Below are 62274 nucleotides of genomic sequence, written 5' to 3'. Positions count from 1 at the left end.
TGGGTCATGGTGGCATTGGGTGTGGGTTGTAAATGCTCAAATAGCCCAATTTCTCAAAATATATTGAATAACGAAAAAAAAACTCGGAGGCGGATTGGATCGGAGTCGGAGGTCGGATATTGAAGTAGAAGTCGGAGTCTCGGAGTCGGATGTCGGAGTCGGATTTAGCCTCCGACTTCCTGTAGGGTCGGAGTCGGATTTAGCATAATCCGCTCCGAGTCCGACCCGTTGCCATTCCTAATCAAGGGTATACAGCAATAATTTGCGATGATGTGTACACTTTATTATAATATTGGTGTTTGTTATCGGGCCAACTCAACTAAAATTTTAACCCTACAAAATTAAAATACCAAAGCTAAATAGGGGTATGTAAATCTTGTAGCTCATATGCTATATATGATGCTTCAGTTTGGGTAAGTAAAAGACTTGACCTAAGTCAATAGCCCTTCATTTTGCACGATTTTTACTCGTTGAGGGAAGCGTAGGTATCTAGCCTTACTAGCTAGCTCCATTTGTTACTAGCTTAGGTTCATCCCCACTTCCTATATATAGGAAAGATCTGAAAGACATATTCAATTGATTTTGTACTGTGTAAATAAATGATTTTTTAATTTTAACAACAATTATAGAAGTACATGATACTTTATGTAAATAGTATGGGAGGTATCTAGCTAGCCTCATTTGGAGGGGTTGAACCGATTGATATTCAACCTATTTGAATATTTACAACTCTTAATAATGTCCACTAGTTAAACAAAATTAAAAGATAATGTATGTGTGAGATTGTGTAATTATTTAGATTTTTAATTACTCCTTCCATCTCTTAATTACAAGCCTCTATTTCTTTTTTGGTGTTCCAAAATATTATGTCTATTTCTAAAAATATATACTTCGTATCACACAATTATTATTTACTTTTTATCTTTACTACACATATGATAGTTAGACATGTCAATTTTTAACCCGATGGGGATTTCAAACCTTTTTTTTTAGTGAGAGAGAACCCAAATCCGACCCAAATGACCCGAAATAGATTCGATTTGACTCACTTATTATAATTTGTGATAACCCAAGCAATTCAAACCACTCGAACCAAACGACCCAAATAACCCGTAATTTGTCTCAAATCCAACCCGGTGACCTGAATTGACATGTCTTATTAATACTCCATTCTCCACTCTGAAAAATGACAAGGATCTACTATATATTTCATTTGTTTCTAAAATTTCAGTATGTTTAGACTTTAGACAATAATTACCTCACAAAAATTAAAGATCAAAATATAATAAAATTTTAGAAATGGAAGGAGTATGAAAATGAAGGACAAGGATCGAGCATTTTGTTCATGTGGCAGATATCGGCTTATGAGCCGAAGTTGACTTCCATTATTTGGGCGATAAATTCATCCTCTTATCAGCAAATGAAAGCACATTCATTCAATCATTCATTGCTACAAACAAAATATAATTAAGAAAATGCTTTTATTTAACTTTTTTAACTTATTAAATTCGCTTTTTATAACGAATACAATACTACATTAAAAAAATTGCTAAAAGCAAATACGTAGTAAGAAAATATAAAAACATAAGGAGTATTTTAAACATTAAAAAAACTCCAATCAATAAGTTATTTCACACAATTTCGAACAAAACAAGGATTGTTTTTTCAAATGACAATTTCACAAGAAAATTTTAGATGATTCCTCTTCTATTTGTTGTTCCTATTTACGTTTAATTTATTGATAAAAATTGTTAACCGTAAATATATTTTTTTATTTATTATTTTAGTAATCTATACTCCGTACTGATCTATTAAAAGATCGATGTTCCTAAGAACTAATCTATACGCCACGCAAACCCTCTCATTACGCCACGCCACGACACTCAACTTCTCATTAATTATATATGCCACATCATCCACTCAAGTACTCCTCAATAGATGAAAAAGTTCAAACATTTGACCTCGTAGAAGAAAAATTATTGTTTCATCATCTAAGCTGATTAGCAATCTTGTTCTAACCTTGACACAAATTAATATTATACTACAGAAGTATTGAAGACACATACTACATAGTGTACATACAAACAATTAAATGCTCTTAAAATTAGCATTGCACAACTACAAAAGTAGTAATCTGGGACAACGCTTGGACTACTCACTAGTAATTATTTAATTGAAAAAAGAATATTAATCAAGTATTCAACGAGACAGATTAAACAGTACCTTATATAACTATGCATGTTTTTTCTTATATGTAGCGAAAAATTGAATTTAGAAATCCTCTCTGATGTTTAATTAAAAATATACTTCATCCGCTTCCTTTTAGTTGACACATTTCTTTAGTCACATTTGTCAACGCACAACTTCAACCATACATATCTTTAATTTCCGATAAGCAAAAATAATGAAAATTTGATTTTTTGAAAATATACTACCTTCGGTCAAAATTACTCGCAACTTTGGAATATTTTATATCTCACAAATAATACCCTAAAGTTGCGAGTAATTTGGACCGGAGGTAATATGTATCATGACGAATCTAACAAGACCCCACATGACTATATTTTCCATTTGTATAAACCACAAAGCACTGTCAAAGAGGAAGAAGAGTGTGTGAATAGTGATAAAGTCAAAACGTATCAATTAAAAAAAAATACGGAGGTAATATAAGGTTCGAGTAATATTAATACTACCTACGTTTTAAATCGGACGTATAAGTTCACATGTTATGTACAAATAATTAAGATAATGGAATCAAGCCTAATTAATTATGCAAATTTTGTTTTTGTTTTTGTATTTGAGCTTGTTCTTTTCCCCTTTATTGTTTGAAATATAGACAACATGATGAAGTTGTTGGAAATTAAGAGGTAAGATTATACGTTGTACTACATAGATAAGATGTACTTGTACTGTTGATACAATGTTTCTGTAAACTTACTTGCAAAAAGATGGTAGACCAATTATCTGATCAAATCTTTTTTAGATCTAATTAAGAATTTAAATAAAGGAGAAGCAACTGAGTTATTTACAATTAGTATAAACAATTATTATTCTTCCATTAACCTTTTGTGTTTAATAATTAATTATATTATCCTATTAATTAAATTGTCTCATAATTAGAGACACATTTAGCCTTAGGACACACACAGTTCTGTCAACCAAAACTGTACTGTTAAAGTCAGTTTTCTTCAATTGAATCTATGGATAAGCACTAATTTCAGTACATTAATAAAACCAATATAGAAAGAGGTTAAATTAGAGCGTGTTAATGTAGTTGGCCATCATGATTATTTTTTAAATTATTTGGTGATCATAATTGATTGGTTATATTATTGGATTGATCTCTATTGGTGTTTTATTGATTTATTGTTAATATTTTGTTGAGCTATGGCTTAATTAGCTAGTTTGGTATTCTAGGAAAGTAGAGGAAACATTTCTTTTTTTGATGTTAAAAGAAATAAAGGAAAATGGTATAGGAAGCTACACAATTTTTTATGGCTTCGCAAAAGGAGTCATAAGTAGATATATTAACTTAAATCGAACATAAATTATTAATTGTGTTTTTAGCTTTTAAAATAAAATTATACCAATCAATAATGTGTAATTTTGTAATACAATCCTAAATCAATCAATTATCAATAACATAATACTAAAACAAACACCAAAAAGACACCAGGAATAACACGTCATTTCATGGTGCAAAATTTTTCCTTTTTTCTTTTTAGCCATTATGGGAAAGGTTTTATTATGTATTGGTAGAATCTAATTATTTCCTTTTGTTTCTTTTGTAATCGTTTTAACTATAATATTATTTCCTATAGTTCAAGGTTTAAATTTATCAAATTTATTTCAAATTCAATACGGAGTATTATTTATAAAAGGAAATTTTGTGAAAAACTACCTATTATAGTCTAGAATTTGCGAGAAACTACCTATTAAAAAAAATGTTATAATTGACTACCTAATTTTCGAAAAATGTTGTAATTTACTACCTTACGCCTGATTATGAAGGACTTTGACCAAAGTTCTCCGGTGTTGACTTGGTCACGTGACCATCACGTGACACTTAATGACCCTTTTCTTTCACCAAGTGTCACGTGACCAAGTCAACGCCGGAGAATTTTGGTCAAACTCCTTCATAATCCGGCGTAAAGGTAGTAAATTACAACATTTTTAAAAAATTAGGTAGTCAATTACAACTTTTTTTTTAATAGGTAGTTTCTCGCAAATTCTGGATTATAATAGGTATTTTTTCACAAAATTTCCTTTATAAAATTGGTCAACATTATTTTTTGAACAGGTTAACATATACTTCCTTAGTTCCTTTCCTTTTGTAGATAACTTTAAGTACGTTACAATTGAAATCATTTTAATTAATCTTATTTGTAGTTCTTTGAATAATTGTATTCTTTTAATAATAATAATAAAAAAAAAAATTAATCTAGAAAAAAAAAAAAAAAAAAAAACTTTGACAATACTTTTCTTGTTTTGAATTATTGTCTTTGGAATTATTTTATTTTATTTTTATTATTGTTACTTAATCTTTTTCGTAACAATTTTAACAATAATACTATCGAGACAAATCATTTATGATCACCTCTAATGGAAACCTAACATACATCTTTATGATTTTTTTTACATTGAATAATTAATTTAGAAACAGTACTTCATTTATAAATTCTACAATACAATAATTTCTTTTATTATTGACAATGTCTAAGGGTCTGTTCTCATTGACTGAACTCAGCTGAACTGAATTGAACTGAACTGAGTTGAATTGAACTAAACTGAACTGAAATGGATATTTTATAAGAGAATGAAATTAGGAGCTAAATTAAACTGAACTGAACTGAATTTCAACGTATGAGAATAAGCCCTAATTCTTTAATAATTTTACTATTATTGTTATATGTTTGTGACAATTTGTGTTTACTATTATGAGCTATGTAATTAATTAAATTTGATTAAGTTATTTGAATTTCCTTAAATAAATCACTTTTTTTTTTTTTAAATAAAGAGTAATTGAACTATAATATCTTTGTAATTCTTTAAAAAGTTTAGTAATATCGTTCGTTGCACGGGTACTAAACTAGTTAATTCTAATTCTATCCTAAACTCCTTAAATATAAATACATTGTATATACTCCGTAGTTCGTAATGCATAGTCATGTTACTCATGTGTATATTTATTACCATGAAGGAAGACATTTTTGACATCCAATTGATGAATTGGTCATGCCTTCGAAAGAGATAGACTGAGAACAATACGGATTGTAGTTGGTTTCACCACTGGACTAAAAGTCTCACCACAATCAATGCCAACATGTTGAGTCTTGCCATCACCTACAAGACAAGTTTTATGCCTCTCAAAATCACCATTAGATATAACGAACTTTATGAGTAAAAATCCACATTGAACAAATCACATTCACATTCGGAGAACGGGGCACCAACTCCCACATCTTATTTTTAATAAGAGCATTATTCATCATTCATAGCCATTTTTCAATTTGGGTCATGAAGAACTGCTACCGGATTTCTAGTTGTACAGTCAAAGTTGTTATTTAGTTACCTTATTTGTAGCTTAATAATGGACGCCTAATGATAGGCTTGGAAGTTTGTATAATTAAACATATCCTATATTTTACAGTATCCTTTAAATGTGTGTGTTGAAGTCTAAGTGGACAACAATATGAGACTGAACCGCTGAATGGTGAAGGAGTGAAAGTTCGGTTTGCGGTTTGGATTATAGCCAAAACCGAATCCAATCCGAATTAATTCGGTTTTGCATTTCTCAAACCGAATCCAAACTGAATTTAGATTCGGTCCAATCCATACCAAACCGAATTAATTCAATTTTGCTAATTAGAATCTAATCCAAACTAAAATTTGTTTCATTCTTTCGCAACATTCAAACTCGAAACTCAAAATTCACCTAAAAAATTCCTACAATCGTTGAACTTTTTTTTGTTAACTACATTCTTTGCGAGAGAGAGAGATCTTGAGAAAAAGAATTGAGAATTAGGGTCTTTTATTTTGGTTTATACATGAAAAGGCAAAGGGGTTGAGATACTTTGTAAAAGAAAATAGGCTTAATGTAATAGATCGGAATTTTGGTTTGTAATTCGGTTATTTGTTTTTTAAATTGTAAAAACACCGGTGAATAGGGGTGTACACAATATAACCCGGACCTGAAACCCGACCTGATCCGGACCTGTTTGGACCGGACCTGGACCGGACCGGTAGATTCAGGTCCGGTCCCGGTCCTTGAAAATCAGGGATTCCGGTTTCAGGTCCGGGTCCGGTCTAAAACCGGGGGTTTCAGGTTCGGACCTGAAACCTGTAAAGATGCTTTTTTTCTGTAAAATATAAATACTACCTTAACTTTCAACCCTAATTCTAACTCTCAATCTTCGCCTCTCTCTAATGCTCTCCTTCTCACTTCTCTCCCTTAATCTCCCTCAAGTCTTCACCAAGCCACCGGTGACCATTTTACCACCACGAAGACACCGGCGAGATGGTTATCCACCATCTTGGCACACAATTCCAACGAACTGTAGATCCGCAACCACCTCGCGCGACTCTAGAGATTGTGACCACTAGATCTCACGACTTTAGCAACCGCGACCACTAGATCGCGCGACTCCAGCGACCACAACCTCTAAATCGCGTCGGCGACAGCAGCCACCAGATCGCACATCGTTCCCCCTCAATTACTCGCCTCACGGTCTACTACTCTACTCCTACGCAACCACCTGCTTCAAAGGTGGCATATTTGGTGAAAATTGTGGTGTAGCTGGTGTCTGCTTGGTTGCTTGATAGTGCATGCTCTTATTTTTTCTTTTTCATTTTTTTTAATTTTGATGTTAAATCTGAATTGATACAGAGTATTGAAACTCCTTTGTAATTATGTAAGAGTAACTACAGTAGTTGATTTTGTCAGTTGCATATTTCAATTTTCAAATTGATTTTTTTAGTAAAAAAATAATAATAGAAAAATCAGGTCCCACTAGGTCCAAAACCGGACCGGACCTGATTTTTCAGGTCTGGACCGAGACCGGACCTGATGATTCAGGTCCGGTCCCCGGTCCTCAAAATATAGAGATTCAGGTCCCGGTCCGTTCAGGTCCGGGTCAGGTCCGGTCCGGTTTTGGACCGGTGTACAGCCCTACCGGTGAAAGCCCCGACAAAAATTACAATTAAGACCAGATAAAAAGAAATAAAAGAGAAGGAGAGTAAAAGGAGAAGAGTGAAGGAAAACCTCCTATATCTATTAATTTATACACTTTTATACAAAGTATATCTACATCGATCCCTTTCAAATGAAAGTCCATCATGCAATTGAAGATATTTAGCGATAAGAGTATGTAATAACCAACTCATAAGGTTTTGTGAATTATAAACTGTAAAAATATTAATAAGCAATTATAATTAGGTGATTTTTTTTTTTTTTTTGAAATATTATAATTAGGTGATTAATTATTGATAGAAGTCTTAATCTTCAACAACATACGTATTTACACAAGTACGTATACATTAAAACATGAAGTAGAATTGCCTAGAAAATTAATCTCTATTTCTTTTCAGTAACTATGTACAGAAGTAAGTCATATATATTAACATTTGCAAGTCGATCAACGTCCTTATGTAGATTTGAGCTTCTCCAGCCGAAATGAGCTCTGAAAACATACACAAGATTCAGAATTAAATTTCCAGCAATGTATAATAGAATGGTTCTTGAGATCATTTTTCACTAAATCTTGTTATTTCTTGACAAATTAAATATAATAATAATAATAATAATAATAATAATAATAATAATAATAATAATAATAATAATAATAATAATAATAATAATAATAATAATAATACATATAGATTGATTAATTATAAAGTCGATTTATGTATGTACCTAAAAATTGTGACTAGCTCAGCAACATATTATACATACTGATTAATTTATAAAGTCGGTTTATGTATGTACATATAAATTGTGACTAGCTCAACAACATATTATACAGATTGATTACTTATTATAAAGTCGATTTAATGACGGGCACTTACAAGAGTAGAGTGTAGATCTTCCAAAAGGGGCAAAAGTAATGAAATGAAAGCTTGGATGTCATCTCTGAAGGAGTCAATATCATCACCTTTGTCCATGAGTAGGAGAATAAGTGTATCAGTTTCAGGCACTAATTTTAGAGCTACCTGCATCACCAACCATTTTCATATATCATGCTATATTATATTGTACACCAAATTTCCCTACTATAACTCCACCAATATCATATGTAACGTATTTTAATTTTCATGACAATTCTATTCGTACAATTTAAGCCGTGTAAATTGTAATGCTTAGGTTTTAATTAACCTTCTATGTTTGTTTGTTTGTTTAAGCCGTATTGTAAATTTGTACTCGTACAATTTAAGCCATATTGTAAATTTGTTTTTTTTTTTCTTTTTTTATTTTTATGATGACGCGACTCTCTCTACTAATTATTTAATTTATTTATCTAAAACTTATAATGTTTCATTTGAATAAAATTACTCTGCATTTATTAGATTCGTTCTAAGCTAATTCACTAATTTTGATCATTATTTCACTTTGTTAAATCATTGTTTTGAGTTGATATATATACAATACAAAATAACATTTAAATATACATCTTTAATTATGCAGAGGATTATTATTTATTATATTATATTTTATTATATTATAAACTATATGTACTTTGTATTATTATTTATTATATTAGTACTTCCTATAATTTTATAATTCCAATTTCAAATATGATAGTCAATCAAATTGATATGAATTGGATATAAAATAAAATAATTAGTGTCGTAGACCTTATGATACGGGGAAATTAAATTGAGGAGGAAGAGAGTTTAAGAATTTACTTTGTAAGCAGATGCTGAAATCCATCCATGCCAAGGTTTTAATGTGGTTTCGTAAGAATTGGCCACAATTTGCTCCATACTTTCCCTTGGTTCAGCTACTAGCTTTTCAAGTAATGCTGCCGTGAAGTCTAAGGTCCTTTAATATTCACATGAAAACAAATAATTATATATTGTCCTCGCCCATAAATAAAATATACGCGTACAACAACAAAAACAAAAAAAACATTCGCATTATGGATAATAGGAGTATTTGTAAAAGTGATGCTATATGGTGGAAATTTATGAATGTAATAATATTCATTACTTCAATTTATGCGTAATTTTGTCATGCATTCCTAAATTATTAAACTCTTAAGTTAAAAACACGTTCTAATAAATTAGGGAAATCACATATTAAATCACCCCATAGGTTCATATAATGCTGAATCGAATTAAATTAAATGACATAGAGTTGCACAATTAAGTTGATCATATGTATTCCCAAGATTAATTTCAATCATTATAACACATTTTCATGTTAATCATATATATATAATCGATTTTCTAGCTATTAGCTTGACCATTGGAACTAAAAAAAAAAAAAAAAAAAAAAATACAATTAGCTTTAGCTTGGATGATAATTTCCAAAATTTTAGAAATTTATTAATTTATTAATATAAATAAGTTCTTAAAGCTACTCGTAATTGAGAAAATTAAGCCCATTTAAGTAACAAGTCATTAGCTAATCATTAGGGCACAAAAAAGCTACAAAGAGAGTTAGCTTAAAATCATATATGGCATGACAAGCTTATTCGACAATTAGTTTACTATTTCATTATATTAGGTTCGTAGTAAATGGGATCGTCCAAGTCCCAATTTAATTAATTTGTGACAAATTTAATCAATTTAAGGTAGCAATTGATCCAATAGCGGCCTATTAGGTACCATGCAGAAGCGGGACGACAAATGCTAACACTGAAAGTGATCTGGTATATTTTGTTAAATTGAGTCTTAAAATTATTTTTTTAGGAAAAATATATTACTAAATTAAAAAATCAAAGCTCTTTCTTAAAAGGCTTATGCGATCGACCACCCTATACATGCTTAGAACCACCCTTGGTACCATGCATGCATGATGCATCATGCATGTTATCATGTACAATTGTACAAATAAAGGAGAGCATGCAGAGGAGACACAAAATTAAAATCTCGACGTACGAAAATGTATTATTAATTTCATGGATTTGTCTGGTTGTACTAAAAATTATATAAATTACTCTAGTATTTTATATTATCTGTCATTTAGATTTTAGATAATTTTACCTTGCTATCGTCTATAATTTAACATTATTTATCAATGAGTTATTGTGTTTGGATATCAAAAACAATATTTGGATCAAATTGTTATAAAATGGTTTTAAATAATCAAAATTGTTAGGGGCATGTGCAAAATAACCTAAAACGAGGGAACTGTGCCCAACAATGTTTTTTCTTCGTTTTGTTGTTGGTTTATGGTTGGATGTTAAGAAAATAAATTAAACTCTATCTCAACAAAAAAATTAAGCTAATGTTGAAACTCATAACTGATTTATATACTCAATCATACCCCTTCACATGAGAGACTGTCAGCACAAGCTCCGCCATATCTAGTGCTTTATAGTATTCCACTTTAAAAGGAGGGGCTAGATGAGGTTAGAACTTGTGACCTTTGTGTCACATTGACGTTTTTACCATTGCATATAAAAAAAATCACTGCCTAAAAAAAACCATGTACAAAAAACATCTCAACCAAAAATTTAAGCAGATGATCAATGAAGCTCATAATAAACTTATACGTACACTCTATTAGAAAGTTATACCTTAATGGTAAACTAAAAGAGCAACTTTAATATTACTCCCTCCGTTTTTAAATATTTGCTCCATTTCTCTCGGGCACGAATGCCGATGCTAATCTTTGATCAATAATATCTTTGATTATCAATAAGTATAAATTCTAACAATTGAAATTTAATAATCTATTAATTGAGATGATTCCAACAAGTACCCACAAAACTATATTTTTTCTTATGTATGAATCACAAACATTAGTCAAAGTAGGACAAATGAATAGTGTAAAAAATTAAAATGGAGCAAGTATTTAAAAACGGAGGGAGTATCATATAAGAGTACTTGAAATTCCTTGAATGTCAACTAACTTCAATTAAATTAAAGAATGGATTGATCTTAGAGTATCAGAGGTCAAAGTCCGCGTACATAATTTACTTTTTGTAACTCTCTTTACACCAAAATTATTTTTCAAATGAAAATTTTTCTTAAGACCTAGAATACATGTATATGTAATTATCAATATTGCCGGTAGCAATAATTCTCTTAGTTCGGATCATTTTACACAAACCGCGAATACTTTATTAGACATACCGTACCATCAATTGTTATAGATTTAACACAAGATTTAAGTAATTGGCATATATAGTAGGGGAATAATACATACCTGGTTAGCCAAAGCAAGGCTTTGCTACAGCTATCACCTTTTTTGGCACATCGTTCAACTGCTTCTTTGTTTAATATCTCTACCAAATTTGAATATGTTGTCGGATCAGAATCGCAAAGCATCTCCAATCTCTAATTAAGGTTAGGATTCACCGATTCATGAACAAATGATAATTAATAAATGACAAATTAATTATATGAATCTTGTCTATGAATTAGGTGAATTTTAGGAAATGGTAAGCAATATTCATGCCACTTATATGCAAAATTAAGAGGAAACAGGCAAAATACAAAATCCAACTAAATTTGTCTTTATGAAAACAAATATAATTATTTTGTTTTTCTTTTGGTTTAAATTGGTAACTTAGGAAAGCACCAAAAACAGGCTAGATTAAATGTTTGTTTTATTAACGTGATTTTTATTTAACTAAATTTATTTGAACTTATTTGAGCTTATTCAACCTTTTTTTTTTTTTAACGGGTTATTCAACCTTATTAGAATATTAATTATAAATTGAACCTATTGGTTAGTTCTTAAAAACCATTATCAGAACATTTGATAGTTAAATTAATGTACCAACAATATTTCTTACATTAGACATATGCTTAATCCAGATCATGTTCAAACCCTATTACAAGTTTACAACCATCTCAACCATTGCAACGACATCAAAAACAAACTTCTTCTAGCTTTGGATAGTTTTATGGCAAGTTGTTACTAATGAATACATAAAATATACAAGTAGAGTATATTTAGGGTTAAAGCAGAATATTTCAATAGTTGAGCTTTTCTATTGATATCTTAAACAAGCAACTGTTTGTCAAAACAAATCATAATCTTGCATTCTTGCCAAGGCACAATCAAGATAGTGACTTAGCCTTGATTGATAACATTTTATGTCAACATTATTACCTTCAAAACTTCAAAATCCTTGTTATAAACAAGTATCATTAGACATTTAATATTAACATTAAGCATATTCTATCGATTTGACAATCTTTACTGTTCTAACTATTTTTTTACGGAATAATTTACCTTAAAATATATAGTTTATTATATCTATTTTTTAAAATTTTTTGTTTTACATATTTTGACACTAATTTACCTTAAAACATACGGATTAGTAGTAATTAAAAGGTTGCAAACATTAGATACATACTCTTTATTGTTTAAATTACTTAAATTATTAATCCTTTTATTAAATTTGAAGGTATTTAATTTCTAATTTAATGGCATAATATCTCATGAATGTCATCAATATAAAGTTTTGTTCATACACTATTGCTTACATATACTTTCTAGAAAATCATCATATATATATTGAATAATGCATCCCTATTTCTTTAAGCCAATTATTGAAAAAAAAAAAAAAGGAAAAAAAAAATCTAACATAAAATTTGATGTCTTAATGTAAAAAAAAAAAAAAAAAAAAAAAAAAAAACTGTTCCTATAGCGTAAGTTAGATAAGACAGTTTTCATCTATAAAATTTTGCCAATAAACTCGACTCCACAAAAACTGTTCAAGCTAGAAAGTAGAAGATGTATATTTTACCTGAACATTCTTGTGGATGTCTTGTCTCATTACAGCCATGGTAGGACCTATCTTATCTGCAATAATTTTACATAAATACGCAAACAATCATAAATCCAAAGATATAATGATGAATTGTTAAACATAACTATCTCCGACAAGATCCTCCCATCTTAAGATACATATGCATAGATTTTATTACGTACATGATAATTAAAATTATACACATTGAGTCGAATATAACAAAGTCTAAATTAAAAATAAAAAATAAAAAATGGTTATGATTAATTTTCATAGTTTGACTCTATATCATCAAGACATTTCATATTAACGAATAGGAAAGGAGAAAGTACAATTTATTAAAATTTTTGATAATCTAATCATCTAGAGAAAAAAAAATAAAGATAAAGAAGAAAACGAATTAATTCATGATTATATAATTATGTACTCCCTCCGTCCCTAAATTACATTCCTACTTCTAACATTTATTCTTCATATCATAGAAAGAAGTAGAAATGTAATTTAGGGACGGAGGGAGTAGCAAACTACGCTACATACTGAAAATGAAAAGTCAAATGGAAAAAAATTTTGTTGAGAGATATTTTTAAGTTTGAGTGCCTCAAATACGTATGTGTAAAAACGATATTTACCTTCAATTAATGTAACACCAACGTGTTTTGGACTATATCAAACTAGTAATAATTTAATTAAAGAAAACTTACTAGTGAAGGAGGAAAACTTAATTGTCATGTCATAATAATAGTAATATAAGCTCTCCAATAGAGTTACATAAACCCTAAAATAACTAATGACACCTATAAATCAAAATTCTCTTATAAATTGATTTTGTCTTACGTATCCAACCTTATAATTTTGATGTATTTTTTTTTTTTGATAAATATAATTTTGATGTATTGAGTATGTATATTTTGAAGAGATGACATTTTATCTAATACTCTGTACTTTGTAATTTGACTTAAAATAAGGGCAATTGGGAATTTTTTTTATATGATAACGAGTCTTTTTATGTATTGTTGGATTGAAATTTACATTTCGTTGTTTTTTAATAATAATCTAAATGCTTTTTTTTTTTTTTTTTTTTTTTTTGGGAAGGTTCAAATGTAATCTAATATTATTTTATGTGACAAACAACGACTATTTCTATTGTTGTTCTCATCTCATAAATTCCTTCGTTTTATCTTTTATCTTTCTCTTTTCTCAGTAAAATTTATAAATCACCCGATTTTGTTATTTAGGAACGGAATAATAAGACATGCTACTATTTATGATAATAAGATGGACCTTCTCATGTATAGATAAACTTGTGGTTAGTTGAGTAAAAGCCACAAAAAAAAAGAGTAAAAGCCACAAAACGACATGTATCATACATGAGGCATCCACAAGCCTGATTATGACTAGCAGGTAAGCCAATTAAAGTTGAAAGCAACTTCTTCAAAAATCAATCAATTAATCAACAGTAGACTTCATAAAAATTAAGAGATAAAATAAAATTACCAAGAACTTGAATGATCAAGGTGCAAATTGACAGAAAAGGCCTTGTAGGTATATAAGAAACAACCCGTTCTTGTTGAATTTGATCTGCAGTCACTACATCAGCAGCACCAGCATCAGCAGTCGCGACACCAGCATCAGCACCAGCACCAGCACCAGCAGCCGCAGCAGTAGCATCAGCATCAGTAGCAGCAGGAGAAGACAGAGCCATAACAGTATTGTTGTTATTGTTGTTGTTGCTTAAAGTAGCGCGACGATTAAGTTTGATAAGCAAAGAAAGCTCTTGAATAGCAGATTTAATCTCTGTTTTCTTCTCCATTTCTCTCTTCCTCTTCATGATTCTGCTCTCAATAAAAAATAATCTTACTTAATAAAAAGTCTTCTCTCTTATTGAATTTATGTATGTATGTTTGTGTAGTGAGAGAATTACGGTGTGTTTTATTTCCTAGTGTTATAAAAAAAAAATAATGATGAGAAAAAGAGAGGCAAACAGAAGAAGATTACATTTTTTTTGATATATTTTCAAGTCTTATTAGATTCTTTCTTGAAAATGTTATCAAATTATTATTATTCATAATCAACTCTTATTAATAATTTAATTAGAGGGTGGTTTTTATTTTTAGCTGACCTTTTATTTAGTGCTTGTTTATAAATTTTATTATATTGTCAATTATTATTAATTTTATACTGATTAAACTATTGATGGTGACCTCGAATTTGACCTAAGAATAATTTTAAAATTTTAATTTTACAACCAATCATAAACAATGGCATGCAATTTGTTTAATGTTATCTAGCGTGATCACTTGAATAATTTCATAGTATCATAACTATCATCTATACACATCTATATAGAGTAATTTTATAAGTTGATAATAAAACATATTACTACGAGTCTAGGACGACGACAACAACGAACAAAGCCTTATTAGTCTTATATTCCCATTAGTACCATATGGTCCTTCACAAAGTATACTCACGAAAATTGTTTTAAACTCATTATAATCCATTTGAGAGTAATCGGAGAAATAGTGTCACTTTATAAAGTACTTTTAGAAAATTTACTCCAACTATCACCAAGACACCAAGTGACTTTAGTATGGAACCTATCTTTTATTTGAGCCAGGTTTATGGACTGGACTCTCCTCTTTTTTATTTGGATTGCTCGGACATCAGGCCCCTTTTGTGTGTACAACTTCACTCTTAGAAAGTATCGGGGGTATGGTATATGTTGATTGATTTTCGTGTGTACGTACACCTTCACTCCTAGAGAGTACATAGGGGGTACGATATATAATTAATGATTGATTTCAAGTTTTTAACATAAAGCTATAACTAACAATATTACCAATTCACTTCATTCCATTATTTATAACCTTTTTTTTCAAAATCTTGACTAGAAAAACATACAAGTAATCCTTAATATTCTTTTGAAACTAGTAATATAATACAAAATTACTTGGTGAGAAAAATGGTAATTAAATAATCCAAACTAAACATTGGGTTTAATCTTTAAAAATTTCTTATAAACAGTGGGATTCATTCCAAGGTTGATGGTTTTTTTATTTTATTTTTTATTTTTTACATTATTAATTTTTGAAATGGTCCAAGAATGATGAAGTTCGATTGTATGTAGTAGAATTTACTCGATTAATAAAAAAAATATGAAAGCAGATAATGAAAGATGATGTATTGATAATATATGAAGATGGTGCATGCATATCATATTTTATCACCTTTTGTATTTTTATACACTTGGATGATCAAACTTATCTTACCCCAATTGCTTCAATTCCTTTCCTAAAATGTTAATGAATGAATCCAAAAACACTTTAATTTGTTTTTTTTTTTTTTTTTTTTTTTTGACGAACACTTTAATTTGTTATTCGTCGTTCTAGATGAAAACTACCACGGGTCGAGGGGATTATTGTAGTATGTTCGTATGTTCTTGTAGTTGTAGTAATTTTTTTTTTAAAGGCAAAATTAAAGAAGTTAACGTGCATGAGAGATTTTTATGAGACAATTTTGTAAATGGAAAGAAAACCTTGATCCATTAGGAATTTTCTCTACTCCTTGTAATACAATATGACAACAACCTAATAACCGTTCAATGTTTTTTTTTTTTTTTCCTCCTCCCCTACGAACTCGATCAAGTTCCTTGCAGTGATTCAATTCTCTCAAATCATTGCGCATTAGTACTCACTCAAAAGTATAATTACAACATCAGTTCTAGGTTAAAAGATTTTTATTATGATTTACGTACAAATTTAAATATGAATTTTTGAGCTTAGGATAATAGTTTGAGTGTATGAACGTTAATTTATTGTAATGTACAAGTAATTAGACTTGCAGTGGTACGGTGTAACCGTGTAAAGTAGTTGTCGAAAGAATATTTAGTTGAAGTAGTCAGCCAATTGTTGAAATTGGGACTATTTGTTTTTGCTCTTGAAAACGAATAAAGAATGTTTTGGCCAATTGTTCGTTTAGTTAGTAGCCATTTCATGTACTTGGTGTAACACCTAGTTTTGAGATCCTGTTTTGTAGGTCATTTTAAATGAGCAAATGATCTCGGGTGTACGGTACATCTGGGTGTATATAACAAATTCAACCTAGTTTCTCCTGCTCATGTAAAATCATGAATGACCATGTTTAGATATATTCTTGTTCCATCATCAATCTTAAAAATGGACACTTGATATGGGTGAACGGGCTAGACAAAGAGAATGAAGTCTCTCCCATATTGTTTCTAGAGTGAATCCCTATCTTTTAAAAGGTTTGTGATAACTCTTTACTAATTTGCTTATTTTTCCTTATTAATGTTAATTGTCTCTTTTTAATTGACCTTCTAATAATATATATCCCTAAAATATTTGTTTACATATTTCCCTAATTAATAATGCTTACATTTGCATGTGATTAGGCCAATCCGATAGAGCTCTTCAAACAAGGGTACAAGGCTAGCTATAATGCTTACATTTGCATGCATTAGCCGCCCTATTAGTGACAAAATCGCAATTGTTGTAATATTTAAATAACAAAGGAAGTATGATTATTGATTAATAATTAAATTTATTTTAAAAAGTCGCATACCAAATTTCCCTCTTACTTCAAGGGGTCAACGGGCCGATTAGGGAATCAAGCCGTTTAGGGGAGTTGAAGTTGACCTTTCTTTATATGGACAACATTTCAATCATTAGTATAAGTTCTTATAATTATTCTAATATTTGAATTTTTGGAATTAGTGGGAATACATGATTAAAGTGTCGGAACTTTGAAGTAAACTGAAATAATTAACTTTAGAATTGAAATGAAAATATACGAAAGAAGATACGATACAATGTTTCTGTTGTATGTAATGGTGGAACTCATGAAGAACGTGACTATCTAATTATGATTATTGTTCAAAAGAGTGACGAATATATGAACATAAGTGCTCCTACTAACTACCAACTAGTTTGTCAAACCTTTTTCAAGCTAATCATTACACTATTTCTACTTAAAATTTATGTCTTGTTTTATGTTTAGCATTTGTGAAACAGAATCCTTGTACATAGATTATGCTAAGTTGCTAACCAACTCACTTATATTGTTCCCTTAATTAATGAAAAAAATGCACCAAATATTATGCAAAATGGGTTAAGTTGACATAATGAATGTGTCACTTGTGGCTAGGGATGGGCATAGATGGAATATGGCCTCTAACCTTTTAATGTGGTTTGGACCCTACACAACCCATAAGGTTTTAAATATCCAAAAAGTGTTTGGTATAAGCATCGTAAATGAAATGGAAAGGATTCAAATAAGTAGGGGAAAAGGGTAAGGATAAACATTACCTTTACGATATGTTTGGTTTCCTAGTGAAATGGAAACAATTGGAGTATATTGTGATTGAGTAAGGAAACGTATTTTGTTTCCACTAGTTTGTCAAGGGTAACAAATTAGGGGATTTTGTTACCCTTTGCAAATGGTATTCATTACTTTTAACCTATACCAAACAACTAAAAATGGAAACACATAATTGAATCCGTTTCCTACATCTAAAATTAGTATACCAAACGCCCCCTAAAATCTTATGAGTCTAGAGTCTTAAACGGATCTATAATAATAAGTCTTTGACTAGATTACTAAAAGGTTTTACATGTCTCCAAATGAATTTTAATTTGTCCACTTATTATATCTAACTAAATATTTTAAAGTGACATATTTATGTCAACTTTCATTTACTATCGCATTCACCATTTATTTTGGAAAAATTGGTTTTTAACCGTCCTAACTTTTGTCTTTTTGCTTTTAACTTGGATGGCTAATGCAGCGTTATAGCTAGTTATGTTTGAAACCTTTTTCGTTTTGACCTTATATTACAAATTTTGTTGTTAGCATCATTAATGAGTTTAAATATGTAAACGAATATTTTTAGGGTATAAATGTCCGCACATTATTTTTAAGAGATATAAAAAGAGGTAATTAACATTGATGAGGATATATTGGTAATAAACATTTTTGAGGATATTGACTTTTATCAAACATTCAAAGCCAAATGTCTAGTGACCTGAAAAACCGGTTAATTTTTTTTATAAAATGTCACGCGTCATCGAGGGTGGAGAAAAGGGTTTAGAATGGTTTTTTAGGTGGATGTCTAGAGAAAAAGAGGGAGGTGTTGTTTCGGGATGGGAGCCAGGAAAGGGAAGGGGCCAATTTTGGGTACGGAGAGGAGGGTGGTTGTTTTTGGTGTAAAGGAAAGGTAAGGTTGGTTTTCGATAAAGTGTAAAAATTGCATATATTAATTTTTTTTTCATTTATTTTGAATTCATTAATTAGGTCTAAGCACGAAACAATTTGTATTTTGTAAGTGAAAATTGCATATTTTAATTATTTTTTTTAATGATTTTGAACTCGTTGATTAGGTCTATCTAAGTATGAAACAACCCATATACTTCCTCCGTTACACATTATGTGCAACAAACCTTGTTGCACGTTTCCCAAGACAAAATTTGTTAATGGTTAATTAACAAAGTGAAAGGGTGCATGATTAAGATAGGAGAGAGAAGTGGGATAATTAACCAATCAAGGTCACCGGCCACCACTTCCAACGAACTGCCATGGCTTCTCCCCAACACCACCTACCAGCCACCAGCAGCAACATCCACCCACTCTTCGAAACCACCACCACCACCCTATCTCATGACTCCCTCTCACCACCGCAACCAAAAACAAAGATCTGAAACCACCGCAACCAAAAACTAAGATCTAAAACCGACACAATCAAGATCTGAAACCACCTCAACCAAATTCACCCAGTTCGCAACCACCATAAAACCACCCTTTACACACTCTCTCACCACCGCAAACCCTAATCAATTTCAATTTCGAGGAGGATCGGCGACTATATCATGGAATAGGAGGTCGGTGACTCGATCGTCGGTGGTTTCCGAGCGAAGTGAGGAAATAAAGAAGCAATGTTAGGGTTTGGGTGGCTGGGATTGGGGTTTTTCTCGGGATCTCGGCGCGACAGGGGTAGTTTTGGGCGACAGAGACGACTTGGGTCGGGAATTTCGCGGCGACATGGAGGGGAGGAGCTAGGGGGATTCGGGGTTGTGGCTGGGTGGATCCGGGCCGTTGATGTGAGAGAAGAGAGAGAAAAGTGGTGGTGGTGGTGGTGGCGGCGGGGCTGGTGAGAGAAAAATTGGTGATAATGGTGGTGGATATGGTTGTGAGGGAGGAGAGAGATTGGGATGGGCTTAGATAATTGAGTAATTAATTTTGATTAATATATTAATAACATATAATCTTAATCATTTAATATGTGTTAATAAAGTTAACTTAGGGTACATTGGTAATTTTATGTAAAAAAAATTACTAAAAGAAGAAAGTTTTAGTTCGTTGTAGATAATGTGTAACATCCGTTTTTGGAAAATGTTGCACATAATACGTAACGGAGGAAGTAATAATTATAGATCCACAATACCGATTGTTCAAAGGTTGATTCTTACTAAAATAATTTGAGTTAAACCTGACCAAATTCGTTACCTTACTTGAAATGACCCAAAGTCTTGGCTTGAACTTGATAGAACTAAGATCTTAGTTTAATCACATCAAACGAACAGATCAGATCAAACGAGATAATTTCATATCAGATCAGATAAACAAAAATAAGATGAATAGGCGGATTAGATAAAGTACAGCAGTAGCAACTAACAACAACGGGAACAACGGTTACCATAACTAACTAAACAATGCTGACCACCGGAGTAGCACCACCCTCATCTCCCCGCTTATCAATGGCGCCTATTCTTAAACCAACGCCCATGTTAGCATCTAGCAGAGCTTCATTTCTATCGCCATTGTTAGGGTTAGGGTTTCCGAAATTCAACTCAATTATTTCTCCCAGAATCCAACGCCTTTCCATTAAAGCCTCCAGAACTGAATCCAAAGGCGTTTCCTTAGGGTTTCGACCTCCCGATTTTCAGGTTATTTCTTCCCCAATTTTATCTTCCCTTCTTAAAAATTGTGTGATTTTGTAATTATTTGTTTTTCCGGCGCAAATTAGCTTCCGGAGCCATTAACGGGGAAGACATGGACATTGCAAGATTTCGAAGCTTATCCGGCTTTATTGGTGAATTTTCATCCTCTTTTTCTCTTCTATTCTTTAATTTTGTGGTTTTTGTTGTGTGCTGTTATAATTGTTAATTTACTAATTACTGAATTTTTATTAGTTTGATCGAATTATGTTGTTTTTAATGTTGTAGAATATGTAAATTTAACTGGCAGAATTCATAATTGTAAGATAATATCATCTAGTTTTAATATATGTGAACTGAACTGGCAGAATTGTTTCTAGTTTGAAGATGGATGTTATTTTATTTTGTGGTTATTTTGCTGTGTGATGGGGAGTGGTTAATAAATTTGCTAATTGCTCAAAGCCGGATTTATTTGCTAATCGTTTAGATTATGTTGTTTTGACAAGGGATGTTCAAGTGTTTAGCTGGTGAAATTATTACTTGTTTGGAGATTTTCTTTTTTTAGTTTTCATTTATTTTTGGTTGTTTGGCATCATGAATATGCACAAAGCCACAACTAGTTTTTCTATGTATTTGATTGATTGCATGGTTAGATAGTAGAGGAAAAAAAAAAAAAAAAACTCTGGCTTATGTGTGAAAATGTTGTCTGTCACTCTGTTGAAATGCCGCTGAAGAGAGGAATGAATAAACAAAGGAATCTAAATGTGAATGGAATATCTGAAAGTAGGAGTTTTCTAAGAGCACCAGTCAACCAGATCGAAAAATAATGCTACGAGCTGGTAAAAGATGATTTTTATTTTTATTTAAAACAAGAGAAAATGAGACTCTTCATTTTTTTTTCCTGTAAGCAACAGATAGATATTGTTAAAATTTTTAGACAGTATTCTTAAAAAAAATAAAAAATTTAAGACAGTATATGCTTAACTTGACAATGATTTTTGGACAATGTATATAGGCCTTTTGACATTACATATCGATCTGCTTATAGGATGATGTGTAGTTGACATTGGCTAGCAGTTGCTATTGGTTGATTAGGATGCATGCAATGTCCTAAAGGGTTGCGTTCTTCTTCCCGGGTACCATTCAGCTTTGCATATCCAGTATCGAACAATGAAATCCAAGTTCAACCTCAACATCAGTATGAGTGTCAAAGTTTTTTCCTTGGTGTAAGGAAAATAGATCTAGAAAATCTTACTCATGGCCCCTATGTTTTTAATTTTTTTTTTAATTGACAAATTAAAATATTTTCAACTCAAAATTACTTTTACAATCAATCTCATCTATGAAGTGTTGGGCAAACTTCTAGGAATGATATCCGGCTCCTCTCCTTCCCCACTCCCCCATCACCGACACTTATTAGATTAGAAGCCCAGGCAATTAATAGTGCTAATTTGACCTACTGCAGCATGCAAACTGAAATTCAAATATAATATCTTATTAATATATTATCATGTCTAAATTAAGCCACTGGTTTCATAATAATATAGTTGTGATGTCTATTTTTTACCAACCAATACATAATAAACAAAGTATTGAAAGTATCAACAGTTTTTGAGGGTTTGCTATTAAATCCCTCCTTTTAAAGACAGAAAATTGCTATAAAGGCTGTAACATCAATACCTATTAATCCATAACTTTAGCCTTGAACTTTGAACCACTATCACATAGTTACACACACAACAAATAGATGTATTCGCTATCTAATATGAGTATTATTTTTGTGGTATGTTTTTCGTATTGGTTTGTACTATTTGATACGATTAGATAAATTGATATACTTGTGCCTTAATGTATATTCGATTTCAATACATAGATATAGCATAATTTTGGCTTTTATGGCAGAGAGCTTTAAGAAAGGAAGGAAGAACTGAAGAAGAGACAATACTGACTAGTAGGAACTACTGAAATGTCTCTGTCAGTAATAGCATATGGTAAAGACAAATGTGAAATGAAAGCCTGGGAATTAACTACCTAGACTGAAACCCAGTTAAGATAATCTTCTATTGAATCCCTGGAGGTGACAGAACTCTGTTAAGAGCTGTGTCTTGTAAATTCTAGATAAGTCATGTAATTATTGACCACCTCCATGTTCGTCTTAGTGAGCTAATTCAAATACAATTTTATTCTTCACATTTCTTCTCATTAGAGCATCAAATCCATACATAAGATTATTTCATATTCTTTAAGCTAAACTATCTTTTTATTTGTGAATCATCTTTGCATAACACAAGGTGTTAGTCTTCACAACTCTTGGGGATGTATGATTATTTTTTTAAATTATTAGAGTCTGCTAGTGTTTTCTGTGTTATTCTCTAACGAATGGACTTACTGTGTAGGTTATGTTTATCTGCAATCATTGCCCATTTGTCATACATTTGAAAAAGGATATTGTGAAGCTTTCAAAGTTTTACATGAAGGTACAGGAATTGGCAGGATCATTCTGAAACAATTTCCTTATCTTGGTTGGATTAATGAACACATGAAAACATTATTCTGCAGAAGGGACTTGCTGTTGTTGCAATATCTTCCAACTCTGTTGTTACTTATCCACAGGTTCACACTTCAACTGAATCCTTAATTAAAGATTAATGGTTTGAAGAAGCAAAGCGTATGACTATATACATCACATGACTTCACAGGATGGACCAGAATTTATGGCAGAAGAAGCCAAATTCTATAGCTATCCATTTCCTTATTTGTATGACGAGGTGAGCTACTAACTTTTTGTGCTGCAAAATTTTCAATCAAAGCATTTATAATATTCAGGTTAGATTGCTAGCAATTAACTGGTTTCTTACGTTAGATGTGCCTAAACGTTTGGGGGTACTCAACAAAGTAAGAAAGGAAAATTGCATTTATGAAGCTTCAATTCCTTATCCTTATTGCCTTATCTGACTCTTCACATGTTCCTTCCCCTTGTCTAATTGTCGCTTCCCGGGGGCAGGGTAGATTCAGCGGAGGAGTGAATAATGGTCAATGGCTTTATATTGAAAAAAGATGGTATGAGAATATCTGTACACATTGAGGTGCATATGCCAAGAAAAATGGTGTAAAGCATGATCCCTTAAAGCTATTTTGGAAGTTTAACAATTTTTTGGAGTTATCATCTATATAAAGAATTTAAGATGTTTTCAGCTGATATTATGTACTGAACTACTGATGAGTGATGGGTAAGTGACTAAGTGGTATAAGCTTGGTCAAAATTTCCTGAAACTTAAAACGATGAAATAGCTGTTTGATAGTTAGGAGATTTACGACACCCCGTAGTTAGACATATTGAACATCATGCTAAGTTTATGAATCGTATATTATGATGTTGATGTCACTTAAGTGAATCAAAATTCTAAAATTCATGGAAATTTTATGGAGTTATTATTGAAAATACAAAGACCTTTAAAATTTTACACCATATGTCTTAATATCCCGGTACCTAAATGGAATTTTTCTACGTAATTACAGCGAAGAGAAAGTGAGCAATTCTATGGTCAGGCTATAAAGCTTTTAGAAGTTCATATGTCTGAGGTCTGATATTACTGAGAGCCATAATTATGACCATGGTTCCCACTTTCACAAAAGGTAGTCCAACTTCCGTTCAAAAAAATAAATAATAGGATGTGTAGTTGTGCTGGGCCTGGTAGCCACAACAAACCGAAAAACGGAGTGCAGAGTTATCTCGTGTCTGGGGAAGTGGGGCCAAGTTTATGTACGTGGTGTCTGACAGGTTTTAAGAAAGAAATAAGGGTCTAAGTTCATGGTGTTTTACAGTAGGTTCTGGGAAAGGTGAATTCAGGCAGAGTCTTTGTGCTTGTGGTAGTATGCTAGCAAGTAGAAATAAGAGGGAACTAAGGAGGAAGGAGAGCTGGTGATGAAGTGATAGGAAGTCTTTTACTTTTACCTGGTTGTCTGGTTATAGGTCACTAAGACCAATTTTAGAGATAATAGTTAATCTTGGGATTAATTAGAAATAATTCAAACCTAGAATTGATATAGAAAGAAGTCCAAAACTAGGGATTTTTATTGCCAAATTTTTATTTGATTATGAAGAGAAAAACAAGGTTTGCTATTAAAAAAAGATTCTTTTGTATCATGGTTTTTAAACCACCTTACAAATTCATAGGATAAAATTCTTTCATTGTACTCGAAATCAGAGAGTGATAAATTATTCAAAGTGCATTAATAGGATTTTTATCCTCTTACATTTTCTTGTGTGAGATTACAAGGACTTAGAGTGCCTGCCTTGCTTCTAACAAATACAAATGATGGGAGTTGCAATGAACATAGTTATTGTAGTTGTTTCTTGGAGTTTGCTGCATGGACTAAAGTATCACAGCATAAGGTGTTATTTATTGATGTCAGTATGGCTACAGGACTTACTAAGCTGATTTGGATGAAGTTAGTGTGGTGTATAGATGTATTTTTTTGACATCCCTTTGAAGTCTAGGATCTTCGTTTCTGAATATATTCATGTTTCTGTACATATGCTGATTCTTATGATCCTTAAAGAGTTATTCCCTCCATTTCAGAAAATTGGTTACTCTTCACGATCCAAGAAAATGATTGGAATATAAGAGAGATATATGGAATCTTGAAAAAAAAAACAAAATTTTAAAACAGTAAATTGAGATAGTGGATTCAAAGTGTAAAGATACATGAAAAAATGGAAGGAAATGTTTTTGGCTACATATCTCAATGTATTAAAAAAAAAAAGAAAAAAAAAAAAAAACCCATTGATTCGAAACATATGAAGTATATAGCTGACTAAGTATAAAAATTCTAACACCAATACTCCATAGTAAGATTAAACTCAGAGTGATACATGGCCTACAGGCTTTGCAACTCTTGTTTTTCTTTCATTATTTAGCCTTGTGAGAAAGGCTTTTAGTTTTATGTGACTGTTCCCATCTTCATTGTATTATAAAGATCCGAAGATCCATTGTAACTTGTTCCACTGTACCACATATTTTTCCACCAATATTGGCGATATATATTTAAACCTTACTATTCTTGTGGTTTTATTCTGTATATGAGAATTATGTACAGCTCAAATTTTGAATAGCCAGTGAATTTCAGGCAATAATCAATGACCTTTATGGCACCAGTTATCTATGTGCACTCTTCTATATTGCTACTTTTCTGAGTCAAAAAATTGAATTTCTGATCTAAATAATGATTTTCTGCAGTCTCAAGATGTTGCACATGATTTTGGAGCAGTTTGCACACCCGAGTTTTTCTTGTTTAAGAAGGTTGGTTATTCTTGAGTTTTTAAGTTTATGGGGATAACTTGATATGCTTTGTTCAAATAACTTGTGGATCGCCACACATGCATTGACTGAACTATGTTTTTTGTCAGAATTATAGTATTATATTATTACTTCACAACTAGATGAGTAATTGATTTTGGGACAGGAGGGACGTAGGCCATTTGAGCTTGTGTACCATGGACAGTTTGATGACTCCAGACCAAGTAATAATGTGCCCATTACTGGAAGGTTAGAACTTTGTGGCTCTTGACTTAGTGCAAAATATTGGTTCTTATCTATTTGAATTTGCTCTCAAAATTCAAAGGATTTTCCTTAGGGACTTGAGTATGGCAATTGACTCTGTTCTCAGCGGTCAACCTGTTAGTGATCATCAAAAACCCAGGTTTTTTTTTCCCCCTTTTTCTAGAATCATTTATCACACTTGTATTTCTATTTCAAAATTTAATATTAGTCAATTTACTTTTTAAACAACAGCAGTGATTTCTTTTTGGCAGTGTTGGATGTAGCATCAAGTGGCATCCTGAGGTGAAGCAATAATTTGACCGGCCTTCTATTCTCTAAAACTTGGAGATGATAGTTTACAACCATAACTTTTGCTTTCAGGTTGGTCAATCTAAGATTTAATGAGCCATAATTCTTCATGGTGTATCAAAATATTTTTACTGTTTGTTGTATCATTGTTTTATAATGATGGTTGGCAAGTGATCAAAAATTTTGTAGGCTGCCCCATATAAATTGTATTGATAATGGTCTAAATCTTAAATATATTATATCTTTGAAAGCGTTTCTTATTGATTCATCGCCTTTTAGTATGTTTGAACTTTGAAGTCTTTGTATAACATGATCTCATAGTTACTTGTTATGAGATAAGGGTGACTTTTGCCTTTTTCTGAATTTGAATACAAAGTCTTTGTATGACCCAGTTTTTAGGTTCTAGTCAGTAGTGACTTACACCATCTGAGGCATCGTCTATCGTATTAGTCGCCTTACAAAATCTAGATAAGTAAAGCACATCAAATATTCATAAGAATGTCTTTTGGATCTATATTGAAGGATTGCTTTCATTAAGGTATCTTGTGTCCATGCCACCTAACTCTTAAAAAGTAAAGGAGAACTTCCTACTTGTGGTGTGCTATTTTAGTCTTAGGGCATCAAATTTCACTGTCAAGGGTCATGTCTAGTGTCTTCTATGTGGGATTAGTCTGCTTTCACAAAATTCTTTTTAGATGTATCTGATCTTTTTCTTAACATGTCTTCTCTTGCTTCCTTTTAATGTACTTGCACCATCTAGAAGTGTCAGTTATTGCTTCTCATAACCTATCACAAACAGAGGTTACAATTATCTTTGCTCTATGAATTTTTCGTATTATTCTCTCATTGTAACATCCAACAGAGCATTACTATGCCTGCAACTGATTTGTGAACTTAAGCATGTGATATAATAATTTAAAGTTAATCTCCTTGAGTCCTTGGGAAATTGATGATCATAAATTTGCCACCTCATATTGATCCTTTTGTTTTATTGTTTAATGAAAGGGTAATTTGCCAATTACTACCGCAAGTTAATACTACTTTGTAAATTACTACCGCAAATTAAAAAAGTTGTGAATTATTACCGCAAAATTTTTTAAGATGTTGCGATTACTACCTAACCCCCATTAAACCCAACTATGACGTCATTATATCATGGTTAAAGTCCTTAACCATGACGTCATTATATCCCTAAACCATTTTCTTTTTTTTTTTTTTGGGGGGGGGGGGGGGGGGCTGGTTAAAGCCCTTAACCATGGTCAAACACGGGTTAAGGGATATAATGACGTCATAGTTGGGTTTAATGGGGGTTTGGTAGTAATCGCAACATCTTAAAATTTTTTGCGGTAGTAATTCACAACTATTTTAATTTGCGGTAGTAATTTACAAAGTGGTATTAACTTGCGGTAGTAATTGGCAAATTATCCTTAATGAAATGAGAGCAGACTGATGATTCACAGGCTACCCCAAAATTGTGTGGGCCTTTCTTGAATGGTCAAGGGCAATTGTTGAAATTTGATACATCTTAATTATGTTGCTTTAACTTAGATATTGCTAGTGAATATGTTCATAGCTCACGGTGAACCAGCTTGGGAGAAATCCATTGCTTAGCTAGTTTTGTTGAATGGGTTTCTGATTTTAGGCTACCTCAATGGGTGGTTTTCCTCCAAAAAAAAAAAAAAAACCCTCAATGGGTGGTTCAAGGTTAAAGGTCTCCTTTTCATGGATTTGAGGGGCTCAAGATCTGCTCAAGATTTTGCTGCTTTCTAGAACAGGTTTATATAAACATATTCAGAAACAAACTCTTGACTAAACTAACCTTTACCGGATCAGATAAGCCTGACCTGAAAGCTGTTTAGTTCTAATTAAGTGGGTTGCGAACCTGCTCATGACTCGGCTCCAGTGGCCTATTAACAGTCAACGTAATCCTTACCAAAGACGGTGCAGCTTGATGCCTTAATGGCCATAACCAGTCTCGTCTCTGCCACAGGTACCTCTATTTTATCAACAACTTATATATTTATATATAGGCTAGTGCTTTTCATGGGGCTCCATACTCCTGGCATAGTGACAGTTTAAGATATATTTTCCCTGCATGTCAACATGTGTAGAGAGGTCTCCATTAAATACATGTGATAATGTATATAGTGACATGGTTAACTTGACTGCTTAAACTTTCTTCTAGTTTATATATGAGATTCAATGGCTCTTCTGGATGGATCATCTTCAAAACAGCTCTAGTAATCTAGTACTATGATATTAAGAGCAATGTCAGAGCATCTTCGTCTTCATCTTGAGCTCCATTAAATTCTGTGCACTGACTTTATAATGCCTTGGCAATGTGATTGCAATCTCTATGATTTAACACCGTTATGCCAGAGTTGTATGGCTGTTTGATATGAAGAATGTTTGAAGTCAGTGTTGTGGCAGCGCATATATTTTAAGGACTTGTTAGAATTTACTTTATACGGAATACCTCTTTCCAATACCAGCAATAGGAGTAGGGCTTGAATTTTTTATTAATTCTATTCTATTTTGAGAAAGAAACTTAGCAGGTCATTTGACTCAATTTCCCTTTACTTGCTTTTTTAGGAATCTTATGAGAACTTCTAAATTAGATTATAACCTACTGTTTAAGGGCATAACTGGAACTAGTTATCGATTTCCTGCACTAGCTTGGTGCTTTATGGGAGTTTCTCACTTTCTGTTTCTGAGTAATACACCTTTAAAATTATCCTAGAAAGTAGAAGCTAGTAAAGTACTGCCTTGAGACTTTCTTGATGGCGGGAGTTGTAATTGATTAAGAAACTAAACAGGATATGGTAAGATCAGAAGAGATTTCCTTGATGATGTAGATGTGGGATTTCTTGCTCTGGTAAATATTTTGATGATGTTTATCTTTGTTTAGATCATTTATATCAACAGCAGGCAGCAGGCAGCAGTAATACGCAAAGTTGATGTTTATCACATGGAGGTGCCTGGGATGATGTATGACCTGTGGGTAAAATGATATGGATGTGATCGGTATGAGATACTGACTCAATGGGCATATCTGTAAAGATATTAGCTAAATGACATTGTCACTTGATTTAATGATTTTGATGCCATCATACATTTTATTCACATGTAGTCTCAACCATATGAGAACACTATTGACTATGTAAGTGTGTAGTTATTTCGGATATTAATGGCTCACATCACAAGTTTGCATGTTAGTTCATGTTGCTACCTTGTTTAATTTTTGCTCATTTATACCGAACTGTGGTCTATTTGGGTTTCATGAGTCTAGAATGGTATACAGTACAGTTTTGCCCTTGTTTAGAATATATGTGGATATTGTAAACAAATCTATTTAGTACTTACTACTTAGATCAGAGTGCAACTAACGTGTGGTTTAGAGATATGGGAATTTTGAAATGCTCTGTTTTGTTTTTTAAGGAGAACAAGGAATAAGAAAAAATGGAAATATATTTAAACATGAAATTATTATGAGTACCATCTGTAAGTCTGTAACTGAATCAATGATATTATGCATATTAGGAATTTTTTTTAACTCTGACTTATACAAGTATGCTGATTTTATTGTCTTTCATTGTATAGGTATTCTATATACCAATAATCTCTGAGTAAATAATTCTTACAGTATTACAAGAGTGGTAAGACCTCCCATAGGCTGTAGCCAAGGAAAAAAAAATTTGTTGATGGCTTAAGCTTAGACATAGCATCGGTTTCCTCTATATACTCCTGAGTGATGAAATCTTCTGTTTGTAATTCTAAGCAGAATGAGCCACTTGAGCCTGGAAGTGAATTCTGATAGCAAAAATTCTTTTTCCCTTAGACTGTCAAGGTCCAGAGAATGCTTCAAGTCCTGCCGTATCGAAGTAACTCCAGTTATCGCTGGAGAATAGATCTGCTGATGTCTGTGATTCATGAGCAGGTGGCAACGATGAATCAAATTCCTGCATCTGAGCTATCGGCTGCCATGTGAAGCCGGAGAAATTAGAGTCTTCTGACCAGAAAACATCTTCTATAATGTCGTCGAAAGAGGCCAGATCAGGGTTAATGAAACCCTGATTCACCTCATCTGCTTGAAGCTGTCTGTGGTCAGACGGTACAAGATCAAGAAAATCATCTGACAACTTCTGATACTCTAACCCATTTTCCAGCCCGCAGGAGCTGGATATTGGGGAACCATAAGAAGCTTCAGAAGATGTGTTTGTTGTTGCCTCGTTTATTTCCTCATTGACATTTTCTTGCCCAGGATTTAAAAACTTAGCAAAAACTGCAGCCATGTCAATGTCAGGACAACCCGACTCTGAACAAGATGAAGACGAGTTAGATGATGGATTATTATCAGAACGAAGACCCGTTAAACCACTCGAAAAGCCTTTAGTAGACCTTGAACGACGGCTCTTACGACATCCACCACCAACAGGGACATTCCTAAGAGACCCACCCCTAGTCCAATATCTCCTACACCCCTTGCAGAAGAATCTTGGCTGGGACAAGCTGTAATTATTGTAGTAACAAAACTTTGTGTTTGATGAAGCACAACGCGGACAGTTAGGAGCAGGGTTGATACTGACCCTCCATCTACTGTCCGACGTCATAGGCAATGGCCGAGGTGGTAGAGTTTGAAAAAGATGGTCATTCGGGATACTCATCATAGATCAAGTAGGTGATTCCAAGGGACCGATGAGTAAGCAATACAATACGATTTAGCTTGAGAGGACGAGAGATAGAGAGATGGATAGAGAGGGTGAGGGTGAGGTTAGGATGGAGGACAGAGAAAATGAGTGTATATATAAGGAAAGGCGAAAGAGTGAGAGAGCAAGTGCAAATGTGCATGTGTGTGGACTTAGAAATGTGGGGCTGGAAGTTAACGTGGGCGGTGGCTCACTTCGGGCGAGCCGTCAGCACTAAGAAACTGAAACACGGGGGGAAGTTAATTATGATATGATATCATGTGATCTAATTAATTTTTTAATTTTCATGCTAATCATCAAAGACTGTATATATTGGTCCAACTTCATTATAGCCGTATCCATCGATTTCTCTTAAAATGTACTTCCTCCGTTTTCTTTTACTTGCAACACTTCCCTAAAAAGGAAATGTCACAATACTTGCAACATACCATAAAAGGAAAGTATCTTTTTTGTTTTTTACAATTATACCCCTAATTTACTTCCCTCATTAATTGTTAAACACCCACCCACTACCTAATACGAAGTATCATTTATTACTATTACTAATCTTTCCCTCCCTTTTATTAACAGACATACTTTATTTTTTAGGATTCTTTTTATTTTCTGGATTGTTCTCATATTTTCTTTGAGTTTCACATGAACATTGAAGAACCCTAGTTTCATTATCCCACTTTCTCTCTCATCCAAAATTTCAGATCTTGCCCGATTTTCCCTCAATTTCGTCAATTCTTCATAAATTCTGGACATTTGGCCCATTGGCTTCATCCTGAACCAAGGGAAGATGTACTATCGTGCATTCGTGCGTAGGAAACCGACCGCAAGGCTCGAAATGTTGTCGTGCCGGGCTGCAAGGTCTTCCTAATTTAAAGTACTGGGTATGTTCTAGCTCGAATTAGGATGCAACCAGTTGATTTTTGATTTTTTTTTCTTTATATTTCGATTTGCATGCATTAGAATTGGAATTGGAAATTATATTATACACTAATTTGGGGGGTAATATTTTCATGCGATTGATTTTGATCTACCATCTGAAAGAATCAAGTTCATTTTAATAAGCTGATTAGACATGCATTTTGTTCAATTTGGATGTCATTTGATGTTTTGACTATGGAAAAATCAGTAGTACTCTGAACAAATATTGTTAGGTAGTATGCTTATGATATTATAAGCATTGTAATAGTATTGCTTCTTCCAAGGTACTAATTTGGGATATAAATAATTGATGTATGCCTTTTTTTAATGGATAATGGGGAAAATAAATTGAAGTTCTATGATTACTCTGACTAGTGTGAATGTGTGATTAAATAAATACTTAGTGGATAGTGAGGAGGAATCTGGAATCCTAATGATAAAAGATTAGTTGTATCTTTTTAGATACTACCATTAATTTATTCTTGGTATCATGATATTAGACATGATTAAATAACCCCTTGTTCATTTCGATCTGATCAAGTGTGGAGTCATAGGCTATATTGGATTTTAGCAATTACAACTTTATTAAAATATTATAGGTTTATGACTTTCCTTTTTAATTGTTTAGCTGTATGTTCTCTCTTGGTTTATTAATCAGTGATTGTTATTGTTATGAGTTGAATACTTTGTTTTATTTAAATTTACTAGGTGGTGTTTAAAAGTGGTTTTTGTCTCTTGTTTAATAGTGTAGATTCAGGACTTCTCCGTGAAGCAGTGCTAAAAATGAGTAGGAAACGCAACGTCACAGGTAATTTGTGTCTTAATCATCATCATGAGGAGGAAGACGACTACAAAGCAACGGGTCACAAAAAAAGTTGTGGTCTTGTTAAGGAAAATCCCATTCCTAATTCAAAGCCACTCATCCTTCCTCCATATGCCCCTTCATGGGAAAGACGAGCAATTAGGATTACCAATGACACTGACAATTTCAAAGACATTCATGGCACTATTTACTATGAGTATGAAGATATCCCTCCATATGATCCTTCTGCGTGGGAAAGACAAGCCACGAGAAAATGCAATGTCACAAGTATTTTCAAAGATATTCATGGTAATATATACCGCGAGTATGAAGATCTACATCACCCTGATGTGGAATGGGAACAGAATCAACAAAGGCTTAAACGGGAAACATGTTGGTCTCAGGCATATGATAGCGAGGAAGACTACAAAACACTAGGTGACAAAGAAATGTGTAGTCCAAAAAAAGAAAATTCTTGGTCAAATGATGACTCCGAGTTCATCCCTAACTCAATGCCACAAGACCTTCCTCCATATGATCCTCTTTCATGGGAAAGGCAAGAACCATGTTTCCACTCCCCTAAGATTGAAAACACATGGCACAATGTGAGTGAAGCTCCGGATACCCCAGAGGAAATCTGGAGAACTAATGTTCTCACTCCATGTAAACTTCGTATCGGGAATTTAGTATCTCTTGATGTAAGATTGTAGCAAAGGGATTCACCAGGTAAATTATTAACATCTGCAGCATATAAATTTGTGTACATATGTTCCTTTATTAGATTTCAAGCTGCTAATTTATGTTTTCAAATGTTGTTCTTTGTTGCAAGCAAAGTAGGGTCTGCTGCATATACTGAAAAGGGTAAAATCCTTCCATTGAAGAACGATTTCATGCATAAGATGGATTATGACTCCGACGAGACTCAACCTTGAAGAACATGGGTTGGTATGTCCTATCTCTTTGGTTAGATTTGCATGAAAAAATAAAGTATAAAGGCTATAGTAGGATATGCTTGTAATAAATATGTAAACTATAGTCATGCATGCAATTACAATTTTCTTACACAAAATATTGTGTCCCCATGGGGCCATAGATTTCAAGTGCATGTTTACAAAAACTTCTACTTTTCACCATTACAATTCACAACTACGTTCTTAATTAACTGAGTTTTTCCAAAAAGAAAAAAAAAATCTACTTTTGCCCTCCACTTCACATCTCATAAGTTGGACCTTTACATCGATACAAAAAGTTATTTTCTTATGAAATTTTCAAAAGGGACTTCCTTGTTTGCATTAATGATCTTTCACAACATGTTGGAATTTGATGATTCACCCCTTTCTATGATTCCTTCGTTCAAAAAATTGATCGAATCTAGGACCAACTCATTTGACACTTCAACATAGGATGGTAATAGACCCAACCTTTGAAGTCTTTTCTTGCCCTTATGAGGATTTTTGAAATTGTTGCCTCCCTGGACTTTCATAATTTCCTCCATTACATACATTGAGTGAAGCCAAGTCATGTTAATGATCCTTGGATCATAACTAGCATATGAGGTCAAAACACTTTCAACCAACTCTTCAACTGATTCAGGAAACTCTTGGTGTTGAATTGCTTGAATTGCCCTAAAAAACCCCAAGTCCAATACATTGAGGTCCGGAGATTGAGCAGGCTGGCAGATTAGGTGCATGTCAAAACCATCCTTATTTGCTTCTTCCAAAAATTCTGGATCATCAATGTTGATGTGAGGCCTTGCATTATCTTGTTGGATCCATATAGTCTTGCATGAGTTTTCTGGCCATGTAGCTCTAATTGCAGGCATCACTTCTTCTAAAATCATTTTCTTGATGATATCCCTTGTGATGGTTTGTTTTGCTTTCGTTTCTATAGTGCCCTTTTCTCTGTTTTTGCTACTTCTTTGTGCTGGCACTTGTTCAGTGAATGGAAACATCCCTGTTTTCCCATCCCAATTTATGTATCCATTTGAAGCAATGTGTGGTCTGGCCGATGTGCCCATGAACATGACTTTTTGCACATGAGTCCTACTTTGAACAGCTCTGTATGGATCTTGTTCTTCTGATAGCAGGTAAAATCTTTGTGTTATCCTACTCATGAAAAACCATTTTTCGTCGATGTGGACCATGTTGTACATCATCTTAAACCTTGGTAATGTGTGAATAGTTCCTGGTATAACTCTAGATAAAACAAACTGTAATCTTGTTGTTCTATGTTTGTCTGTTAACTTTGGTTTGATTGAGTTTGTGTGTGATCTTAGAATCCCCCTCTTAAGTAGCCTATAAACTGTAGATGGGCTAACACCAAGTGCAGCTGCAAAAGATCTTAGTGTTGTTCTCTGTTTAAGTGGAATAGAGCATAGAATTTCCTCATCGGTAAGCAAAGGCTTCCTGCCACAATTTTTCTTTGCATGATTAACACAAATGTCTTGGCCTTCTGTTTTTTGTTTTTTAGCTTTCGACCAAATCCTATGGATTGTTGTCCTATTAACACCATATTTAATACCTAAGTGCTTCATTAATCCCCTTGGTACATTCAAGTTTGTTGTTTCTGCAAACAGTTCCATAACTAATTGTTGCCTCAATTCATTGTTCATCATTGGTCTTTTATTCCCTAAATCGTGTCCAGAATTTGGGTATGGGATCTGGTTGTCAATGTTTACAAAAGATGGAACATTTAACTCAATGCATGCATCATTATAAGCTTCAAACTCATCATGCTCATCATCAGAATCAGACAAATACCATACCTCATCATCTGGCACATCTTCATCATCATCATCAATTTCAGCATTTATGGCATCTTCCATTTGAAGCATTTCTTCGACAGTGACGATGTTAATGTTATTGTTGTTCTCAGGGGTGTTGGAATCATTGCCAAAGTGATTGTTGACTACACCTTCAAGATCAAGAAGCTCTTCCATCGTAATATCCGAAAAATCGTCAAAGCCTTCACAAACCAAGTAGCTTCCAAATGAATTAGCCATGGAATAAACATGCAGTGGAGAAAAAATTAACAGAAAGTGTTTTGTGTTCAAGTGTGATTTAAGAGAAATTAGAAAGCTTCTTTTATCTGAGAGAAAGTAAATTCAAAAGTGGAAAAAAAATGGAACATTGGAATTGTGTTTAAGTTTTTTAAATATGCTGTAACTTTGATAAAGTTTGTCAACTTTTTAAAATTTGGTGGGGTTGGCGGGATATTTAAATTTTTAGAGCTTCCACCAAAATTTTGGGCTTTTTAATCAATTGTAAAAGCCTTACGTGGGAAGCACTCAGATGTAATTATACTTTGATTAAAGTCATTAACATTACTTGGGGACCATGTGCACATGCTGTTGGCTTGTTTTCTTAATAACCGTGCTCAATGGTGTGTTGCAAGTAAAAGAAAACGGAGGAAGTACATTTAATTATGGGGGTACGTGGCGGTATTTTATTGGGGGGCTCACTCCCCCAAAAAATAATGTACCATCTGATTTTTAAGTCAAAGCCTCTTAGTTGTTAATTTAGTTAATTTTACTCCTAAGTCAAGAAGTTGAAGGTGGGGTTTTAGTGAATAGTGACTTACCGTGTCAAATTTCAAGTTAAACAAGCATAAAACCCTCAACAATTGTGAAATTTGAGCTTGGCTGAAGTTTTGACCGTTCACCGGCTTATAAATCGAAATATTCAAGATTCGGTAGTGGAATTTGAAATCATAGGTACTAGCATTATGATTGTAGATCTTTCAGTTTTGACATATGTAGGTTGATTTATTTTTAGGATTGAATTAAACCTTTGTTTTTTTTTTTTTTTTACAGAGGATTGAATCAAACCTAAAACTTCCTAAGTTGTCGAGTATACTTTAACCAACATTTTTTTTATATTACTCATTTTATGTAGATATATTACATTAGGTGTTTTTTTAAAGTATGACAAAGTGACAAATTGAAAAAGTTGGAATATGATATGAAACACCAAATAAGGTAAAGGATCTCCAAAATTTATGTTGAATGATACAGGTTTGGTAAAGGGGAGATATGTATTTTAAATTTTAAGATGGTCCTTTTCTCTTGTTAAATTCTTCCTAGTACGGTAAAAGAGACATAGGAGCATTACTCATTAGTGCAAACCAATATTGTTGTCTTCAATTACACTTCGTACTTTGGTGGGTAGAATAGTTGGAAAATTGAAGAACAAGTGAAAAAAAAGCCAATAGCATATGCGGCCATATGGGTGGGTGCACTTGTGTTGTGGGTTAGCCTTTTGTGGCTAGTCGAAGGTGGGATCACTTAATAAGCCCGATTTGTGAAACACATTATACATGTATGTGCAGAATACATTCACCAAACAACTACTTTGACAACTACCTCTACGAGTTAACATAAACTTGTATATTATTACTAAATCAGCTAATACAATAACTAATTTTGTTAAACACGTCTATACAAGGATTAGCAAATGATGGAAAAATAACTTGACTTTCCAATTTGAATGAAATTTCATGTAAATATGATTTGAGATGAAGTCATTTGTAGCAACCTTTTTCGAGTGCATCTAGGCGCATAGGGCCTATGTATTTGGCATGCACATATGAAGGCAATATGAAATTCGGTGGTACATTTTCTCTTTTATTTTAGTATAGTGGTACATTTTTGTGTACTACTATACATGTATAATGTACCATTAAAGTATAAGTTATTTGAATAGTATATTTGATGTACTATTATGCATGTAGTGGTATTTTTGTCATCATATTTTTCACCTTTAAATTCCCATTATTTACAAAAATGTCATCCTATTTACATCCTTAATACATAGGGACTATGCGCCTAGAGTTTTCCACCTTTTTCACTTCTAAAAAAGTGTCATAAAAAGTTCTATGTGAAATTAGCAAGGGTATAAATTGGATTGATTATTGTCTAGAGCAGCATAGCAAAGACCAAAAATATTCTTTGAATTCACAATTCATTTGCTTCCTAAACAGAATTCATTCCTTGTATACAAGTTTTTGTCATGGTTTATCTTACAAAATAATTTTTGGCACTGTAATTTTGTGTCTTGTGTATCACTTGGTGATTACCACAAATTCTCTGACAGAATTTGTTTGTGTTATAATTACGTAAGTGTTCACTAGCCCATTAATTTTAATTAATGGCAGTGAAAATTTGTCAAACTAGTCGCCAACTCATGATTCTTTGATGTATTGAATTCTATTATTTAACATTTTTGTACTTTGATAGTATTATATTATTATGTTATCTTAATTAATTTTAGATCAGAAGTTGGGAGAGACATACTTATATTACACAGAGGCATCTCTCTTGTAATTGTCAGTAATTAAATTGGTAGCCATGAGTCAGACAACTTAGACATTTATCCTCATTTGCCATAGATGTTTCCTTAATCAGTAGCTAAAATGATTTAAGATTGAGTCGTAGCTTCACATTAATTTGTTGAAAAGTTAAAAAGTATTTTAAAAATATATACTTATCTTTTAGATCTTTTTTAAGTAGTAACTTTTTGGTGCAATAAGCCACACCTTGTGTCAGGGGTTACCCGAGTTATTTAGTCGGGGGTTACCCGAGTTACTCGATTAAGGGTTACTTAAGGGGTTCGGACAGGGGTTACTCGAGGGGTTCACTTGTTCAAGAGTTACTTGAGGTGTTATTCGGTCAGGGGTTACTCGATCAAGGATTACTCAAGTTACTTAGTCAGGGATTACTCAAGTCATTCGGTTATGAGTTATTTAAGAAGTTCGGTCAGGTGTTACTCTAGTAATTCAGTTAAGGCCGGGGTTACTTAAGGAGTTCGACCAGGATTTACTTGAGGGTTCAGTCAGGGGTTACTCAGTTAGTGTTTACTTGGTCAGAGGTTACTCGAGAGGTTTGGTCATGGATTACTCGAAGAGTTACTCGGTCAGGGGTTACTTGAGGAGTTACTCGGTCAAGGGTTACTTGAGGGGTTACTCGGTCAGGATTAACTCAAGTAACCCGTGACCGAGTAACTTGAGTAACCCCGACAACTCGAGTAACCTCGGCAACTCGAGTGACCCTTGACTGAGTAACTCGAGTAACCTCGGCAACTCAAGTAACCCCGACAACTCGAGTAACCCCCCGACAACAGGCCGTATACAAAAAATTGTGTTTTTAAGGTAAGGAGTAGAATTTCAATTGGACCTCAACCCTCATTGTTTTAATATTTAATCTAAGGATAAAGTTACCCTAATGTTGATATTTAACTAATTAAGTTGTATCGTGAGACTGTGGTATATATTACATATATATGATCGAATTTTGGATTTGGATTATGTTAAATTATTTTGTCAATACAGATCGAATTTTAAATAGGATTAATTTTGGATTAAGTCAGATCAATATGATAGATAACTGCACAAGATGTAGATTTGTATAGATCTTTTATCTGATTTTGTTGTGCTTTCAAGCCTTTTGTTGAATTGTTTCACTATGATTATTTTGTATTTATTGGACATTGTTTGAAGATGTATACGAGTGTATTACTAACCATAATGTTAATGAATTAGGTTAATCAAATTCTCATAAGTCATAATTTAAATTAAGTGGCTCTTAATGGATCGATCTAAAGGGATATATAGCTTTTTTCTAATGAAGGATCATCCTATAATAATAATAAAAGAAATTTCACAATTACTTAAAATTAATTTTTAAAATATAAAATAAAAATTTTGAATGGTGATTTCGGGAAAAAAGAGATTGGCGAATGTTGAATTAGTGATGACATTGCGAAAGTTCACACTGGAACACATGAACATATGCATAGTAAAACTAAATTAGGGGACAAGCAAGCATGAGATGTCGGCTAGATTATACTAATCGCAAGTTTAGTACGTAATTAACTCATTGGGATCACCAAGCTTAGCAGTGAAGTCTGTGTATTAGTACTTCAATCACAAATCAACCAATTGCATGCTCATGTACTTTTATTCATTCCATTAATGTACGTTGTAGTTGTAGTTGTAGTTTTATTTTTTAGATAATGAATCCATAACCTAGGCAAAGGTGATTCATGGGTTTTGAATTTCGATCTTGAATATTTCCTTACATATTTTACTAACCAACCTATGTACTAATAATGAGAATTGAGGCATGCGATAGTAATTTTATTATGTCCACGACCCTTCAAAACTTGTATCCATCAATTTAGTACATTTGAAAAATAAAAGACAAATTATGTAGAGTTATAAATGACAAATGATACAAATGAGATTTGGATTTATACCTCTAATACAGTACACCAGCTAACTTGGCTTCCATCAATAACTTGAATTATGATTGTTGTTGTGTTTACATGATAAAAGATTAGACTTTAACCAGAAATCATCACTTGCAACTTGAAGGAAGTTTGATTCACAAATTCTATGTATATATAAAGGTCTAAATAAATTCAAAATCCATACCTTTTGTTTGGTTCAGAAGTTTAAGAAGAGAAATAGGTAAACTTGTACCAATACTTTAGAAACTAAAACGAAAAGTTTTTAAGAATCAAACATATGGTATCATGAATCAAATTTCGAACTTATATGGTTATTCTATTTTCAATCTCGATTCCAAGTAAATACCGGCTATACCACCCTGTATCTATATTTACTTTGGTTCACCAATGGCCATTGATCCAGCAATCCTCCATTTTCCCATCCATTAATAATAATTAAAAGCCCTTAATATAATCATCATTAATTGATTGATTCGTTACTTTTGTTTAATACTCCTATAAGATAGGCTATAGTACCAAATTCTTCTTTTATTCTCAACGTACATTATACTTATGAATATACATTATGATAAATCTATGAGCCTTCTTTTTAGTTTGACCCGAAAGAATCTGCATATCTATTATTCTTTAATTAAATTTGGTAATCCTAGCTTATTATATTCATTCGTATACATTAAGTTTGATCATGTTAATCATGCATCGAAATGTGAAACCATTCATCACTCAATATGTGCATCCAAAGGTCAAACCCTTTTTAAATCGCTAATACTGTCTACTTAACTTTGTATTTGGGTTTAACGAAAAGAGATCATAGTTTAATTACAATTTTCTTAATTATTATTGCTTTTTTTTTTTAAATGGAAATAAATCATAGTATTGATTAAAACCTTGAGGTCAACCATGTCAAATATGTATACTTTAACTTTATGCTGGTCAATAGTTTGCCTGTGTACACTGTACACAACAACGTTACTCATTTATTTATATGAAAAAGGTACTAATTTATAAAGAATTAAAGAGGTGTATTAATAAGTTGGCTCAAGTGGTAAATAATTTGATATCACTTATAGGAGGTCTCGAGTTCGAGCCTCAGCGTATGACCAAATTATCGAATGTAGTCGGAGCTAAGGTTTAGTGAACCGGATGGACATCCTAAAAAAAATATAAAAAGGTGCATCTGATTTCCAAAGGCATAACTGTTATGCAAAATATGATGCATAATCGGGGGTAACTCATACATTTTGTATGTACAGCAATAAAAGGTAATAGAACTACATTATGTCAATTAAATAAATTAGTGTATCACTATACATTTTTGTACCATGCATTATAAGCATTTATAATTCCATTACGTTATTAATACTACAATTCCACAGTTGAATGCTACAAATATCAGCTTCAAAAGTATAGAAGTCATCTTTGGTACCATTATAAACGTTTATAGTGTCATTCTACTATCAATAATACAATTCACAACTCGTTCTTGTTTCTTTGTTACTTTATTTACAATTTTGTCATGTAATCATGTTATTCAAGAATGCAACTATCTATATATAACAACAGTGCATTACTAAACTACTTCCTCATATAGAGAGTTATTGAACCCTAGCTTCTTGATCTAATTTTTAATGTTCCACGATAAGGTTAAATGAAAGTGTAAGTTTTGATTTCATTTGATCTATATTTATGTACTATAGATGTGGGATCTCGCTGTTTAAAGTTTCTAAAACCATACAATTATCCTTTCTCTCTCCAAAACCCTAGCCTCCATTGTTGAATTTTGAAGGGGCTTCCATCGATTTTAATCGGTGGAAAGCCCCAATCCTTGTTTCTTTATTGTTTTTTAGGTTTATAATAATAATTCCTCCTTTTGGGAGGAACTTTTCTCCCTCGAAAGAAAGGGTTTCCGATCTCCTTCGAAAGACAAGGGTTTTTCGACCTCCTTCGAAAGACAAGGTTTATCTCCTCTTTCCGAGGGAGAAATTTCTTAGTTTTGAATCCATGGTAGCAGATCTAATGAATTGTCGTGAAATTATTTTGTTGGTGAAAAAGTCATCAAGTTTTCGAATACGAACAGATGAATCAGAAGGAAATCATCCTCACGACTACAAAGGATCGTTAGATTGTCTCTCCAACAAGGCTGTAATTTTCAGCGATATAAGCGGGAGATGCTGCGCAGTGCAAGATCTACTCGACGATCGTAGTTTTTATGAAGGAAAATTTTATTTGATTCTATATCTTATGTATTTGTTAATGTCGAATCTCTATTGTAGATGTCGTATGACTTTTAATTAATGAAATATTTTTGCTATTCAAAAAAAAAAAAAATGTACTATAGATGTGGTGGTGTCTAATCTGGTCTAATAATCAGTCTTAACAAGAATAAGTAACAGTCCAAGAGAATGTAATTCTTAGCTTACTTAGGTGTAATATATACTTCGTTATATATGAAGGTAGCATGTTAGTGCCGGGGTTGTTTATTTCATCTTATTTTAACTTAGCACCTGTATGGTTTACAAAATTACGAACTAAATTGGAGTGAACTGAAACCGGACTGAATTAAACTGAAATTAAGCAGAAGTGAACAATCCCCTAGTTTAGCATGCATATTCTATAAAACAAGTCGGATAAAAAAGTTCAAAAATATAACTTCAGAAAACTCAAATAAAATAAGCTCAAACAAACAAAATTAAAGTAAAATAACTTCAAATAAGAACAAAGTAAAACAAATTCATATTTGTATAAAATAAAACAAGTTCAAATAAAATAAATTCAAACAAAGTCAAATAAAATAAATTCAAACAAAATTAGATCTTAATCGAATGAAATAGATATACTTGTATGAATTATGAAGCTGGTTTATAAAGGATACATAAATGCATGTGGCTTATATGAGTCCTTGAATCGAATGTCTAAATAATCAACAGGAGCACAAAATCTATTACGGAGTAATTGTACTTCTCTATAATTATGTGTAATGGATAATCATGGATTTACGGGTAATTGGAATTCATCCATTATTCAGTGTGATGAACTTTTTGGAAGAAGTGAAATTATACATAATCTACATAGTTTCTCGTGTATAAAGAGAAAAAATGGCCCACTTGTAAATTCAAGTGAGGTTTCCATAACATAAAACAATTTTTTTGTTAAAACCGACAATTAGCAAGCTAGACACTTTGAGAATTCATTATTTTTTATATGATTATCGGATTAAAAAAGGAAAAAGAATATGATCGTGACCCAAATATGCATGCCTTGACCTCCAATTTCTTGCAATATTTGAGTTTAGATTATATATACATACATTGCAAGACCTAAAAAATAACTTAATTATCGAAATATATTTGTGTTGCAAAATAAATGAAATTCAATAATAATCCGAATCATGTGGGAGGTTTTGAGTCCCTTTCGGCTTTCATAGAAGATGCGTTTGAGTAACTTGCACGTAACAATAACAAAAATTAAGCTATGATTTAATTTACAATTTCATGACTTTGTTAACAAACAAGCTAAACGATCTTCAATTCTTCCTACCTGCACGTACCACGCACCCTTTTATTTTAATGCAACCGTATGCATAGCCGCATAGGGTAGTCCACAAAACTTGGAGTTAAATACTATTTTTGAGGATATTAGTGACATCGTTCCAACTTCTTATTAGTATCGACATATACGAAGTAATGAGATACGACTTTCAAACTAAGCTCTAACCAGTTGAAATTGTATAAATTAAGGGTCTGTTCACATTTACTGAATTGAGCTGAAGTGAAGTGAAGTGAAGTGAACTGAACTGAACTAATTGGAGCTGAACTGAATTGAACTAAGCTGGAATGAATATTTTATATGAGCTGAACTGAACTGAACTGATTGGAGTTAAACTGAACTTAGGGCCTGTTCTCTTACGTTGAAATTCAGTTCAGTTCAGTTCAGCTCAATTCAGGTCGTTCAGTTCAGCTCAGTTCAGTTCAGTTCAGCTCTTAATTTCCTTCTCTTATAAAATATTCATTTCAATTCAGTTCAGTTCAGTTCAGTTTAGTTCAGTCAATGAGAACAGTCCCTTAACTGAAATTAAGTTGAAGTGAACATACCCTAATTTGACTAGCTAGCTGATTACATTAATTGTCCTGACTATATAGCTCTTTATTTAAATGTTAAACATTATGAAATACCAAGTAATATATTTTGTCATAGCTAATTATAAGGATTGCTCAAACATCTCTTACAAAAAAAAACTGAGTTGATCGAGTAGCTTTTTCATTTTATATTCCAATAATCTCTTTATATCATCTATTTTCCAAACACCTAAAATAATGTATTTAGTGATAGCATTATCAAATTGCTTCCCAAGAGAAATTAAACCTTTTTTTTAAAAAAAAAAAAAACAGAAATTAAAGTTTTTACTGAACTTGCGTTATGGAAACTTATTTTCATAGTAGTAAAAGTTATATGATATAACTATTTTAGAGTTATTTATTAAATTACCAAAACTTATACAGAGTAATATTGTTTGAAATAAGACATACAATAAAAAAAAGCTATATATAATAAAAGTTGAACCAAACAAACACCAGTAAAGATGGAATATAAGAATAATCAATAATTTTAACTAATATGACATATTTTGAAATATTCACATGCATGTAATATACAAGCATATGAGTAATATGACAACTATTTTGAACAAATTACAGGATTGTACATTTTGTGATCGCGATAATTAAACAAGTATAAACATATGGCTAATTAAGTGTTTCAAGGAGTAGAATATGATTTAGTACATGAGGCTATAGCTAAGGTTCTTCAACCGATTCTAAGTGATTCATATCATCATATGATTAGTTTAGACTTTAGAGGATCAATAAAAGTTGTTCTTTGACGCAACATAGCCATGTGACAACTAACAAAATCAATGTAACTTTCTTCTAAAAAATAATCAAACAAAATCAATGGAAACCTTTATTACTATGTGCCATTTTCAGTAAAGATTTTTGACGTTGACACTTTGTGCGGTGGATATGAAAATTTGGCAACAACATGAATTTTTGCTCATCATATCTTCTTATTTTGTGTGGTGAAATACATATTTTGGGAAAATACACTTTAGTAAAGAATTGAAGCTTGGTTTTCATTAAGCTAACTTAGTTAACTTGAGTGAGTGACGGCTACTATGGTGCCTGATCTAAGCTTAAATTATGCATAATATTGTAGATATATGTTGACTACGGGCCTGTTCTATTTACTATATTCAACTTATTTTCAGTTCGGTTCATTTCCTCATTTTATTCTCTCATAAAATATTCAGTTCAATTCAGTAATTGAGAACAGACCCTGCTTGATGTTAATAGCATATAAGAATGAAAAAGAACCACTCCATGCTAAATAATGCAGAGTAATGTATTGTACTAGATTCCACTGAAGATTGAGCATGTATTTGATGATATAGAGTAGGATAATGTGTCTCTCTCTCTCTCTCTCTCTCTTTTTTTTTTTTTTTTTTTTTTTTTTTTTTTTTTTTTTTTGGTGATGTTATTGAAAAGTAAATAAAAAAATTGACTAGGGAAGAAGTTGTGGAAGGCTTCAATAAGATATGATTGTAGAGTAGTGATAGTGAAATAGTAAGTAATAGAGCCATGTGAGGTGAATTTTCCTATACACAATATAACAATTTTTACAAAATTGATCAAAATAGTATATGTAACAATTTTTAGGGAACAAAAAGAGTGTAATAAAAGTATGCAAGTTGCTAAGACATGTCCTTTTATAGTATACTAGTATACAACTATGAGATTTGTTACTCAAGGAATGTATAATGTATGAATTCTAGCAATCAGTTGTGGTATATAGTCAAGAGTTTAGGGGTCAAAGAATATAAAATTCCAGCATCCAATTGTGGTATAAAATTAATCAAGATCTTAAGGGAATATCCATTCAAAATATATAATACATAATTGATACTTTTGGGTGCACTGGACATATAATTACGAAGAATTATTTACTACACAATCCAAGTTATGAGGTTATTTTTAACCAATGTTGAGTTACTTTTAACTTTTACACTAATGTATTTTAAAATTTTTGTTATAATTTGCAACCTTTGCACATTTTGCTTGGCATTAACCCTAGATAAGTAGATATAACCATTATACTAATCCTCTTTAACTCTGTACATTCTAAACTTCATATACAATTCCTAAAATGTTCCTGCACTAGTCTTTCATGAGTTTTCAACCAAAATACGAAATCTAATTGAAGCTTTAACGATTGAATTAAGGATCATGGTCTTGAGATTGATTGGGCTGGGCAAATATTCGGAAAAAGTAACCCAACTTAAACTTGGTCCAGTCAGTAATTGTCCAAATTTAACTTAAAGGCCCATACATTTTTTTTAACCAAATGCAATGCAAGAGATACACCAACTAAAAGTCTAAAATCCAATGTATACTTTTTTTTTTTTTTTTTTTTTTTTTTTTTGGGTATATAGAGAGTCACAAGGAGAGATAATGAGAATCGATCTCAAGTTCTCCTAGAATCACGAGTGAAACTCTAACCACTTGAGATATTCACTACTTTCAAACTCAATGCTTACTTTGATAGCAAAGTAAAAAGTTAAAAAACATATTTTGCCGTAAATTAAGCTTGACTATATTTTATGATTTATAATTAGCATAATCAAGCTAATTTCGTCCCAATGTAAATATTTAAAAATTTAATTTTGTATAATGTTCGGAAGATTTCCCTAAAAATTGTTAAATTGTAAATTAATTCCCTATTTGCGTTGGTTTAAAAACTTATTCCCACAATATTATTTGGTAGATTTTTTTTTTTTTTTGGGCAAAGAACCGCTAACGGTGATAGCGGTTCTATACTTATAAATCCGCTAATGTCGTTAGCGGTTCTTGTATAAGAAAACTTCACAATTTAAAACTTAATATAGGAACCGCTAACGACGTTAGCGGTTTTATAACAAGTATAGAACCGATATCACCATTAGCGGTTCTTTGTAAAAGATAAAAAAAAAATTATAAAAAAAAAAAACCCAAACCTTTTTCCAATCCTACGTGGACAATATTTTTGGAATAAGTTTTTAAACCGACGCAAATAGGGAATTAATTTACAATTCAACAATTTTTATGGAAATCGTTCTATAATGTTCACTTATACATAATTGATTTTATCAATAGCTATAGAAGTGAACTAAAGACCACATAAAAGCTAATTGAGTCAAACTCTCAAGAAACAAAAGTACTAAGTAATTAAGCATTGTTCTAACAAAATTAGGATGAATTACAATATAATTAATACTTCTAGTATTATTGTTGGCCATAATAAGCCATAAACTTCAATAAGCAATGTTTCAATAATTGAATATGTCATGTTGGCTTAAGTTTCATTCTTCTAAGAAACAAGTAAGCTAACAATCTATATCCAATGATCATGATAACCAAGGCTCCAACTTCAACATTCCAAGAGGAATCCACTCTCAATCCTTTGATTAGAGGAGCTTCACATTGACCAGATCTTGAACTCCTAGTTGAACATCCATATTGAATCTTCAACAAAAGGCGGTATGTGTGATAGTTGAAGGACACATACCGTACCCAAGACATGAAAGGCGGCACATCCTGCTTACACATTTATGCCAGTAATCAAAATCCAAAATGTTAAGAAAAATTATGTATGGATCAAAGATTGATCTATTGCTTACTTGGATGAAAAATCCAGCCGCGAGCATGAAAGACATGATGAGTACTGATGCTAAGGTCATTGCTTTCTTTATATCCATGAATGCTGCACCAATACTTAGGCCTAGACCCTGAAATTTTTTTGCATAAGAATGTTATTGTTTTTAATTATTAATGATTCTTTAGAAGAGTAAGAAGAAATTTGATTGTTGTTGTAGTTGATCATATACTTACCTGGGCAGCCACAATGCCGAAGAAAGTTGTAAGTAAAGTGAGGAAAAATGCAGCAAAACTTGGCTGCAAGCCCACCATGAAGTACACTATGAGCATGAAAAAAATTGGTAAAATGAGGTCTAAAGGCAGATCAGTGATGTTTCTTGCAGCAAAATACGCGCTTAGTCTGTACATTCCAGCAAATCTCTCTTTTGTTAGCATAACTCTCTCTTGTGGGAAGGTAAAAATGGTTGTAAACAAAGGAAAAAAACTCCAAAATACTGATATAAAGAACAGCAGCCCTGCCTGCACATGCACACATGCACAAAATAACACAAATTAGTAATAAATCTTATAATATTACCTCCGTTTCATATTATTTGCAACTTTGGAATATTTTATATCTCACAGGTCACAGATAATACCCCAAAGTTGCAAATAATATGAGACGGAGGTAGGTATATTCTTTATAATTTTGATGTTATACAGGAAGTTATGATTGCCTGATCTTGGATATCTATGGAAGTTGAATGATCAGGGTGCCACCAAAGCAACCCTATGATAATAGCAGTTGAAATGACTTGGATTACACGAACGCTGCTGAAGTATTCATATCTTCTTTCCTTGATTCCTCTGCTTAGAAGAACGCGGAATTGATCCCACCAACTTGCTCCCCATCCCTTTGAATTCCAAGTCCTTTCTCCTGTCTTAACCATATTTTGTTTAGTCATAGACTTTAGTAGTTTTGGCTTTTTTATCTTACATGATCTCGATTCATAGGCCTCCACAAAATACTGCATAGAAAATCATTAGAATATAAATGGATGTTATAAATTGATCATAGTATAATTGAGATGTGAATAAATTTGCTAGGACTAACCTCATGGACTTCAAGTGGTGATGGTCTTCTCCTAGTATTTGTGGGTGAGAATTTGTCTTCCATACTCGAAGGGATCGATTTTTCATTCATGTTCCCATTTGCAAGATCAAGTAGAAACTCTGCCGGATTCATAGGTTTAAGTGGTGAGCAACCCATCAATGAGAAATATTCCATGGCTTCGGATGCTTTCCCAAAGTACAGAGAACTCCCTTTCCCTATAAGTATAAGCTTGTCGAATTTGCAAAATAGTCTGCTCGATGGCTGGTGAATTGTTGTCACAACTGTTTTTCCTGTCTATGAAACCAATAAACGATTTTAGTCATATTTCAAACAACTACTGTAAAATTTTCATTTTAAGGCAGTATTATTTACTGAATGTTTGAAGTACCTTAGCCATGTTGTGGAGTATTTGGACTATACGCAACGCACTTGCTGAGTCTAGACTCGATGTAGGTTCATCTAAGAGTAAGAGAGGAGGATTAAGCAGGATTTCATTACCAATACAAACCCTTCTTCTTTCGCCTCCTGATATTCCCTTCAGAAGTCCACCTCCTATCATAGAATCTTGGCACCTAAAAAAACATACCCTTAAATTTCTTAGCTTTATGAAAAGATAGAAAATTGTACAAAATTGTTGCTCATATATTGTTCAGTTGCACCTTTCTAAGCCCAAGTCAGTAATGACTTCCATGGCTCTATCTTTCTTCTGTTCTTTCGACAGTGTGTTTGGAAGGCGAAGCAAAGCAGCATAAGTCAAGGTCTCCTTGACAGTAAGATGAGGGAAGGCAACATCATCTTGCATCACAAATCCAATCCTGTTAAAATTATAGTATCAGTCAGATTTTCATGTTCTGCTTTTAAACACTTTTTTGTCAGAAAGAAGAATTTTCACTAATAATAAGTCATACGACATGTCGACATCTACAAAAATTATCAAGACCTGTAACTGCACTCACTTGCGCTTTAGGGACTTAGTGTAAGGTAGGTTGTTGTAAGTGATGGTGCCGCTGTTATACTTAACCCGGCCACTAAGTAGGTTCAGTAAAGTTGTTTTACCACCACCTGATGGACCTATCATGGCTAGAAGTTCTCCTGGAGTGGCTGAGCCACTTACTCCTTGTAGTATATATTTTTCATTCTCTGAGTTTTTCGCCCCGTTCATAGTTACCTTGAACTTGACATCTTGAAACTGTAACAAATTGCTGATATCAAACTCTTCACATCACATGACAAAATATCTAAACAATGAAACAATTATAGTCGTGGTAGAAATCTAGTACCCTTAGGCATATAGGTATGCTTGGTACAACATTCCAAGAGCTTGAATCTGGACTCATGTCCTGCTCATTTGCCTGTCCTGGATTATCAGCTGCAGCACCATCTGTTTTATGCAACATTACAAATGGACCTTTTCTAAAAAAAAAAATTTAAAGAAAAAATACAAAAGAAAAACCAAGAAGACATAAATGTTTGTGATTTATATTTTGGCTCATTAGCTTCTCAATGTCATCAATAACTAAAAACTACTGCATATATATGTTTGGTAAATGACTTTTCATTCAAACTGAAAAGTTTTCTTTTTAACATCTTTTTCTTACTTTTTTTTTTGGCATTTTTAGTTTTTCTTTTTATGTTTAGACGCAGTTAATTGTTATATATGTTTACTAAACATATTACTATATCTTGGTATTACAAACACATCAGCTAACCAGCTAGTCAAACAAGCTAAGCCAAGTGAACCAGCTAACAGCGGATAACATTCTTAAATATGGCCAAAAGCCATACTTGTACAAAGTATTAGGCTAGCTTTAATGTCGATCTAACAAAGAACTTAAATTAGGGACACAAATGAGTGCAAAAAGCATCAGAAACATGAAATTACCTGAAACATTAGTAGGAGAGGACACTCCATGAAACGCATAAGCAACATTTTGGAAACTTATAGTGTTAAATCTTTTTGAGACATTCTTAACAAGTTCATCAACATTGATTAAGATTTGATTATTCAACGATTGTGTCTTACGAATAAATCCATTATTGTTTCTCGATTGATTCTCCAATTCAAGGCTTCTCCTGCGTAACATAGCTAGCCCTGCTTCACCATTGCTGTTATTTTCTCGGTTAGGCGAGCTAGGACCTTTGCTCAACTCCATTAGAATTACAAAGTGTACAACTCCTAAACAAAATAAATAAAACATATTGTTATAAACCGTAACATGGTGCAATTAAAAAGAATGACAATAATACATTTAACATATTTACATTTACATATATAATTATATACTAAATATATTATTCAGAGTAGATTATAGAGCATTTTAAATAAAATTCTTACTTGCAGTATAGCTTTAATGCAGGAGCAGAACTTGTGAAGGTAGTAGGATTTTGTAGTGAGAAAGTGAACTGTTTCACTGCATGCTCAACTATTATATAGGAAAATAATAATAAATAAATTAATTTTTTAAAAATATAAATAAACAAGGAAATACTGTAGTCTGAGAAGGTTTGCAAGATATCTGATGTAGGTTAATATTGTAGACAATGATGGATCAGCAAGCTAGTATGTAGTTGTCAACGATTTTCCACTTAAAGTTGATGTTTGGATCCCTTCACATAATCACGTCATAAATAATTTAGGACATATTATCACGTCATAAAATACATACTCTGTATCCTTTCAAAAAAAAAAAAGAAAATACATACTCTGTATTTTGTAATGTTCAGTACTGTTAAGTCAGTATAAATAACTTCCAACTACTAATCCGTAAAAACATAACTTCAAATAATAAATACAGAGTACAACAATGAATCAGAAAAATTAAGCTACATGCAATAAATATTAGTTCTAATTAATCAATGGATGTTAGTTAAATTCGATAAAATATAAGGTTAACAGAACACGGACTTACTTATATGAGATATACCTCATATCATGAATTGAATTCTCATAGCATAATGTTGTATTATTGCATAGCTGCAAAATAAAATTGCTATGCACTTTTTTCTTAAATAAGATTATGTATAAAAGAGATTGTCACTCTTGAAGATAATCATGTGAGTGAGTGAGTTAGATAACTTGATAAACATATTACACATTTCTATAAATTTAAATAAATCTTACAGAAAATTGATGGAATTACAATGTGAAGTACAAATTTTCAAGCGCCGTATTATCTAAGGCATGGTGATTGGTGATCGAAGCCGTGTAGTATGAAACGTTTTCATAAATCTTAAATTTTTTGACGGGTTCATAAATCTTAAATTAGGGTAACATTTGTAGTTTTCTACCTTCTAAGCTTGATTTTTACTCCGTACTTTTTTTATTTTATTCTTTTATAATACTCTTAAATATAACTCTTATAAAGTTATAATACAGTAATAGCAAGGCAATTGATCATTTAGTGTGTTAGAAGGTGTTCTCTCTGTTTCTTTATTATTTAGAAGTCTATTTCTCTTTATTATGTGAGTAATAAAGTTTAAAAATAGACTTCTAATAAAGGGAAGGAGGGAGTAGTAAACATTAAAAGAAAATATAATCATAACACTTGGCTTTGGCACTACACCGGGTTATTAAATTAAAGGAAAAAGATATATGCAGCCCTAAGGGCTGCATATAAGGAGCTAAAAATGGAAAGAGTTGATAATAAACAAACATTTATTACGCCGATTTACTCGTGAATAGTCGATAAATTTCCAACTTAATACTAAAAAAAGAAGTATATTAAATGCTTATATGCAGCCCTTAATTCCCAACTTAAGCGCTGCATATAACATTACCCTAAATTAAAATAAAAAATTAAAAAAAAAAAACATTGTTAAGAAGATTTAAAGAGAATAACTCGATCATCTTGGAATAGTTTAAATTGTTTCTCTTTATTTATTTTTTCTAAGTTATATAATTATTTTTATCCATTTTTGTGCTTAATAAAGTGATTTAAGTACTTGTGTACTCCCTTCATTTCGTAATAATCGCAACACTTTGACTTTCGCATTATTGATATGCCTACTTTGACTATATTTTTTATTAATTTATACAAAACATATGCTGCTATGTAAATTATTATTGCATTAGTCTTTAAGTATATTTTCATTATATTAACTTATTATATTTCTTAATAATAATAATAATATAATTATCGATATTAATGGTCAAAGTTGTGCATTAATATGTGTGGCGATCAAAGTGATGCGAGTATTATGAAACAGATGGATCATAATCAAATTATGAAACAAATGGAGTATAATTAAAGAAAACATAAATTGCTATAGACTAGGATGGTAAGAAATATGAGCTTATATGCACTAGGTTTAGTGTTTGAAACTTGTGGATGAAATGTCTCTTTTTAGGGGAATCGTGTGACAATTTTAGAAACCATTTTAATATATTCTAAAGTATATACTTCTTCCATTCTTTTTTACTTGACCCGTTTTGACTTTTACACTATTCACTACCCTCTTTTGACCGTGTTTTGTGAATAATATGTAAGAAAAAACATATTTATGTTGGATCATTTTGAATTCGTCTCAATAAGTATTATCATAATATATAACTTTAATATTTTTTAATTATGGAGAATTAAAATTATTGACCGTTAAAGTTTTGTATTGGCAAGCGTGATAAAAGAAACAGGTCAAATAAAAAAGAACAGAGGAACTAGATAATAATAATTATTAACTAATTAACTATCATTTTCTCTATTTATTCATTTATTATTTTTTTTAATTTTTTTTTTTACCATTTGGTTACTTGTAGGAATTTTGTTCATCTCTTCTGCAAGAAGGTACACAGTACACTAGGGTCAAAAGGCGGTGCCCCAATTTTGAGGGCAGTCATAGAATTGAAATATATTCCATTATTGCTAGTCGTTGAATGCAAGTCCATTTGATGCGTCAAGTGTCAAATCTAGAAGAGCACAATCTAGAAGCTGTAGGTTTTTTTTTTTTTTTTTCCAAAAAATACCTAGTTTTGATGTCCTTATTAAGTTAAATACTATTAATTGTCATAACAATAGTATAACTTTTATTAATATATCGTAATAAATACATAAGTAAATTTGAATTTCACTTTAGTGAGTCATGTAATTTTTGTTATCAATTTTTTTTCTTCAACCTCTATGCTTATAAAATTTTATATATATATATATATATATATATATATATATATATATATATATATATATATATATATATATATATATATATATATATATATATATATATATATATATTTGTGGTGTAGAAATTATAAATAATGTGATTAGTTTACCATGAGATTAGTATTTATTTAGTTGAAAATAAAATATTTACTTACCTTTAAGCAAAGGATGAAATTTTATTTTATTTACTTTTTTCTTACTTTAATTATACTTCGTATTTTCTTAGGCATGAAACAAGAGTATATAGTAAGTGGATTGACCTTTCGAACTAAAATAGTATATCTGTATATACAATAATGATGAATAGATATCATTAAATTGCTTATAATGTGCGTTATTCTATCAGAATATCTATCATTATTTCTACTTAAGTTAAATAAAATTAAATAAATATATCAACTAAAAATGTCACAAAAAAAAAAATTCTATAACTAGCCATATCACTTGAGTAATGTAGAATTGACAATATGTGGTGCAAATTCAATTCTCCAAATTTGTATTTCCCTTTTAACTCCTCTCTTTCTTTAAATGGAAAGGTTTTTATGACAATTTGATTAAAAATATTATCTTCAAAGCCAAAACTAGAAAGATGGAAATTGACAAAGGAAATAACAAGAGCCTTAAGAATGTGTACGATATGTACTAACATAGAAACTAGAAACCGACCACATGGCCCACACCTAAAACATATGGCCTAGCTCAAGGGTCAGCCCAACTGAGACCAGATTGGTCGTGCTCAAGGTTTGTTGATTAGTCCAAACTTTATGTATTCGAACGAATTGGCCCATCAAATTCGACCCAATAACTAACTTTGAATTTGAAAACAAGTAAAAGGCTTGTTTGACATTTTTTTTTAATAATAAAAATCAAAAATATGAAACAAGAAAATAGTGTTTTTACCATTCTATTGTCATTTTTCAAAAATATCATGATTTTAATAAATTTGACTAATTTTTTTATTCACTAGATAAAAGCCCATGCGATGCATGAATTTTTTCATATATAAATCTCAAGAGCAGATATATTTCTTAGTTAGATAGACTCTTAGGGGTTATTTGGAATAGTTTTTTTTGTTTGGTCGAGGTTTTAAGTTTTGGAATCCGATACCTAAGGGGTTTTGATTCACCCCTATACCCATGGAATTTCATACTCACCCCTCCCCTTAAGGTTTACAATTCATTCTATTATTGATGGATAAAATCCATTTCAATAATAAAACCAAATAATTTTGAATTAATATCGGTTTTAGAATTCATACCTCTCATATGAGATTCCATACCATATCATTCTAACTTGATGAACCAAACGCCCCTTAAGTTTCTTTCTTTTCTTTTTTCTTTTTTATTTTTTTTGTAGTATTTTATAATTTCAAACAAAGAAAAATAATAAATAAAATTGATATAGCCAATTACAAAAGTATAATTTTATTTTAATTATATGTAATTCATGATACGGCCCTATTCATTGTTGCCACATTTGGCTATTCATTGTATGTAATTCAAGATACGGCCTATTCATTACAAAAGTATAATTTTATTTTAATTATATGTAATTCATAATTACAAAAGAATATTTTATTTTAATTATATAATTCAATTTTAATTTTATTTCCCTAGCCAAATATACAAGGAGAGCTTTTAGAAGGCTCCAAGGAGCTCTACTAAGGTCAGTGTGCCGTCCTAATAATTAGTTGAAGTTGGTAGACATTATACAAATAGTGATGTGCATTTTTTATTCCAAACAACATCAATTTGACAAACATATGCAAGATATTAGGAAGTTGAGTGAAGATGCTCTTCAGTATTTTTATGAGATACCAGTTTATCACTAGTCTAGATATGGGTTCAGTCCTAGGGCAAAGTCAGGAATGTTGCCTAATAACTGCTGTGAAAGTTTCAACAATGTTCTAAGGGAAACAAGGTCGTCAAAGCCAATCCTCTCTCTAATGGAGTGGATCGGAAGATATGTCATGATGAAGAGAAGTTGTGCTAAGAGAAAAAGGCTTGAAGGAATTTGAAGGTCTGATTATGCCTTCAATTGTGAAGATGACAGAGAGAGGGTAGAAAAAAATTTGGAACATGAGAATATTTCAAGCATATTTGCATAAATTTGAGGTGGATGATGAACAAGAGACTTTTGTTGTTAACCTTGAAAACAAGACCTATGGGTGCTACAGGTGGACTTTGATATATGGGTATCCCATGTTGACATGCCCTAGCTTGCATAGCCAAAAAAAGATTGAATTATGAAGAATTTGTGCACCCTTCTTATCACATTGCCATTTATGCTGCTACATATGCTCCACCATTTCATGTAATGTCAGGACAAAAGCAATGGGGTGAATCTGCTTTGCCTCAGCCTCTGCCCCCTGCTTACAGAGTCATGCTAGGTAGACCTTCTAAAAAGTACGTAAAGGAAGAAATAACAAGGAGAAGGGAAAGAGAAGTATGTCAAGAGAGCCAGGAAACAAAATACTTGTGGCAGATGTGGTGGTAAGGGGCACAATGCCAAGAAATGTTTTAGGACTGCACAACCACCACCACCTGTGAACAAAGGTGGTAGGCTTAGGAATCAAAAAGCCACATTAACAGCGACCCAAGCTTCTACTGTTGTGTCAACAACCACTGTCTCGAGCTCACAACATTCACAGCCAATGTATCAAGCTCCACCTCTGTCTCAAACATCAACACAGCCTTCCCAGCCTACACTTACTCCATCTGTAGCAACTCAGGCAAGAGGAAAGCAAAAGAGCCAAGAAAAAATCAAGTAGAAAGTTCTTCCTCCTAACCCCAAGACCAAGAAGCAGAAGACAACGTCTATTAGTGCTATACTGCAGGGATCAGCCTCACAGTCTTAGTTTTTAGCATAAATTAAGTTTCATGTTTTGTATGTCACTCATGTTTAAGTGACTTTGATGTTTAGGTATGGAGAAGTTTGATATCCTTTTGATGTTTTGTCTAAGGACAAGTTTGATAGCCTTTTGAAATTTTGTGTTGGATTTTGAATTCTTTGGAATGAAGTAAACAACAATATTAAATCATAATATTTCCAAATATATGTTCATTTCATTTCATTGATAATGTCAACCAAATTGGCTCATTACACCTTTCAAATACATTGATAATACCTAACCAACTAATACAACCTTAACTAAACACTTGTACAACAAAAACACTAACTAAAACTAACACAATTGCACATAACAGTAGCAAAATGAATAACTGATCATTACCAATCACACCATCTCTAGCACCAACAGTGTATGCAATTGCATTTCTAAGCATTTGCTGAACCTGCTCACTCACTTTTGTTTTCTCATGCTCCAAACATTCAACTCTAGCCTTAATAACATTTTGATCAGTCACCACCTACCCTTTGTTTCTCATCTGATATGTCTATTTTATATAGTGATTTACCCCATCACTTGGTCATAATCAATAGTGTTTTTGGCTCTTTAGAGCCACTTTTATTACTAATTTGTGTTTTCTAGTGTTTTTGTAGTTTTGGTTGAGTTTTGTAGGAAATTGCACAATTGGAGTATTTTCCTGGGGTTATTTGGAGCAACTACAAGCATTGGAAGAGCACGACCATCTTTCATAACCCAAGGCCGGTTAGAGTTATCAAACCGGTGATTAAGGGCTTGATATAAGGAAAGTCGGGGCATTGGACCGAGTTTTCAAGCCCCAAAGAGGAAATTCGGATTGGGATAAAGAGTTGAAGCCCAATCATTAGTCCAAATTAGCCCAAGTAGCCTCGCTCGATCGGGTGAGCCCTCGCCCTGAGGCGCGCCCGGCCGGGCGGGCCGGATGACCAAAGAAGTTGCTTCTCGCCCTGTCTCGCACCCGATCGGGCGCGAGAGATGTATTGAGGATCGAAAAGGCGGCCCCGGCCCCCGGGCGGTGCTTCGCCAGACCGGGCGCATGTCTTGAAGATTAATTCCGGCGATTTTTACTTAGATTTTAATTAGGATTTTGATGTTTTGTATAAATACGTTTTAGTTGCTTTTGATACAATTACCTCTCTTTCATTAGTTTAATCTTCTCTTAAGCTTAAATTTCTCTCTTGTTTCTCTCTCTACAACTTTGTTTTTTTTAATTCGATTCATAATTTATGTTAACTTTGGTAACGATTTCTTCTCTATTATTTTTAGTAATTTAATTTCTTTAATTATTTGCTTTGTCTTGATTATTTGCTTTGTTTAGTTTAGATTTAATTATGTGTGAGTAGTTTTCTTTCTAGGGTTTGTGGGGATCCATAAATAATATGAAGGGATAATTTATTATTGTTGACTGTCAATGCTTGATTAATTTCCTATTGATTAATTTAATGCTATGCAATTAGATTATGCCTGGTTTAATTGTATGAGTTTTGCAATATTGTTCGAGATCCGAGAGATGAGAATTGATGTTTAGGCTTAGTTTCAATAGGCATATTAATTTATAAATGGTTAAGTTGAGATTCGAGAGATGAGATTTATTACCGGTAGATTAACTCTGTGACTGTAATACGTAGCGAAAGCCCTTTATGATCTGGCTAATTGAATGCATTGATGATTGAATACTATGTTTTACCCTGGAATATTATTTATTGGTGAACCTATACCCTAGCTAGGTCTTTATTAATTGATTTCTCCTTACTTTAATCTCCTTAGTTTAATTCTTTTTACATCAACAAATTAGTTACTTAATAATTTAGATTATTTTAATTAATTAGGAATAAATTGACTTGTTTCCCTGTGGTTCGACCCTACTTCCCTATCTACTATAGTTAGAGGAATTAGGTAATTCTTTTGATTAGGAGATACGACTTTATCCTGTCATCAGCCAACAACACATTTATCACACTCTTCTGCATGCCAATCAACCATGTCACTGTCAATCCACTGAAAATAGTCACAACCCTTTTGCCCTATTTCAAAATTGAAGAACTTGCAAGACCCCTCACCTCCTTCCCGGGATTTCATGAGTCCGCGATGTTCTCTTGGCAATTGAAAGACCGTAATTACACCTCTTCATCATTATGCGCAACTATAATCTACAAAAAACAATGATAAATTACAAAATTGCAAAACAAAACCTGAAATTGACAAAGGATTCTCACCTTGCCTGATTCACCTGGTGCTTATAGGCTTTGATTTCCCTTCAATTGTGATTTAAGGATAAGAATACAAGATTTCTGAGTTGTCTGGGCTAAAGTTAGGGTTTCAATTGGGGAAAGGGGGAAATCGAAGAAAATAGAGGGAAAAGGAAAAAAAAAAGGGTAACATAAGTAATTTGGCCGGAAAATTTAAGTCAACGCCGGAGTTCGGTCAACGGACCCTCCACACAATCCAAATTGCATAAAAGGACCTTTTGTGCCACCTTTTTTTTATATATATAAAAGGGTCTGCCTAACAAAGTTGACCACTTAAAAGGATTTTCCTCGCAAATTTTTCATTCTAATATAATATAATGTATATCCCGTACATTTTACACGGGTACACTCTAGTTTAACTTAATTTGATATCACTTATAATTACAGTTACTAAATTTTTATGCTACGGGAATGGTCATAAATTTTGGCTTTAGATCTCATTTTTAAAGATTTGCATCTCAAATTAAATTTTGTGAAAATTTTGTATTCTACTTTTAATTAATATTGGAGTACAGATGTTTATATCTGATTCTCAGACTATATGCTTATTAAATGGAGTTGTAATCTGTAAAACACTAAAATGTGGTGGGTGCGTAATGTAAGAGAAAATAAAATATGAAGCCATGCATATTTTAGACTTTTAGTTTCTACTAGTCATGTGACTATGACACAATTGGTGATATTTAAAACCATAAATAACATGACTTGTCCTGAACCAAATTTTGGACAAAAGTGATCGACCATAATTAAACAAGCTTAAATGAATAGCTATTTCTTTTAATAACAAATCCCATGATCCATAAAATTATTCATATTCTTAAAAATAATAATAATAGTAATAATAATAATAAAGAAAATAAAAATCTTATTTTAGTTAATTATGATATTCTAAGTGAGTGGTTCCCGCTTTACTTTAAATTTTAAAACCAAAAAATAATTACTCTTTTACCTTCTTTAATTTTGCCAAATAGGTCAATAAATATATTTAATCCTTCTTGCGTTCTTGTCATACTATAACACTAGCTCTTTGCCCTAGGATATTCACTAAAAAAAAAAAAAAATAGTATTCATATACTATCTCAAATTTTTTTTAGTTGCAACTTTGGAATATTTTATATCTCTCAAATAATACCCCAAAGTTGTAACTAAAAAAAATCGGAGGTAGTATTTCTATAAGTTTGTATTTGTTTATAGTTTTTTTTTTTTAATACATTGAACATTTTAATTATTTAAACCTGTTATTGTTTAATTATTTAGGCCGTACGTATAATTTTTTTTTTTCATAATTATCTTATTTAATTTTTTTAAAAGAAAAGTTATTGATGAGAATTTTTTTTAATGTGGACGCGACACGTGTGCTTTAAGGATAAATTTGGTGATTACTTTAGTGTATAGTATTGATGATTTATCCGGCCTATGCCTATGAAACTATCATACGTCGATCATTAGTCACATATAGAGATTTTACATAAAGATGAATGTATAGCTAGTCATGTTAAGCCTTGTTCTAAATGTATTGATTAATAATAAGTTCCAAAATTATTGACAATATTACTAAGATATTATTGTTGAATAGGGTGTTAGAAGAGAAATTAATTTTCTATTTAGATTATTTGATCATTATACACCGTAATCCACTCTCCTAGTCTCCAAATTCAACCAAAAAAAAGGAATAAGAAGAAAAGACAATGCAAATAGTAGATAAAATATAAAACATGATAAAGAAAAGCCAAGTATTAAGTAGTGGGTATAATTTGACTAGGTTCAACTTCTTTCAAGAGTCAAGATTTGTGGTGGTCGATCAAGACTTGGCTTTTTCTCAACGCCTCAACTTGACTTGGTTCGCTTAACATATCTCACACTCACGTTAATTAAACGTCAATTTATCTTATTAATTCAATGACACATTTATTATTGCTTTCGCAACGACACTGTTTTACATTAAATGAAAACCGTATGCTTCATTTTTGTGTTTATAAAATTAATCTTTTTTCAAAATGCTATAGTACAATGTCTTAGGTCAAATGTTGTCCACTTTTTTTTCACTTATATTAGAGATCTAAGTTTAAGGATCGCCCATGTTCAAATAAAGTCTGATAAATATAAATTTTGATGATTTTTTAATATAAGCGATAAAATAAATTATTGATAAGTAAAAGTCATGTAATTATGTAAATAGAGAGATTTCATAATTTTGTTTCTTCAAATTACATTAAGAGAGAACGGTCTAAGAAAAACTAAAAGTTTGTTATGTATTTTTTTTGAAACAAATCAATTCATTAATAAAAAAACATCCGACATCTACAAATAAACGAAATCTAAATTTACAAATACATAAAATTGAATCAAACTAGGGTTTCCTTCATCAAAGCTATCATCGCTGAAAAGATCTTGCACTGTGGTACATCGCTTGCACACATTGCTGAAATATACAGCCTTTTCAGAGAGACGGTCTAATGATTTGTTATAGCCGTAAGGATAATTTTCATCTAATTCGCTTGAACGCATTCGAAAACTTGACAACCGTTACGATCCGGAACAAATCTTTACCAACGAAGTGACAATATGGTAAAAGATGATTACCTTTTTGATAAACCCTAACACACAAACAAATCCTAAACGCAAACAACCAACTAAAAGTAACAAAAACTAACCACTCCACCATAGGGAGACGGGCGAATATCTACACTAGTGTAGATTTATTGAAACCTAAATTGCTAAACAACTAAACTGACAAAAACTAATGGCCAAGATTTTAGAGAAATCCTAGAAAAGAGGACGAGAGAAGAGAAGAGCAGAGGCCAGAGAAATCCTAGTTT

General features: G+C 32.1%; 4 protein-coding genes and 1 long non-coding RNA gene across 8 annotated transcripts; 2 read left to right on the top strand and 3 right to left on the bottom strand.

Moving 5' to 3' along the window:
- Positions 1-7554: 7554 nt before the first annotated feature.
- On the bottom strand, positions 7555-14784 carry LOC145638081 (glycolipid transfer protein 3-like). Its single transcript, XM_081689040.1, has 6 exons — positions 14418-14784; positions 12924-12979; positions 11372-11502; positions 8902-9037; positions 8065-8208; positions 7555-7679 (listed from the first exon to the last, which is right to left on the bottom strand). The coding sequence occupies exons 1-6, from the start codon at positions 14749-14751 to the stop codon at positions 7644-7646; spliced, it is 837 nt and encodes a 278-aa protein (XP_081545166.1). The 5' UTR covers positions 14752-14784; the 3' UTR covers positions 7555-7643.
- A 5800-nt stretch (positions 14785-20584) lies between these two features.
- On the top strand, positions 20585-30001 carry LOC145639172 (uncharacterized). 4 transcript variants are annotated; one of them, XM_081690343.1, is made up of 10 exons: positions 20585-20881; positions 20962-21027; positions 23269-23349; positions 23432-23485; positions 23572-23640; positions 26113-26175; positions 26339-26421; positions 26510-26575; positions 26688-26796; positions 29633-30001. In XM_081690343.1, the coding sequence occupies exons 1-9, from the start codon at positions 20648-20650 to the stop codon at positions 26728-26730; spliced, it is 759 nt and encodes a 252-aa protein (XP_081546469.1). In that variant the 5' UTR covers positions 20585-20647; the 3' UTR covers positions 26731-26796; positions 29633-30001. The 4 variants fall into 4 exon arrangements, with proteins under 4 accessions (XP_081546469.1, XP_081546467.1, XP_081546468.1 ...); XM_081690341.1 differs by having other exon boundaries at positions 26668-26796; XM_081690342.1 differs by having other exon boundaries at positions 26498-26575.
- A 298-nt stretch (positions 30002-30299) lies between these two features.
- LOC145639171 (uncharacterized) lies at positions 30300-31453 on the bottom strand. Its single transcript, XM_081690339.1, has one exon. It carries the CDS (start codon positions 31389-31391, stop codon positions 30567-30569), a length of 825 nt encoding a protein of 274 aa, XP_081546465.1. The 5' UTR covers positions 31392-31453; the 3' UTR covers positions 30300-30566.
- A 2511-nt stretch (positions 31454-33964) lies between these two features.
- LOC145638080 (uncharacterized) lies at positions 33965-36318 on the top strand. Its single transcript, XR_014114613.1, has 2 exons — positions 33965-34089; positions 36019-36318. It is a non-coding gene; the product is annotated as an uncharacterized LOC145638080 (long non-coding RNA).
- Positions 36319-47701: 11383 nt separating this feature from the next.
- On the bottom strand, positions 47702-51310 carry LOC145638079 (ABC transporter G family member 22-like). The gene is made up of 10 exons (XM_081689039.1): positions 51049-51310; positions 50447-50547; positions 50123-50355; positions 49826-49981; positions 49555-49738; positions 49167-49460; positions 48790-49080; positions 48308-48592; positions 48097-48204; positions 47702-48013 (listed from the first exon to the last, which is right to left on the bottom strand). The coding sequence occupies exons 1-10, from the start codon at positions 51248-51250 to the stop codon at positions 47762-47764; spliced, it is 2106 nt and encodes a 701-aa protein (XP_081545165.1). The 5' UTR covers positions 51251-51310; the 3' UTR covers positions 47702-47761.
- Between the last annotated feature and the right edge of the window lie 10964 nt (positions 51311-62274).

This window comes from Chenopodium album, chromosome 7, assembly GCF_948465745.1.
Source record: "Chenopodium album chromosome 7, dcCheAlbu1.1, whole genome shotgun sequence".
In the NCBI taxonomy this organism is placed as follows: Eukaryota; Viridiplantae; Streptophyta; class Magnoliopsida; order Caryophyllales; family Amaranthaceae; genus Chenopodium; species Chenopodium album.
This window is presented reverse-complemented; position numbering and strand designations above follow the sequence as displayed.

Excerpts from the sequence above, each read along its gene's own strand:
- LOC145638081 (XM_081689040.1), bottom strand. The coding sequence starts at position 14,751 with ATGAAGAGGAAGAGAGAAATGGAGAAGAAAACAGAGATTAAATCTGCT. Across the intron at positions 11,503-12,923 it reads ACATCCACAAGAATGTTCAG|AGATTGGAGATGCTTTGCGA; the intron begins GTAAAATATACA and ends AACCTTAATTAG. Across the intron at positions 9,038-11,371 it reads GCCTTGCTTTGGCTAACCAG|GACCTTAGACTTCACGGCAG; the intron begins GTATGTATTATT and ends TGAATATTAAAG.
- LOC145639171 (XM_081690339.1), bottom strand. The coding sequence starts at position 31,391 with ATGATGAGTATCCCGAATGACCATCTTTTTCAAACTCTACCACCTCGG.
- LOC145639172 (XM_081690340.1), top strand. The coding sequence starts at position 20,648 with ATGCTGACCACCGGAGTAGCACCACCCTCATCTCCCCGCTTATCAATG. Across the intron at positions 23,641-26,112 it reads TTCCTTATTTGTATGACGAG|TCTCAAGATGTTGCACATGA; the intron begins GTGAGCTACTAA and ends GATTTTCTGCAG. Across the intron at positions 26,176-26,338 it reads AGTTTTTCTTGTTTAAGAAG|GAGGGACGTAGGCCATTTGA; the intron begins GTTGGTTATTCT and ends ATTTTGGGACAG.
- LOC145638079 (XM_081689039.1), bottom strand. The coding sequence starts at position 51,250 with ATGTTACGCAGGAGAAGCCTTGAATTGGAGAATCAATCGAGAAACAAT. Across the intron at positions 50,548-51,048 it reads CTCTCCTACTAATGTTTCAG|ATGGTGCTGCAGCTGATAAT; the intron begins GTAATTTCATGT and ends TGCATAAAACAG. Across the intron at positions 49,982-50,122 it reads ACTAAGTCCCTAAAGCGCAA|GATTGGATTTGTGATGCAAG; the intron begins GTGAGTGCAGTT and ends TAATTTTAACAG.